We start from the raw sequence: 72,089 nt of genomic DNA, 5'->3' as shown, positions 1-72,089 counted from the left end.
ACAAGTTGCAAGCCTCATGCATAGTATACTAATAGTGCCCGCACCTTGTCCTAATTAGCTTGGATTACCGGGATTATCATCGCAATACACATGTTTTAACCAAGTGTCACAAAGGGGTACCTCTATGCCGCTCGTACAAAGGTCTAAGGAGAAAGCTCGCATTGGATTTCTCGCTTTTGATTATTCTCAACTTAGACATCCATACCGGGACAACATAGACAACAGATAATGGACTCCTCTTTAATGCATAAGCATGTAGCAACAATTAATGTTCTCAAATGAGATTGAGGATATATGTCCAAAACTCGAAACTTCCACCATGGATCATGGCTTTAGTTAGCGGCCCAATGTTCTTCTCTAACATTATGCATGCTCTAACCATTAAATGAGTGGTAAATCTCCCTTACTTCAGACAAGACGGACATGCATAGCAACTCACATGATATTCAACAAAGAGTAGTTGACGGCGTCCCCAGGAACATTATTATCGCACAACAAGAAACTTAATAAGAGATAAAGTGCATAAGTACATATTCAATACCACAATAGTTTTTAGGCTATTTGTCCCATGAGCTATATATTGCAAAGGTAAAGAATGGAAATTTTAAAGGTAGCACTCAAGCAATTTACTTTGGAATGGCGGAGAAATACCATGTAGTAGGTAGGTATGGTGGACACGGATGGCATAGTGGTTGGCTCAAGGATTTTGGATGCATGAGAAGTATTCCCTCTCGATACAAGGTTTAGGCTAGCAAGGTTATTTGAAACAAACACAAGGATGAACCGGTGCAGCAAAACTCACATAAAAGACACATTGTAAACATTATAAGACTCTACACCGTCTTCCTTGTTGTTCAAACCAATACTAGAAATTATCTAGACTTTAGAGAGACCAATTATGCAAACCAAATTTTAGCAAGCTCTATGTATTTCTTCATTAATGGGTGCAAAGTATATGATGCAAGAGCTTAAACATGAGCACAACAATTGCCAAGTATCAAATTATTCAAGACATTTTAGAATTACTACATGTAGCATTTCTCGATTCCAACCATATAACAATTTAACGAAGAAGATTCAACCTTCGCCATGAATACTATGAGTAAAGCCTAAGGACATATTTGTCCATATGCAACAGCGGAGCGTGTCTCTCTCCCACACAATGAATGCTAGGATCCATTTTATTCAAACAAAACAAAAAAAAAAACCGACGCTCCAAGCAAAGCACATAAGATGTGATGGAATAAAAATATAGTTTCACTAGAGGAACCTGATAATGTTGTCGATGAAGAAGGGGATGCCTTGGGCATCCCCAAGCTTAGACGCTTGAGTCTTCTTAAAATATGCAGGGGTGAACCACCGGGGCATCCCCAAGCTTAGAGCTTTCACTCTCCTTGATCATATTGTATCATCCTCCTCTCTTGATCCTTGAAAACTTCCTCCACACCAAACTCAAAACAACTCATTAGAGGGTTAGTGCACAATCAAAATTTACATGTTCAGAGGTGACATAATCATTCTTAACACTTCTGGACATTGCACAAAGCTACTGAAAGTCAATGAAATCGAAAAATCCATCAAGCATATCAAAACAGGCAATGCGAAATAAAAGGCAGAATCTGTCAAAACAGAACAGTTCGTAAAGACGAATTTTATTGAGGCACCAGACTTGCTCAGATGAAAATGCTCAAATTGAATGAAAGTTGCGTACATATCTGAGGATCACTCACGTAAATTGGCATAATTTTCTGAGTTACCTACAGAGAATTAGGCCCAGATTCGTGACAGCAAAGAGATCTGTTTCTGCGCAGTAATCCAAATCTAGTATGAACCTTACTATCAAAGACTTTACTTGGCACAATGATGACCCACAAGTATAGGGGGTGTATCGTAGTATCTTCGATAAGTAAGAATGTCGATCCCAACGAGGAGCAGAAGGTGTTGACAGGCAGTTTTGATGAAGGATTCACTGTAAATGCTCACAGACAAGTATTCGGGGGTTTTGATGTAACAGATGAATAAAGTACAAGTAAGTAAAATGCGAGAGAAATAATTGCAGCGAGTGGCCCAATCCTTTTTAGCACAAAGGACAAGCCGGTTTGTTTACTTATAATGACCAAACGTTCTCGAGGACACACGGGATTTTAGTCTAGTGCTTTCGCTACATACGGTTGATTAATCTTCATTGTTTTGATAAGTGTTGTGTGGGTGAACCTGTGCTAATGTACCGCCCTTCCTAGGACTAATACATACTTGTGATTATACCCCTTGCAAGCATCCGCAACTACAAGAAAGTAATTAAGATAAATCTAACCACAGCCTTAAACTGCGAGATCCTGCGATCCCTCCCGCATCGATATACCAACGGGGTTTAGGTTTCGTCACTCCGGCAACCCCGCAATTGGCAAACGAGTACAAGATGCATTCCCCTAGGCCCATAAATGGTGAAGTGTCGTGTAGTCGACGTTCACACGACACCACTAGAAGAATAACACCACAACTTAAATATCATAACATTGAATATTACTCAACCATAGTTCACTACTAACATTTAGACTTCACCCATGTCCTCAAGAACTAAACGAACTACTCACGAGACATCATATGGAACATGATCAGAGGTGATATGATGATGAATAACAATCTGAACATAGACCTTGGTTCAATGGTTTCACTCAATAGCATCAACAACAAGTAGAAATCAGTATCGGGAGAGTTTCCCCTATCAAACAATCAAGATCAAACCCAAATTGCTACAGCGGTGACGATGTCCAGCGGTGGAGATGGCGGTGATGATGGTGGAGATGATGATGATGGTGATGGAGATGATGTCCAGCTCGATGGCGGTGACGGTGGCGTCGATTTCCCCCTCCGGGAGGGAATTTCCCCGGCGGATTCCTGCCCGCCGGAGAGCTCTTTTCTCTCTCGGTGTTCTCCGCCCCGCGAGGCGGCCGTAACCCTTCGTGAGGATTCCTCCGTGGCTTAGGTCTTCGGGACGAAGGGTTTCACGAAGAAAAGGAGGCGAAAGAGGCCGAGGGGGCTCCACACCACATGGTGGCGCGGCCAGGCCATGGGCCACGCCACCCTATGGTGTGGGCCCACCCTAGGTCCAGCTGGCTCCCCCTTCTGGCTTCCTCCGTCATCTGGAAAAATAGGATTTTTGGTAAAACTTCCTTCCACAGTTGATCTTCCGAAATATCGCATCCTGACGGTGCTTTTTCCAGCGGAATCCCGGCTCCGGTGCTCGATCCCCAAATAATCATGAAACATGCAAAATAGATGAAATAACATAAGTATTGTGTCCCAATATGAAATATATCAATGAATAACAGCAAATTATGATATAAAATAGTGATGCAAATTGGACGTATCACACAACAATGCACAAAACTAAGATAAGGAGAGGTTGCTACAGTAGTAACAACTTCCAAGACTCAAATATAAAATAAAAGTACTGTAGTAAAAACATGGGTTGTCTCCCATAAGCGCTTTTCTTTAACACCTTTCAGCTAGGCGCAGAAAGTGTATATCAAGTAACATCAAGAGACGAAGCATCAACATTATTTTCACAATTTATCCCATTGGGTATCTTAGATGCTCCCTTATCTATAGTGGTTTTAAGAGCTTTATCAATTTTAGGCCTATAATAGCTTTTTGGTTTAGGCCCCTTAGAGATATACATGAACCTTTGCTCCTTTCCCACATAAGCTTTCTCTCTAAACTTTATAGATGAAAAGGTTGAACCCATTGTTCCCATAGCCTCTTCAAGTTCGCTAATCCTTTGGGTTTGATTATCATGAATAGCACAAGATTCTAAGATGGCGATTCTCTCATTAATTCCACCTAGAGATTTATCAAGTTTATCAGTGCTATCAAGTAATTCTCCCAAAGTAGTATCAATACTTGGAAGGTTTTGTTCTATGGTTTCCAACTTTTTCATGACATCTTCAAGAGAGGTTTCAATTTTAACTTCATTAACAGGTGGTATTTCAAATAAACTCTCAATAATGCAACTAGCTTCTAAAGCAGGAGCGCCTAGGAAGTTACCTCCCGCGAGACAATCAAGAACATACATATTCCAGTTAGAGATACCAACATAAAAATTCCTGAGTAGGATAGTGGTGGAGTGTTTCTTAGTGCACCTATTATGGGCATCACTAATTCTATACCAAGCATCTTTTAAACATTCTCCCCCTTGTTGCTTAAACGAACGAACTTCAACTTCAGGATTACTCATTTTAGCAGTAGTAAATAAAGCAAACTAGATAAAATAAATGCAAGTAACTAATTTTTTTTGTGTTTTTGATATAGAGTGCAAGACAGTAAATAAAGTAAAGCTAGCAACTAATTTTTTTTGTGTTTTGATATAATGCAGCAAATAAGAAAGTAAATAAAATAAAGCAAGACAAAAACAAAGTAAAGAGATTGGAAGTGGAGACTCCCCTTGCAGCGTGTCTTGATCTCCCCGGCAACGGCGCCAGAAAAAGAGCTTGATGCGTGCAGTCGACACGTCCGTTGGGAACCCCAAGAGGAAGGTGTGATGCGTACGGTAGCAAGTTTTCCCTCGGAAAGAAACCAAGGTTTATCGAACCAGGAGGAGCCAAGAAGCACGTTGAAGGTTGATGGCGGCGGGATGTAGTGCGGCGCAACACCGGGGATTCCGGCGCCAACGTGGAACCCGCACAACACAACCAAATTACTTTGCCCCAACGAAACAGGTGAGGTTGTCAATCTCACCGGCTTGCTGTAACAAAGGATTAGATGTATAGTGTGGATGATGATTGTTTGCAGAAAACAGTAGAACAAGTATTGCAGTAGATTGTATTCGATGTAAATGAATAGGACCGGGGTCCACAATTCACTAGAGGTGTCTCTCCCATAAGATAAATAGCATGTTGGGTGAACAAATTACAGTTGGGCAATTGACAAATAGAGAGGGCATGACCATGCACATACATGGTATGATGAGTATAGTGAGATTTAATTGGGCATTACGACAAAGTACATAGACCGCTATCCAGCATGCATCTATGCCTAAAAAGTCCACCTTCAGGTTATCATCCGAACCCCTTCCAGTATTAAGTTGCAAACAACAGACAATTGCATTAAGTATGGTGCGTAATGTAATCAATAACTACATCCTCGGACATAGCATCAATGTTTTATCCCTAGTGGCAACAAGCACATCCACAACCTTAGAACTTTCTCGTCACTCGTCCCGGATTTAATGGAGGCATGAACCCACTATCGAGCATAAATACTCCCTCTTGGAGTTAAGAGTAAAAACTTGGCCGAGCCTCTACTAATAACGGAGAGCATGCAAGATCATAAACAACACATAGATAATAGATTGATAATCAACATAACATAGTATTCTCTATCCATCGGATCCCAACAAACACAACATATAGCATTACAGATAGATGATCTTGATCATGTTAGGCAGCTCACAAGATCTGACAATGAAGCACATAAGGAGAAGACGGCCATCTAGCTACTGCTATGGACCCATAGTCCAGGGGTGAACTACTCACTCATCGATCCGGAAGGCGATCATGGCGATGAAGAGACCTCCGGGAGATGATTCCCCTCTCCGGCAGGGTGCCGTAGGCGATCTCCTGAATCCCCCGAGATGGGATTGGCGGCGGCGGCGTCTCTGGAAGGTTTTCCGTATCGTGTCTCTCGGTACTGGGGGTTTCGTGACGAAGACTATATGTAGGCGGAAGGGCAAGTCAGGGGGCCACACGAGGGCTCCACACACTAGGTCGGCGTGGCCAAGGGCTGGGCCGCGCCGCCCTATTGTGTCGCCAGCTCGTGGCCCCACTACGTCTCCTCTTCGGTCTTCTGGAAGCTTCGTGGCAAAATAGGCCCCTGGGCGTTGATTTCGTCCAATTCCGAGAATATTTCCCTACTAGGATTTCTGAAACCAAAAACAGCAGAAAACAAGAATCGGCTCTTCGGCATCTCGTTAATAGGTTAGTGCCGGAAAATGCATAAATATGACATAAAGTATGCATAAAACATGTAGATATCATCAATAATGTGGCATGGAACATAAGAAATTATCGATACGTCGGAGACGTATCACTACCCGCATAGCATTATCACTAACAATGGAACAAACTTTGCTCAAGGTGAGTTCAAAAGATTTTGTGAGGATAACAATATCCGGTTGGACTTGTGCTCAGTGGCAAACCCACAAGGCAATGGCCAAGTTGAAAGAACAAATGCCTTGGTACTTTCCGGTATCAAACCAAGACTCATCGAGGCGGTGGAAAAGTCACCAGGGTGTTGGCTCGATGAGCTACCATCAGTGTTGTGGAGCATAAGAACGACTCCAAACCGGTCTACCGGATACACTCCATTCTTTATGGTTTACGGAGCAGAAGCGGTCATACCAACCGACATTCTCCATGACTCACCAAGGGTGCAGCTCTATACCAAAGAAGAGGTAAAGGAGGCCCGAGAAAATGATGTGGACTTGCTAGAAGAAGCAAGAGAACTGGCGTTGGCAAGAACAGCCATTTACCAGCAAAACCTCAGACGCTATCACAGCCGGAAGGTTAACCCGAGGGTATTCCGGGAAGGAGATCTGGTGTTGCGCCTAGTGCAGCGCACTGAAGGCCGGCATAAGCTTTCACCCCCATGGGAGGGACCTTTCATTGTGAGCAAAGCTCTCCACAATGATGCCTACTACCTAATCGATGCACAGGAGTGGAAGAAAGGAAAGGCGGACAGATCCGTTGAGGAGACCAAGCGTCCGTGGAACATAGCTCTGTTGCGTCCTTTCTACTCATGAAGTTGTGGTGTAAGAAGTTCCTTTTTGTACCTTATTTGCTATGAATAAAAGATGTCGGAACCTCGAATGAATCTCGGGGACTACCCCTATTGCATGCAATGTGTTTATTTTTTCAGTTCACCGGTTGCTTGTTGAACATTTTTTCTTTCCGGTTTAGTAACGTGCTAAACCTACCGGAGTCTTCGACTCTGCTGCTGTCCGCAACCCGGCTTCATGGCAAGCAAGATAAACCGGTAGGAATTAAGCACGTGAACCACGAAAAGAGAGAGTGGGAACGAACAATCCGGAAAAATTTAACTAACCCTGGCTATGCCAGTTTTTTGTGAAAATTTCGAATTATTTCTAAGTTCAAGAAAGTGCTTGCTTGGCGAAAGAACTTTGTGACTCGTACGCCAAAAAACCCAGAGAGGTAGGCAGAGGCAAAGCAAAAGAACCAAGTATGCATCGGATTGGATGCGGAAACAATTCCGGAATCTTTTGCAGTGCAAGATAAAAGCAAAACAATGAGCAAAATGCTGAGTCAACAGACAAACATAACTTAATAAGCTACCGGTAAAGTATACCGGCAGATAATATTGTAGCACAGCCAAGGGAGAAGCTAAGTCTTATATTACATCATGAACCCCGGTATACCGGGGTAGAATTTAATGAACATTTTTTTGTCAAGCATCAGATACAGTAAAGATAAGATAACAGCATTCAAGCAGCAGGAGCTTCAGGAGGAGCAGCACCGGTCTCTGGGGCTTCCGGAACAGCATCGCCCGCTCCGGCATCCTCATCTTCCTCATCCTCTCCTTCTTCTTCGTCGCTGAGGTCGTCCTTGATGTCGGGAGGAGGGGGGATGAAGGTGCGGACCGGGGCGTACTCAGCGATCCGGTAGGCTCAATCCTGCCGCTTTGCGGTGAGGACCGGGTCCTTGTCGGTGGGAGCATCCTCGCGCACGTCGTGAAGGGCGTCCAAGTCCAGATCTTCGTACCAGGAGCAGGCGACGCGTAGCGCCGCATCCGCTCCGGCACGAGCCGCTGAGCACTGCCACTCGCGGATCCTCCGGCCGGCACCTTTCAGGCGTTCGGAGGTGAGCGTTAGGCTGGCCGGCACCTCCTCCTCAGGCCATAGGACCTTGAAGAGATGGATCTCCACGTCGGGCAGATCGGCGAGGTTCCGGTCCACCGCGCGCATGTGGGCGACCCGGGCAGAAAGTGCGACCAGATGGTCATAAGGATCCCACGGCGCGTCCGGGTTCTTGAACTCTTGCTGAACCCGGCGCTCGGTCACCTTCTTCTGCGCATGCAGCTGAGAATCCGGAAAGAGCCCTGAGAGAAAAAGAAAAAAGATAAGGACATGCTACCAGAAAATATAAGCTTATAAGCAAAAACCGGAAAAGAAAGAAGAAAAACTTACTGAGGGCAAGCGCGTCGGTTTGCATGACCAGTTGGTCATACTCCTTCTGCTCTGCCTCTAGGAGGGCGGCCCGATCCTCGGCTGCTTTCCGTGCCTTGCCTCCCTCCTCCAGCTCTGCCTGCAACACCACGGTGGAGTTGTTGGCGTCCTCCAGGGCCTCGTTCAGCTTAGCCTCAGCGGCAGCTCTGGCAGCCTTCATCTCGTCGTTGTGCTTGAGCCCGAGTTGGATGAGCTGGTCCTTCAGCCCCCTGGAAAGGGCGTCCAGAGCCTCGCGATGCTCCCGGATAAGCTGCTCTTTCTAACCTAGAGTCCGGAAAAGAAATGTTAACAAAACTACAAATGGTAAAATGAAGAGAGACAAGTTAACCGGAAAAGAAAGAGTACCTTGGAGTGCAGCGAGCTGAGTCTTGAGGGCTTCGAGGGAAGCTTCCGGGATAGCTGTTATGCAAAAATTATAAGTACTAGAAGAAAAAGCTTCCGGTAAGAAGATGCCGGAGGCACGAAAGCTCACCTTGGCACTATCTGTGCGCTTCAGAAAGTTCCCAGTGCTCCCACAGAAGCTCCTCAAAGAGCTGCTTCCGGGCGTCCGCGGTGCTCTGTTCAAGTAAAAATGGCTGTAAGAAGAAGCCGGTTTCTCTATGTTCTTAACTAAGTTTTGCGCTCAGAGCCAAGCTCTCAACCCGAAACTCGGGGACTGGCTATGCCGGTTTTTTGAGTTTCTATCTAAGTTTCGCGCTCAGAGCCAAGCTCTCAACCCGAAACTCGGGGACTGGCTATGCCGGTTTTTTGAGTTTCTATCTAAGTTTCGCACTCAGAGCCAAGCTCTCAACCCGAAACTCGGGGACTGGCTATGCCGGTTTTTTGAGTTTCTATCTAAGTTTCGCGCTCAGAGCCAGGCTCTCAACCCGAAACTCGGGGACTGGCTATGCCGGTTTTTTGAGTTTCTATCTAAGTTTCGCGCTCAGAGCCAGGCTCTCAACCCGAAACTCGGGGACTGGCTATGCCGGTTTTTTGAGTTTCTACCTAAGTTTCGCGCTAAGAGCTATGCTCTCAACACGAAACTCGGGGACTGGGAAGATATACATAATCCGGAAAGAAAGGAACGGGCTTGGATTGGAAAGTTGCAAAGGATTTGGTGAAACTTACCACCACGTTGTTGGTGGCGTCGTGCCACGCATTGTCGAGCTCCTTCAGCGCGCGCCGCAGCCGCATGAAGTGCTCCTCCGTGCACCGAGGGCCAGCAGGGTCTAGCGCCGGAAGCCGGTCCTTCCCCAGGCCGCGCGTGGCTGCGGACACATCCGCTCGATTCCACTTCTCAGCGTACTCGAGCAAGTGCCCCAGCTCGTGGCCTCCGCGCTTCAACTCTGTGATCCGGCCCAGGATGCCGGAAGGCTTTTCTCCAGCCGCGGCGGCGGCGGGGCCAACGTGCAGCACCAAGGATTGCTGGCCGGGGGATGAAGTACTGGAAGCCGTGGCCTTCCCCTTGAAAGGTTCCGGCTTGAGGAAATTGAGGATTTTTGGCGGCGGCGTTGGCGTGGCCCCGCTTTGCTCGACGTTAGGGGCTTCCGACGGAGGCACGGGCGAAGTCTTGGGCGGCGAAGGTGCGTCTTGACCCGGGGTAGAACTTGCCGGCGTGGAAGTATCCGGCACGGACTTGGCGGGGGAAGAATTCGAGTTCTTCTTCTTCTTTCTTTTCAGGACGAGAGGAACCTGAGGTTCCGCCCGCCCGGCAGCTTCAGAATCGGCGCCGATGTTGCTGGCGCCGGTGTCTTGTGTCTCGGGAGGGGAGACGAGGTCCTCCTCCGCGCGGTGATCCGGAGGTGTAGGGGCCGCACGCCCCGCACTTGAAGTGCCTCCCAGAGGGGAGGCAGAAGGGTTGCCGGTACCAGATGGTACTGGGCTTGAATGAGGAGGAGGTGAGGTCCTTGCGGTTCCCTCAGAGCTCTCTGGCTTCATGCCGCTGGTGCTCTTGGAGAGCTTGAGTGCAGGGCTGAACAAGAAAAAGAGAAAAGATCGGAAAAAGCAACCAAAAGGAAGGAAAGTTTGTGAAACCAAGCAAACAGAAGAACAGAAGCTTACCCGGAAGAGACCGGCATCTGCTTCCCTTTCTAGCGCCTCTTGCCCACTTCTTTCCCCCCAACGAATTCCGTCCGGGAGCGTTTGGCGGGAGGGGCCTGGCTTGAACCGGCATCTGGTGCCGGGGCCTTGTTCTTCTTGCCCTGGGAGGTGAGCTTCTCCAGGAACTCGCGGCCAACCTCGGCCTGCAGAGGAGCCGCGTGCTCATGGACCTGCGGTTGGGTGCTAGCTGAGGGAGCGTCTACAGAAGGGAGATAACGATAAAACATGAGAGACCGGAAGAGAAAGCTACCTCGAGCATAGTGAGATCATCACTGGAACCGGGAGCTTCAGACGAAAAGTTACCAGGGCGCGGAGTGGGAATGCGGCCCATCTTGAGATCGGACCAATGAACGTAAGGATCCGGGTCCACCTTGTCCAGAGGCCGCTTCCGGCAAGGGCCTCGCTGCTCCGCTGCGATGCGAGAGAAGCACTGCTTAGCCTGGAGAGGAATAAAAAGATAGTTAGTCATACAACGAAAAGTTACCGGTACAACAACCCGGGTTGCACAATCTCTTACTTCATCAGTTGGAGGGTTGGTGGAGCTGAGAGGCAGGAAGCCCCACTCCCAGTCAATCGGCATGGCAGTTTGGCAGATCTGCCTAGCCTTGAGGACTACATCCTCCTTGCTTAGAGGAAGGCCGGTGATCTTGGTGGGATCGCCAGGGCCATACATTTCGCTTATTTTATGAGCCCGGCGCTTAAGGGGAAGCACCCGGCGTGAGATGAAGGTGCGGATGATGTCGTCAGAGCAGATGTTCGTCTCTTTCATCAGCTTCTCCACGAAGCGTACAACCCGGTTCGTCTCAATATGATTCGTCCCAGGATTGTAGCCCCAGTTGACCTTCGTGGGCGGCGCCGGATTGAAAGCCGGCAGGTTGATAAGATCCACGGCGCCGGTGTTCTTCACGTAGAAGAAGGTCCCTTGCCATAACCGGCATGACTCGAGACCGGAGAATTTAAAAAAGGGGCTCCCTTGGCGGGAGCCGATGATGCAAGACCCGCATTGAACGGGGGGTTTGGGCTTAGGAATTTCCTTGCGCTGGACGGAATTGATCCGAAGAGAAAAGAAGCGAGCAAAAGTCTCGCGAGTGGGACGGATGCCGATGTAGCCTTCCATGAAGGTAGCATAGCAAGAAAGGTAAAAAACGGCATTGCCGGGAAGGTGGTGAGGCTGGAGTTGGTAAAAATCCAGAACTTGGCGTAAGAAATCAGAGGCAGGAAGGCCGAAGCCACACTCGAAGTGAGCAAGGAAGACAACGAACTCACCGGGTTCAAGTACCGGTTCGATCCTGTCGCCCGGAAGCCGGCAGGATACCCCTTCCGGTATCCTTCTTGACCGGTACAACCAGTCAATCTCGTGCTGTGTCACGTCAGAGCCCTTCCAGGCCCCGCGGGTGACACCGGATAAATCTACTCCGGAAGCTTGGCTAGAGCTGCCGGCATCTTGGCCTTTACCGGTATCGGATTCCATCCGGGCAAGCTCGGCTGAAAGTCCGTCGGAGGATTCGCTCTGGTGGCTACTGGAGGATGACTCGGAAAGAAGCTCTTCACTAGACATACGAGTCTGAAAGACGCCGGATTCTACCCGAAAAACTGATTTCCCAAGATCTACCCTTGCGCGAAGATCTACGAATAAGAGAAAAAAGCAAAAGAAAAGAGAAAGTAAATACCCTACCGGCCCAAGATCTGGATAGCAAAGAAGAAGAGGGCAAAGAAGCATTGAGGCTAACCTGGGGCGGCGTAAAGCACTGAAGATGGTCGCCGGAGAAGCGGTGAACTTGCAGTCGACGACGAGGTCTGGCGAAGTAGAAGAGTTCGCCGGAGAACCTACGGTGCGGCGGCGGCGGACGTGCTGCGGTGAACCACTGCGCAGCGAGGCTTGGCGAGGCTCGGCGGAGTAGCGGCGGAAGTTCACCGGGCGGCGAAGCTCTGGCGGCGAACGGAAGCAGCGAGGGCGCAAGAGGGCTAGGAGCTCTGAGTGCGCGAGGAACTCGAGAATGCGAAGAAAGGAGGAAGAAGGAACCGCTTCCCCTTATAAAGGAAGAAGAGATAGTGGGCTGGCAACTGCTGGGCCGCGGCGGTTCAGTCCATGGGCCGCCACGTGGCGCGAGGATACACGCGCGGAAAATAACATGCCACAGGGAGGCCACACGGATCCGGAACGGCAGGCTGGATCCGGTGTGGCGCCATAAGTGCTGGCGCAGAAGCCGAAGGGAAGTGACCCCTTACACTGGCGCGACAGGTACAGTGCGCATGTCACTGACAGACACTGTACCTGAGAAATTCTCAACTTCGCCGAGGAGGGATTTAATGTCAATGATACCGGAAGAGAAGACACCGGAGACACTTTGTAAAGAAAGAAAGATGTGAGTCCGGCAAAGAAGCCGGGAGATCTAAACTTACCACCGGAAAGGTTAAACCGGTACCTTAAGATGTGGGAACCTGGCATGGTCCGTTGGATAAAATCCACCGGACTATACCAGCTTCGGGGACTAATGTCGGGGGGATGACCCCCGGTATGCCAAAGGCATGCCAAACCGGATGGTTTGAGCCATCAAGATACCGGTTTAATGTTTGTACCGGAGCACGAAGTTAAGTGTTTGGCTAAGTAAAGCTAAGCCGGTATCCCCAAGAGGGGTATACCGGAACCAGATAAAGAAGACACCTGGCTACCGGTAAGAAGTGCACTGTAGCACGTCGGCAAGGCTGGTCAAAGATTCTCTCCAGAGCTAGAGGACAAGGATGAGCTAAGCAAAGTAGCTTTAAACGAAGCCGTGCCGATAAAGAAGAGGATGACGCTGAAAGCATCCGGAGGACGTCAGCATCCCTGATTAAAGAAGACCCCGGCGTCATTTATGATTAAAAAGTAACTTTGTAAAGTAGTTTGCTAGTCAAAGATGCCGTTAGGGTTTCTTCCCCTGTAAGCCACCCTCTCCCCTATATAAGGAGAGGGGGCACACCCGTACGCGGGGAGGCGATCGAGAGAAAACCTTGTAAGCACAAACCTGTAATCTGTTGAGATCAATGAAGAGAAAGATCTAGAGCAGAGTTCTTCCTTGTGTGTTTCTTCGTCTACCTCTGGCCTTGGCTAAGTTCTTGAGGAAAGCATCCGGAAGTTCATCCTATCTAATCAAAAACCCTCCCCCGAATCCTCTAGCGCCCATTCGGCCCCAACTTAAGCCATCCTATGACATCTGTCTGTTCACCACGACGACAGCGCTGGAGCTTTGGAAGAATAAGGATAGAATAAGAAGAAAGCAATGAAGAGGAGAATGAAAGAAAGAAATCAGTGTTTTCCTTTATATACAAAGGGAAATTACCAGGGGCTTGGACCGAGAATCTGCGGTTAGGTCACGAAGCTAGGGGATAGTTATCCCATTACATGCGAAAATCGAGGAGGCGCCTCGGTCAACGCACAAAGACTAGTCATTTCTTAACTGACCGTGCAGAAGTAGGGTGGGCCCATCAGGTCACGTCATGTCAATCGAATCACTGCAGAGGCCGCGTTACTGATGGCGTTAGCAAAAGTATCGACTCTGTGCTTTTGGAGCATCCGAAGGAATTCACGGGGTTGGGTTGCTTGACTTGAGTCTACGCACGGTTGCAAGCATCCATCCCTAGACTCGGGGGCTACTCCCATCGGGAGCGCTGGACGCGCACCCGATTAAAGTTATGAAGACAGAGAAGAGCAAACCCGAAGATCAGACAAAATCCAGGATCGAGCCCAGGGACTCAATCTTGAGTATGGCAACGTTGTTTTGTCATCGGTAGTTAACCAGCATCGATCTATCGAGTGAAGATGGGCACGTTGCTCCTATCCCTTACGTACTGTCGAAATTGCATTCGAAGACTTAGAAGACCCGATATAAAAAAGATATCGGATAGTGAAAACGCTATGGAAAACATTGGCATCTTAATCCTCGAGTGGTACAACTTGAGTCTACGCACGGTTGCGAGAATCCGTCCCTAGACTTGGGGGCTACTCCCATCGGGAGCTCTGAACGCGCACCCGATATCAAGATTTTTTGGCAAAGAAAAAACTTCGACATCAAAAATCTGCGAGCGGTACAACTAGAGTGTACGCACGGTTGCGAGCATCCGTCCCTAGACTCGGGGGGGCTACTACCATCGGGTGCGCGCCCAACGCACCCGATAAAAATGACTTGGAAACGGAAAAAGGACATGAAGATTCACATTCTTTCGACATATGAAGATATTCGGATGAAGGCAATTAAAGTCCCTGCCCGAAGCTTCACTTCGGCCAGTCACTCGGGGGCTACTGATGTGGGCATTACCCTTCGGGTAACCTATATTAGGCTACCTCCACCGGCTCAACCAGGGGCCCATGAAGATTTCCGAATATCAGAAGAAGGCCTACGCGTCGACGTCGAAGGAAAGGACTCGCACGAAGGAAAATACTTGAAGAACAAGGAAACCTTAGACTATGACTCTATGTATCCTAGTCGAATCCGGAGTCCGGACAGATCTCCCGGGACCTGGCCTAGTATATAAAGGCCAGGAAAGGATCCGTCGAAATACAATCTACACGCATAGAACCATCGCATCTCTTAGAGCATACGACCCTAGCCTCTCGGCGAATCCATCGTAGTCCTTCGGCTACCCCATTGTAACTCGATATACTTTTCGAAAATCAAGATCAGACAAGCACGAAGTAAAGGTTTTACCTCACCGAGGGCGAACCTGGGTAAATCTCTCTCCCCGTTTGTTCGATCACCGATGTCTCGTGCTAGCCTGTAGGATTCCGTCAACCCTAAGCCCCTCATGGTGGGCATTGCCGGCGAGCACCCCCGATACCCCCTTATTTTGGTTATACCTCTGCAGAACGGGAAGTTCCTGTTTTGTGTAATTTTACTTTCAGGGACCTATACAGAGTCAAATGGACCTAAGATTTTTTGAGGATTAATATTTCGCGAAGACGAACATTATGGAGTGGAACTTTGCAAACGGAGGCCGGAAGCCCGAAAGAGGCCAGGTGGCGCGGGCCCACCCCTGACCGCGCCACCACCCCTCTTTCTCTCCTCGAGCGTCTGCAACCGTCCATCCAAAGCCCTACTCGATGGTCTTGACCTAAAAATGCCTATATAAAGGTCCCCCGATGCATCTCGGAAAGGAGGTGGAGCGTAACACAGAAACACCGCAAATAGAGTCAGAACCAACAGAGATTGGAGGGGGAACCTTTGCCGGAGCCACCCCGGTGGGAGCTCAATCCTCTCCAAGATCTACATTAACACCACCAAGATGAAGAGGGAGTAGTCAACCTCTCTACTATGGGTTTGTGGAAGTAGCTTGATCTATCTCTCTCTCTTGTTTTATCAATGATTTAGTACCATACGAGCTGCCCAACTTGATTATGGCCGTCTATGTAATTCCCTTGTGGTGGGTCCCTATTCTATGAGTTGATATTTGAGATTGAAATTCTCTTATGTGTTAGATAAATGAGTAGATGAATATTATGTACCCATTTCTCCAGTACTTTTTTTGATCCAACTTGTATGAGAGAATATGTGTGGGGGAACGTGTGTATTAGATGGATTAATATGGTGGTGGTGATTGAATGGTGACAAAAAATTCACGAACTACTATGGTTTTTACCTTTGTTTTGATACTTTACTAGGGATTAAGTGAATGCATGTGCTATAGTTTTATCTAGTGACAATTTGGGTGATCTTGTTTGTTCAAGGTAAGATATTTGATATTCAAACATCATGTCATGGTACTTAATGCTATACTATGTTTATTCTGATTGTATGAAGTTTTCTCTTTTCAGAGTAGTATAAGAGAGATGTGTTGCAACATTTCTATGTTAGAACGTGATGCCCATATGAATGCTTATTACACATATAGAAGTTTCATCAATATTATATCGCTTGTGAATTGTTATGTCCATTGCACCTTTATAGAGAGTAGACAAGTGAAACCACGAATCGCAGTCTACTTTTTATCATAAGAAGCACATTTACATTGCTTTTATCATCCTTTACATTTTGAGTACTTACTAATTTCGAAAATACAAAAATACTTTATTATTAGCAAATCCAACCAAAAATCCAAAAACACATTTACTATACTGTTTTAATTACTTTATTTCCTAGTTATAGATTGTTTTTACTATTGGTTATTTACAAGTTACTTACATGAAACCTTGTGCTTGACAACCACATGGTGGAGTTGGAGATACAAGTCATTATATTTTGTTTTGTAGATTGTTTGAAGAGGAAAAGGAAAGAAGTTATCCGCCAATTCCCTGAGAGTTTGATATAAACCCTCGAGTCACCTTTGTGAGGAAAAGATGGCTGCTACAACACTCTGCACTTGGAGCCCAGCGAGTTGGTACACATGGAGTTGATACCATTATCGAGCCACACCATCGACCGATAGGCCCCAACTTTGAAACCTATCTGAGGCAGCCGAAACCCCTTTTAATCTCCCCCCATCTGCCACCTCTTTCCTGCAAATAGAGTGATTGAATATGACATGTGGGCCAATGTAATCAGTTAGAGTAGCAATTTATTTATAAGTTTTTTAGAAAAGTAGTAATTTATAATTTTATTTTTTGTTGTGAAAAAATGAGTTATAAAAATTAGAGATGCAAGGGGGTCAACATTAGAGTACTCTCAACCCTCTATAGTGCAAAACATTGAACTAGCTTTTGCAAAATAATGCTGTCACACAAAAGTTAGTTCATTTTGTTGAACTAGAGAGGGTAGATGGTACCCTAATGCTGATCCATTTGCATCAACAATAAAATTTACTAGTAGTTAGTTCAGGATATAATTTAGATTTCATGTTTTAAATAGACTTACAGAGATACACTTTTGATCCGAGGTGCATATGCTTCCGCTACTCGAAAAAACATTTTAAAATGTTTTAAAAAATTGAGTAAAAATTTCGCACATACATGTTGACATTTTAGGTGTGCACGCCATTTTTCGTGGAAAACCGATATTTTTTGTGTCATGTGTGAAAAAGATAAACAAATGTCTCAATAAGAGTTGTATTTTAGCACCGAATTTTGTATTATTTACACACAACACAAACAATATCATTTTTTTTTGGTGAAACGACCATATCATTTTTTGTTTTGGGTGAAACGACTTTGCTAGCATATAGAACTTCGAGATGTACATGCAATATTTTTTTACCGATTATTTTGACATATTAGAATGCGTTTAAAACACATTTTAAAAAATAGGAGTCATTGATGCAAAAACAACTCGTCCAGACTCCAGACTTGTGCCTTCTTCACAGCATCTTCAACAGAAAAAGCCCCGCGCGGCAAAAAAACCGCCGGTTTGCCGCGCGCGGGCGCTGCCGCGCTGCTCCAGCGGAGGCAGGAAAATGGCGCGTGCTAAAGTTTTTGCCGCCCGCACGCTTTTGCGCTATCCCGCGCGGGATACTTGCCGCGTGCGCTGCCGCGCGCTATAAACTCGCCACGCGCGAAAGCGGCCAACTGCCATCCCTCCCACGCGTTCGTCTCTCTCCCCGCCTCTCTCCCTCCCGCGCCGCTCCGCCTCCGGCCGTTCCGCCTCCGCGCGACTCCGCCGTCGTCCCCTCCGCCTCCGCGCGAAGATGCCTCCGCGCCGCCGCCCCGCCTCCGGCTACCACAGCGTTCGGGCGTGGCCGAGCGGCCAATTCGACGCGGAAATCCGTTCCGGCGAGGAGCGGATCCGCCTCGGCACATTCGACACGGCACACGAGGCGGCGCGGGCGTACGACGCCGTCGCGTGGCGGCTGGGCCGCTCCCGCCGCGCAATGAACTTCCACGACGTGTTCACGCGGGAGCAGGCGGAGATGCTCGCGCCGCCGCCGCCGGTGATCACGCGGGAGCAGCAGCGCCGACAGCGGGAGCTGGAGCAGCGCCTTCTCATCGCCGAGCGCGACGAGCCGCTGCGCCTTGAATGGGCGCGCCGCTTCCCCGTGGACGTCGCCGCCACGGCGGCCTTCTACGCGCAGAAGGAGCAGAAGGAGGAGGAGAAGGCGGCGGCGAAGGCAAAGAAAAAAGCTAGCCGCGCCGAGTCCGCGGCGAGGAAGGCAGCGAGGGCCGCGAAGGCGGCGAGGAAGGAGGAGCAAAAGAAGAACGGCGCAGGGCCGTCGACCATCGTCCTCTCCTCCTCCTCCTCCTTCGAGTGGACGACGACGCCGGTGTCGGAGACGACTCCGAGCAGCTCCGACTTCGATTGCGAGTCGGACGAGTAGTTAGCAGTTCTATATGTCCCATTGTATCGTTGAACTTTAAAAATATATTCGTATTTTTGATCAAATTTTCATAGTTTGTTTGATTTAAATTTTCAAAAAAACGGTCGGATTAGCAGTTTGTGCCGCGCGCTGCAAAATAGAGCCTCTGCTGAAGGTGCGTTTTTCACACAGCAACGCGTGCTGCAAAATAGAGCCTCTGCCGTGGGCAAATTCGCTAACACGCGCGCTAGCGATATACAGCGCGTCGAATCGCCGGTTTACAGCGCCAGATTTTATAGCGCCCGTTGAAGATGCTCTTACGTATCTGTCGACTGAACAGCTACATCAATGTAGCACACCAGCAGCTAGCACGAGCGGCCACTTCCCCTCCTCTTGTCTCCCTCGTCCGCCCACACACACCATCAAATCGAGCGGGCATCGGCAACCTCCGCCTCCCCGTGCTCCATTTGTTTTCCAGATCGGATACGGCGCAGAGTAGATAGGACCTGGGAGTCTTCCTTCCGGCGACGGCGGCGCATTAGAGGAAGAAGAGGAAATCCCTCGCGACTTCTCCTTCCGAGTGGCGCGGGATAGAACGGCGCAACCAGCTTTGCGATTTCCCTACTCTTTCGCAGGTATGCAAATTTGTGTGACTGTGTCGCACGGGGAGGGATTTGGTGATTCTCTTTTTTTCCCCTTGCACGTTAGTGACTGGGCTAGTCATCAAATGTCTTGGTGAGCCTACTGTGTTGAACTTCCTCTAATACACTACTGGTCCCGGGATTTCTGCATATACGAATTGGATTAAATAGAATGCGGTAGAGAACTCCGTTCAATAAAAGTTAGGAAGGTCTTGTGCACAGCGAGAGTACTACTAGAAGGCCCTGGAGTATAAAGGAGCTGATGAGCGGATCTCACTCCCTACTCCCTCCGTTTGGATATAATCGACGCGGAGTCAAGGCTAGCTAGCGGAGAATGTATGCATGACCGCATGTCAATTAAACAAGAACGGAGGTAGTATCTGCTTAGCACATATGAGCCTTGACATGAAGGTGTTCCAAAGATATCAACAACCACACTTTCTTTTGAGGGGAATCAACAACAAACACACTTGGCCTTGTTAAACTACATATAGAAACTGATTTTTGTGATGTCAAATTACAGTTCTCCTAGAACTAGCTTTGCATTGGTGGGCATGGCATATTGACGAAATGACGAGTTGTATTCATCTTCAAGAACTAGTATTTTTGCACAACATTTATATACGATATACCCAACATTATTTTCTGTAGAAGCTTCTAACATTAGATTTTACAGTTCCCATAATCAACGGCCCTTCTGCTTTCATAGAGTATACAACTCTCATCAGTAGTGTCATTCTAAGACTGAAAAATAGCAGTACAGTGCCCGAAGTGGATTCTAGTGAATAATTCGGTTGATTTGAGGCTGATGTGATTACCTCCTCTCCTTGTTTATTGTTGGTGATAGACATGGCACTGAAACTTTTTATACAGAAACCACTGCCGATCACAGGGCTTTTGCATATATAAAATTCAGTTAAATATAATACAGTGGACAACCTTAAGTTCAACACAACTTATGAAGATCTTTTACAAAACGAGTATAGAACTAGACAGCCCTGGTTGATAATATACAAGAGCAGTGTTTGCTCCTAGCACATATGAGCCTTGACATGAAGATGTCCCGGAGGTATATATAGTCTAATACACTTGCCTGTCAAACTACATATAAAAGCTAATTTAGCCACAAATAGAGCCTATCACAGATTTAATGTCATTAGCTGTATTCTTAGCATCCACAGCAATACCAGCCAATCCTCTCCTCGCCAGCCCCGCACAGTAAAGCCTATTTTCACTTTTCCAGTGATTCAGATATTCTTTGGTCGGTAGTCCATTGTCATTCAAGTCCACCTATGTGCGCTTCATTTTTTCCAGATTGGACATGGCGCAGAGTAGTGGAACAAGGAAGAAAAAGAAGAGGGAAGGCCAGGGAGTTTTCTTTCCGGCGGCGGCGGTGCAGTAGAGAAAGAGGAGGAAGCCCCTCACGACTTCTCGTTCTGAGCGGCGTGGGATGGAACGGCCCGACCAGCTTTGCAATTTTCCTACTCTTTCACAGGTTTGCAAATTTTGTCTCGCACGGGGAGTGATTTGCTGATTCTCTACTTTTTTTTTCCTCATGTGTTGGTGACTAGGTTGGTCATCAAATGTGTATTTGGTGACCCAGATAGCTACTGGGTTGAAATTGCTCTAATACAATACTAGTCACAGGACTTCTGCATATAAAAATTGAATCAAATAGAATATGGTAGAGAACTGTAAGTTCAATAAAAAATAGGAAGCACTTGAACAGAGTGAGAGTACTCCTACAAGGCCCTTGTTGATAGTATATAGGAGCAGATCTTACTCCCTCGCTGCTTAGCACTTATGAGCCTTGACATTAAGGTGTCCCAAAGATATCAACAACCACACTTTGTTTGGGAGGGAATCAACAACAAACACACCTGGCGTTCTTTAACAACATATAGAAACTAATTTCTGTGACGTCAAATTTCAGTTCTCCTAGAACTAGCTTTACATTTGTGGGCATGGCATCTTGACGAGTTGTAGTTATCTTCAAGAACTAGTTTTTATACAACAGTTATTTATTCTAGGATATACGTAATATTTTTTCTGTAGAAGATTCTAACATTGGATTTTACAGTTCCCACAATAAACGACCCTTCTGCTTTCATACAGTATATAACTCTCAGCACATAGTGTCATTCTAGGACTGATGAATGGCAGTATAGTACTCAAAATAGATACTAGCGAATAATCCGGTTGATTTGAGGCTGATGTGATTTCTCCAGGTTCAACGCTTTTGTATATATAAATTCAAGTAATTATTACACAGTTGTCCTCCGTAAGCTCAACAAAAGTTATGAAGCTCTTTTACATAATGAGTATTGAACTAGAATGCCCTTGTTGATAATATTCAAGAGCAGAGCTTACTCCTAGAACATATGAGCCTTGGCATCAAGATGTTTCAGATGTATAACAGTCTAATGCAGTTGCCCGTTAAACTACCTATAAAAGCTAATTTAGCCACACATAGAACCTATCACCGATTTAATGTCATCAGCGATACTCTTAGCATCCGCAGCAATACCAGCCAATCCTCTCCTCGCCAACCCAGCACAGTAGAGCCTATTTTCACCTTTCCAGTGATTCGGATATTCTTTGGTTGGCAGTCCATTGTCATTTAACATGCTCTCACCATTCTGCGCTGGTTAGGAGATTTAACAACTGTTGCACCAAAATGAATATGACTTAGGCAAATTCAAGAATCAGTCTTAGTACCTTGAGCCACATATTTGCTGTGCTTTTGTATCCAGTTGCGAACACAATTGCGTCAAATGGGATTTCATCCCCAGATTGAAATTTTACTATGTTGCCCATGATCTTACTAATGCTTCCTTGAACCTGCAAGAGGTAAAGTAAATATTAATAAAATGGCATAGTAAATCAACATATGGTACATATAAGGTTTATATCATGTCCCAGGATATACTTACTTGGATGATGCCTCTTTTTATTAGCCCAACAGTGCCAACATCAATCACAGCGGATCGGCCGGTTTTTGACTTGAGATTCATTGGACCCAATTTTGGCATTCTGATGCCATGCCTTGTTAGATCTCCAAATATGAATTTTGCCTCCATAACAAGGAGGTTATCCACTAGATTCAGGGGAAGATGTTGGGCTAATGTCATCCCCAACCGGATTAGTTCCTTTGTCATTACATGCATCTGCAGCCACAAAATGCTGTCACACATCTGATACAGTGCTAGAAATAAAAATATCATTCTAGTAGTATAATAATACGATGAAATTGTATCTCTATTACGAAATAAAATTATATACTGCACATACCGGGCTTCGTATAACAATCGAAGTATTGGCACCATGGGTCGCAAGGTCGTAAGCGATTTCCATCCCGGAGTTGCCAGATCCAATGACCAACACGCTCTTACCGGAGAAGCTCTTGCCTGACTTGTATCTTGACGAGTGGATGGCCTCACCCGGAAAACTGTGAAGTCCTGGAATATCAGGAATATTCTCTGCACTATTCTCACCACTTGCCACAACTAGGAACTTTGCAACAAAATTCATTGTTGTGCCCTCCGCCATGTCACGAGCCACGATGGACCAACACTTCTTATCATTCTCATATTTGGATGACTCCACGCTAGTGAGATACTTCGGTTGAATATCAAAGCGCTCCATATAGTCATCCAAGTACTTGACAAACAGAGCTTTTGGAATGTATGTTGGTGCATCTGATGGGTATGACATGTGTGGTAACTCACAGAACTCCTTTGCAAGATGCAGCTTCAAGCGATCATATGCGCGGTTGCGCCAAAGTGACGCGCTGCAGTCCTCACGCTCGACGATGACGTAGGGAATGGAGAACTGGGTAAGGCATGCTGCTGTCGCGAGGCCTGCTGGACCAGCACCAACAATCAGCACGACAACATTCTCCATTGCGAAGGCAAAATTTGACGAAGTTGTGGGATAGGGGTGCTGTGGTAGGCTAAGAAGAGGTACTTGTTTGCTTGTTGGCTGAATGGATATTTGGAAGAGATAGTTGCATATGAGGCATATATATATACTTGTAAAATTCGCCTACCTGATCTATTTTGTGACTGGGTGCAGAAAAAGGTAACTATCTATTGGTGCATATTACCTGGTCTATCAAGTTCCTCTAGATATGTAATGTTATAAATGGCATTGTTGATGTGAAGACAACCTGGTACGGAATAGGTAGGAAAGGCAATCTAGATATATTCTTTTGGAAACTTACACCATATTTGCCTGTAGTTGATTAATGTTTCCTTCCTTTTGTATCGTCATCAATGAAAATATACTCATGGGAAAAAGATTTGTTCTGAGTATCTGTGTATGTTATCCAAATATATCTTCCCTCTACTGTACTTGATAGGATAAAGACGAGTCAATATGACTAAATATTTTTACCCAAAAAAAAAGTTTATCAAATTATTTTATTACCTGCTAGTGCCACTGCCAGGATATAGCATGGAGATTAAAGTGGATGACGAGTGTCTTCTCGCTTGACAGCATACTGCGTCATACCACAACATCTCTACGTCACTATTGTCATGCCCGTGGAACTGAACTATCATACCACGCTACAATCTGCACAATGTGTACGCATGGACTCACTGACCATGAAGTAAAGAAGTGTACTCAAATGACATGCTCGTGCGCTAGTCGTGAATACTAGATGCCGATAGGAGTCGTCATCCAACGGAAAACTTCAGATGATTAAGATCGTTGCCTAGGACAACACACGGTACAGCCAGGCCTGCCAAACATCAATGAACAAATTAGTGCGTCAATGGCGCCGGCCAATCGGACATTCGAAGAGAAGCTTGGCGTGCGGGGTGAGGTCCATGTGCGCCGCCGTGATGGTGCCCTCGGCAATGCCGGTGACGACGGACACAACCTTGACGGACTTGCTGGCGCCTGTGCGCTGCACGACCGTAGCGTCGTCGGTGGCGTTGTCCGGGCAGTACACCGGCCCCGCTCGTCCGACGCGTGAGATCTGGACACACAAACGCGTGGTCGACCCCGTTTCTGCATCCAATCCTCCCCGTTTCTGCTGCAAGTTCGAAGATGCACGGAGCTAGCTTGATCAGAACGTCGCCCCCTCGGTGTAGCGGTGACGGCCGTCAGACGGACGGCAACGTCAACGTTGCTAGGCCGAGGGCCGGTAGGCCGAGGGGAGACCGCCGCCATCGGCCATCTCACGGTATGCCGACGGCCACCGCTACACCGAGGGCCACGTGGGCTCTCCCGAGGTCAATCTTGCCCGAGGGCCAGGCCGTCGGCAGACCGTGAGATTCCTGTAGTGTTTAACAGACGTAGTACAATCCGGTGACGAACGTAGCAATGGGTTGATAACTGCACTGTACCTTATCAATGCCCATATAAATGCTTATTTCACATATAGAAGTTCCATCAATATTTTATCGCTTGTGAATTGTTATGTCCATTGCACCTTTATAGAGAGTAGACAAGTGAAACCACGAACCGCAGTCTAGTTTTTATCATAAGAAACACATTTACATTGCTTTTATCATCTTTTACATTTTGAGTACTTACTAATTTCAAAAATACAAAGATACTTTATTATTAGTAAATCCAACCAAAAATCCAAAAACACATTTACTATACTGTTTTAATTACTTTATTGCTTAGTTATAGATTGTTTTTACTATTGGTTATTTACACGAAACCTTGTGCTTGACAACAACATGGTGGAGTTGGAGATACAAGTCATTATATTTTGTTTTGTAGGTTGTTTGAAGAGGAAAAGGAAAGAAGTTATTCGTCAATTCCCCGAGAGTTTGATATAAACCCTCGAGTCACCTTTGTGGGGAAAAGATAGCTGCTACAACACTCTGCACTTGGAGCCCAGCGAGTTGGTACACACGGAGTTGATGCCATTATCGAGCCACACCATCGACCGATAGGCCCCAACTTTGAAACCTATCCGAGGCAGCCGAAACCCCTTTTAATCTCCCCCATCTGCCACCTCTTTCCTGCAGCCGAAACCCCTTTAATCTCCCCCCATCTGCCACCTCTTTCCTGCAAATAGAGAGATTGAATATGACATGTGGGCCAATGCAATCACTTAGAGTAGCAATTTATTTATAATTTTTTTTTAAAAAAAGTAGAATTTTATAATTTTATTTTTTGTTGTGAAAAAATGAGCTCTAAAAATTAGAGATGCAAGGGGGTCAAATTAGAGTACCCTCAACCCTCTATAGTGCAAAATGATGCTGTCACACAAAAGTTAGTTCATTTTGTTGAACTAGAGAGGGTAGATGGTACCCTAATACTGATCCATTTGCATCAACAATAAAATTTACTAGTAGTTAGTTGAGGATATAATTTATAGTTCACGTTTAAAATTGACTTACGGAGATACACTTTTGATCCTAGGTGCATATGCTCCCGCTACCCGAAAAAACATTTTAAAATGTTTTTAAAAAATTGAGCAAAAAATTCGCACATACATATCAACATTTTAGGTGTGTATGCCGATTTTAGTGGAAAACCGACATTTTTTATGTCCTGTGTAAAAAAAGAAAAAAAAATGTCTCAGTAAGAGTTGTATTTTAGCACCGAATTTTGTCTTATTTATGCACAACACAACATTTTTCTTTTGTGGAACCACCATATCATTTTTTTGGTGAAACGACTTTGCTAGCATGTAGAACTTTCAGATGTACATGCGATATTTTTTTACGGATTTTTTTGACGTATTAGAATGCGTTTAAAACGCATTTGAAAAAAATAGTTCGTCCAGACTTGTGCCTTCTTTACGTATCTGTCGACTGAGCAGCTACATCAAGCTAGCACACCAGCAGCTAGCACGAGCGGCCAATTCCCCTCCTCTTGTCTCCCTCGTCCGTCCACACACACCATCAAATCGAGCGGCCATCGGCAACCTCCGCCTCCCCGTGCTCCATTTGTTTTCCAGATCGGATACGGCGCAGAGTAGATAGAACCTGGGAGTCTTCCGTCCGGCGACGGCGGCGCATTAGAGGAAGAAGAGGAAACCCCTCGCGACTTCTCCTTCCGAGTGGCGCGGGATAGAATGGCGCAACCAGCTTTGCGATTTCCCTACTCTTCCGCAGGTATGCAAATTTGTGTGATTGTGTCGCACGGGGAGGGATTTGGTGATTCTCTTTTTTTCCCCTTGCGCGTTAGTGACTGGGCTAGTCATCAAATGTCTTGGTCAGCCTACTGTGTTGAACTTCCTCTAATACACTACTGGTCCCGGGACTTCTGCATATACAAATTGTATTAAATAGAATGCGGTAGAGAACTCCGTTCAATAAAAGTTAGGAAGGTCTTGTGCACAGCGAGAGTACTACTAGAAGGCCCTGGAGTATAAAGGAGATGATGAGCGGATCTTACTCCCTACTCCCTCCGTTTGGATATAATCGACGCCGAGTCAAGGCTAGCTAGCGGAGAATGTATGCATGACCGCGTGTCGATTAAACAAGAACGGAGGTAGTATCTGCTTAGCACATATGAGCCTTGACATGAAGGTGTTCCAATTATATCAACAACCACACTTTCTTTTGAGGGGAATCAACAACAAACACACTTGGCCTTGTTAAACTACATATAGAAACTGATTTTTGTGATGTCAAATTTCAGTTCTCCTAGAACTAGCTTTGCATTGGTGGGCATGGCATATTGACGAAATGACGAGTTGTATTCATCTTCAAGAACTAGTATTTTTGCACAACATTTATATACGATATACCCAACATTATTTTCTGTAGAAGCTTCTAACATTAGATTTTACAGTTCCCATAATCAACGGCCCTTCTGCTTTCATAGAGTATATAACTCTCATCAGTAGTGTCATTCTAAGACTGATAAATAGCAGTACAGTGCCCGAAGTGGATTCTAGTGAATAATTCGGTTGATTTGAGGCTGATGTGATTACCTCCTCTCCTTGTTTATTGTTGGTGATAAACATGGCACTGAAACTTTTTATACAGAAACCACTGCCGATCACAGGGCTTTTGCATATATAAAATTCAGTTAAATATAATACAGTGGACAACCTTAAGTTCAACACAACTTATGAAGATCTTTTACAAAACGAGTATAGAACTAGAAAGCCATGGTTGATAATATACAAGAGCAGTGTTTACTCCTAGCACATATGAGCCTTGACATGAAGATGTCCCGGAGGTATATATAGTCTAATACACTTGCCTGTCAAACTACATATAAAAGCTAATTTAGCCACAAATAGAGCCTATCACAGATTTAATGTCATTAGCTGTATTCTTAGCATCCACAGCAATACCAGCCAATCCTCTCCTCGCCAGCCCCGCACAGTAAAGCCTATTTTCACTTTTCCAGTGATTCAGATATTCTTTGGTCGGTAGTCCATTGTCATTCAACTCCACCTATGTGCGCTTCATTTTTTCCAGATTGGACATGGCGCAGAGTAGTGGAACAAGGAAGAAAAAGAAGATGGAAGACCAGGGAGTTTTCTTTCCGGCGGCGGCGGTACAGTAGAGAAAGAGGAGGAAGCCCCTCACGACTTCTCGTTCTGAGCAGCGTGGGATGGAACGGCCCGACCAGCTTTGCAATTTTCCTACTCTTCCACAGGTTTGCAAATTTTGTCTCGCACGGGGAGTGATTTGCTGATTCTCTACTTTTTTTTCCTCATGTGTTGGTGACTAGGTTGGTCATCAAATGTGTATTTGGTGACCCAGATAGCTACTGGGTTGAAATTGCTCTAATACAATACTAGTCACAGGACTTCTGCATATAAAAATTGAATCAAATAGAATATGGTAGAGAACTGTAAGTTCAATAAAAAATAGGAAGCACTTGAACAAAGCGAGAGTACTCCTACAAGGCCCTTGTTGATAGTATATAGGAGCAGATCTTACTCCCTCGCTGCTTAGCACTTATGAGCCTTGACATTAAGGTGTCCCAAAGATATCAATAACCACACTTTGTTTGGGGGGGAATCAACAACAAACACACCTGGCCTTCTTTAACAACATATAGAAACTAATTTCTGTGACGTCAAATTTCAGTTCGCCTAGAACTAGCTTTACATTTGTGGGCATGGCATCTTGACGAGTTGTAGTTATCTTCAAGAACTATTTTTTATACAACAGTTATTTATACTAGGATATACGTAATATTTTTTTCTGTAGAAGATTCTAACATTGGATTTTACAGTTCCCACAATAAACGACCCTTCTGCTTTCATACAGTATATAACTCTCAGCACATAGTGTCATTCTAGGACTGATGAATGGCAGTATAGTACTCAAAATAGATACTAGCGAATAATCCGGTTGATTTGAGGCTGATGTGATTTCCTCCAGGTTCAACGCTTTTGTATATATAAATTCAAGTAATTATTACACAGTTGTCCTCCGTAAGCTCAACAAAAGTTATGAAGCTCTTTTACATAATGAGTATTGAACTAGAATGCCCTTGTTGATAATATTCAAGAGCAGAGCTTACTCCTAGAACATATGAGCCTTGGCATCAAGATGTTTCAGATGTATAACAGTCTAATGCAGTTGCCTGTTAAACTACCTATAAAAGATAATTTAGCCACACATAGAACCTATCACCGATTTAATGTCATCAGCGATACTCTTAGCATCTGCAGCAATACCAGCCAATCCTCTCCTCGCCAACCCAGCACAGTAGAGCCTATTTTCACCTTTCCAGTTATTCGGATATCCTTTGGTTGGCAGTCCATTGTCATTTAACATGCTCTCACCATTCTGCGCTCACTACAAGAGATGGGGGATTTGTTGACGAAAACCCTGGTGACAAAAATGCATACCGTCATGGATGTGTCCTTATAGGTGACGAATTCATCTTTCGTCAAGCATTTAAGGTAATGCTTGACGGTATGATTTCTCGTCAAGAAAAAATCGTCACCCATTACCCAAGCGGGAAGGGCTTCCATCGTGTCTGTTAATAGGTGACGAAATCAAAGATCGAGGTGACGAAATATTACTAAGTTACTTTATTAAATGTTATTAGTTTTATATATCATGCGTGACCCACTTGTCAGGAACATATTTAATTAAGTAAAAATTGTGGTTTGGAAGAATCGAACAAGGGCTTCGGCGTGACCGACGCGGAGTCTTACCGCTAAGGTAGATATGGAATTTTGATCTGGATCCGTAAGTAGTCTATTCTACATATTTATTTCAATGGTGTGATCTAGATGTTACGACATAATAATTCCCTTATTAATATTTATGTCGGCCGAGGGTGCCTCGTTTAAGTCGCGCCGCTAGTAGACACGGCCTATATAGGTGCTCTTGCTAACAGTCGAATCGACTAGGGTTCTCGTCGAGGTGAGAAGAATTCCGTGAAGGCTCCATTGTGGTGGCGGCGAGACGCATCATCGGTGAGTTCTCCTGATTGTTCGTTAGGTCTAGATTTTTTAATCAGTTGTCAAGATCTGTTCGGAGAACGTTGGCATGTTCTTAACCGAATTGTAGGCAATGGATCGAAGTTGGATAACCGATGGCACCAAGAAGTTCACAACAAAGTACATGGCAGGTGTTAGGGATTTTCATCAAGTTTGCGCGAGAACACTTGGACAATACAGGATGAACCAATCTTGTGCCCTTGCAAGGACTGCCTAAATCCGATACGTCAGGATATAAAAACAGTCGAGGATCACTGCAATTGTTCAGGTATGTCCATGACGTATACAAGATGGACTAGACATGGGGAAGATTTTAGTGATGACGAAGGGCGGGATAGAAACGATGATGGTGCGTATGATAGTGACAACGATGAAGATGAAGACAATGGTGATTGTTATGTTGATGATTCGTCTAGTATGATCGATGAACTGCAAAAGTCTGGAAATAAAGGTCCTGACCTGCCAAATCTGTATGCTAATCTAATTGAGTCAGCGAAAAAGAACTTTATGAGGGATGCACCTCTTTCACTAGGTTGTCGTTCATCATTAAGCTCCTTCATGTCAAATCATACAGCCGGATAACAAACAGAGGATTTGATCTCTTACTTCAGCTTTTACGTACAGCTTTGCCAGATGTGGACTTTCCCAAATCATATGCCGATGCTAAGAGTGTTCTTTCTGATGTTGGGCTTGGTTATGAGACAATTCATGCATGCAAGTTTGATTGTTCTTTATTTTGGGGAGATCACAAGGACGATACGAACTGCCATGTTTGTGGATTATCAAGATATAGAGACCCTACTGGAAAAAATAAAATCCCTCACAAGGTGTTAAGGTACTTTCCTATAATTAAAAGGTTGCAGAGACTATTTGTTAAAAAGGAAATGTCGACACATACTAGATGGCACAAAGAGAAGAGGGTTGTTGAGCCCAATGTACTGAGGCACCCTGCTGATGGTGAGGCATGGAAGCACTTTGATGGCAAGTTTGATTGGTTTGCTAAAGATCCTCGTAACATAAGACTAGGTTTTGCCACAGACGGCTTCAGTCCTTTTGGAAGTATGAGTAATCCTTACAGTATGTGGCCTGTTTTTGTGATTACTTACAACTTCCCACCATGGATGTGCATGGATCAATCGAATTATATGATGGCATTGCTAATCCCCGGAAAGTATTCCCCAGGGAAAGATTTTCATGTATTTATGCAGCCACTGATAAAAGATATGATGCAGCTATGGAGTGGTGTGGAGACATTTGATGCATGCACAGAGGAATATTTCCCATTGCATGCTGCGTTTCTTTGGTTGATTATCCTGGATATGCCACTATGTCAGGCCGAAGCACAAGAGGATTTCATGCGTGTGTGCATTGCGATGAGAATCCTTGCGCTGAACCTTTGAAAAACAAAATTGGATATATTGGGCATCGGCGATTTCTTGATAAAAATCACCCATACAGGAAAAGCAGACTTTTCAATGGTACAACTGAGACTAGAGATCCACCAAGGAAGTACACACCCAAAGAGGTAGCTGCGAAGGTAGAAATGGTTAAGGATTTTGAACATGGGAAAAATCCAATAAGTAGAAAGCGGAAGCGTGCAACTGTACCCGGTGAACCAACATGGCACCTGAAAGTCAGCTTACATCATCTACCGTACCGGCCGAACTTAAGATAGCTCACAACTTAGATGTGATGCATATTGAGAAGAACATATGTGACAATATTGTTGGTACACTACTTGAACTTGAGGGCAGGAATAAGGACACCGTTAGTGCTAGAATTGATTTGAAGAAATTCAAAATGTGGAAGAAGTATTGGTTGAAGAAAATTGTGAAGGATGATGATGATGCAGCGAGTAACTTATGCGAAGCCCCCGCACCGTGGACGCTTTCGAAGGAACGAAGAGACATTTGTGTAGGTATTTGGCAAACACTAGGTTCCCAGATGGTTATTGCGCAAACTGGGGAAGATGTGTGAATATTGATGGTTGTAAGGTTACCGGTATGAAGACGCATGATTGCCACATACTTCTGCAGCGAGTGTTTCCGGCTGGGCTCAAGGGAATTGCATCTAAGAAAATGTATGTGGCTATTGCAGAGCTAGGAAGATTTTTTAGGGAGCTGTGTGCCAAAACCCTGAAAGTTGATGTGCTGAATCGATTGAAGGTTGAAATTGTTGTGATCCTATGCAAACTTGAGAAGCTCTTCCCCCAGACTTTTTTTGATGTAATGGTGCACTTAGCTATTCATCTTCCTGAGGAGGCTCTTTCGAGGGGTCCTGTTCATTATGGTTGGATGTATCCAGTTGAGAGAAGATTAGGTTATCTAAAGTCTACGGTCCGTAACAAAGCAAGGCCAGAAGGTTCTATCGCAGAGAGCTACATTGTTGATGAGTGTTTGATTTTTTGCTCTAGATTTTTCAAGGATGGCTGATACGTCCAAATTCATCACTATTTTATATCATAATTTGCTGTTATTCATCGATATATTTCATATTGGGACACAATACTTATGTTATTTCATCTATTTTGCATGTTTCATCATTATTGGAGGATCGAACACCGGAGCCAGGATTCTGCTGGAAAAAGCACCGTCAGAACGCAATATTTCGGAAGATCAACTGTGGAAGGAAATTATACCGAAAATCCTATTTTTCAAGATGACGAAGGGAGCCAGAAGGAGGAGCCAGGAGGAGCCAGGGTGGGCCCACACCCTAGGGCGGCGCGGCCCAGGCCCTGGCCGCGCCGCCATGTGGTGTGGAGGGCCCACGACCCCTTTCGCCTCCTTTTCTTCGCCAAACCCTTCGTCCCGAAGACCGAAGCCACAGAGGGTTCCTCACGAAGAGTTACAGCCGCCTCTGCGGGGCGGAGAACACCAGAGAGAAAAGAGCTCTCCGGCGGGCAGGAATCCGCCGGGGAAATTCCCTCCGGGAGGGGGAAATCGACGCCATCGTCACCGTCATCGAGCTGGACATCATCTCCATCACCACCATCATCATCTTCACCATCATCACCGCCATCTCCTCCGCAGCACCTCGTCACCGCCGTAGCAATTTGGGTTTGATCTTGATTGTTTGATAGGGGAAACTCTCCCGGTATCTATTCATACTTGTTGTTGATGCTATTGAGTGAAACCATTGAACCAAGTTTATGTTCAGATTGTTATTCATCATCATATCACCTCTGATCATGTTCCATATGATGTCTTGTGAGTAGTTCGTTTAGTTCTTGAGGACATGGGTGAAGTCTAAATGTTAGTAGTGAACTATGGATGAGTAATATTCAATGGTATGATACTTAAGTTGTGGTGTTATTCTTCTAGTGGTGTCATGTGAACGTCGACTACATGACACTTCACCATTTATGGGCCTAGGGGAATGCATCTTGTATTCGTTTGCTAATTGCGGGGTTGCCGGAGTGACGAAACCTAAACCCCCGTTGGTATATCGATGCGGGAGGGATCGCGAGGATCTCAGAGTTTAAGGCTGTGGTTAGATTTATTCTTAATTACTTTCTTGTAGTTGCGGATGCTTGCAAGGGGTATAATCACAAGTTTGTATTAGTCCTAGGAAGGGCGGTACATTAGCATAGGTTCACCCACACAACACTTATCATAACAATGAAGATTATTTAGCCGTATGTAGCGAAAGCACTAGACTAAAATCCCGTGTGTCCTCGAGAACGTTTGGTCATTATAAGTAAACAAACCGGCTTGTCCTTTGCGCTAAAAAGGATTGGGCCACTTGCTGCAATTATTTCTCTCGCATTTTACTTACTCGTACTTATTTCATCTGTTACATCAAAACCCTCTGAATACTTGTCTGTGAGCATTTACAGTGAAACCTTCATCGAAACTGCTTGTCAACACCTTCTGCTCCTCGTTGGGATCGACATTCTTACTTATCGAAGATACTACGATACACCCCCTATACTTGTGGGTCATCAAGACTATTTTCTGGCGCCGTTGCCGGGGAGTGAAGTGCTATTGGTAAGTGGAATTGGTAAGGAAAACCTTTACTGTTTGTGCTGATTTTATTTCTGCCTGTTGCTATAAGTCATTATGGAGAGATCTTCTCTTCGATTTCTATTTGGGAAATCTACTACTACCGCAACGGTAGTGGATGAGGCGCCAGGTGAGGAAGTAATACCATATAAAATACCTACGAAAATTATTGAACATGTTATGGATAACCGCTATGAAGGGGATGGAACTGTCCATCCTGGTGATCATTTACTGTTTTTGCATGAATTATGCGGGTTATTCAAGTGTGCAGGTATTGCTATGAATGAAGTTAGGAAGAAGCTATTCTCTATATCGCTGTCTGGTAAAGCGGCGCATTGGTATAAATTGCTGAAGAATGGTGATTCTCTTGATCGGGAGGACATTGTGCCTTTATTCTATTCCAAATTTTATCCTCCAAGTGAAATTCACAAAGATCGGAACCGCATATATAATTTCTGGCCTCATGATGGAGAGAGTATTGCCCAAGCTTGGGGGAGATTGAAGTCTTTAATGCTCAAATGCCCCATTCATGAGCTTCCTGGTAATATTATTATTGATAATTTCTATGCAAGACTTTCTTTTCAAGACAAGACCTTGCTGGATACTTCTTGTTCTGGATCATTTACACGCAACAATGAAGAGTTTAAAAGGGACCTTCTTGATCGGATCCAAGAAAATACTGAAGGTTGGGAGAACGAAAAAGATAGAGAATCAGGTATAATTTATGATTATAAATGCATTGAAGCTTTTATGGATACTGATACATTTCGTAATATTAGTGCTACATATGGTCTTGATTCTCAAGTTGCTGCAAACCTTTATAAAGCTTTTGCCTCTCATTATGAATTGCCTAAGAAGAATTTTGATAAGTATCATGAACCGTATAAAGATAAAATTGATTCATCTATTAATAAGTGTGTTGTAATTGAAACTGCTGATCGCGTTATTCCCGAAGCTTATATTGAAAAAACTCCTTTTCCTGCTAAAATGAAAGAGTACTCTGTTATAAATAGTGCGGTTCATAAAAGTGAAAAGAAACCTGGAGAACCCGAAGAACAAATAAAAGTTGAACCTCGCTGTTGCAATAGTTAAAGATCTTGTGACTCGAAAATGTAGAGGATGGTCATATTATTTTCTGTGAAGATGCTTCTAATATTGTTTCACATCCTAGTAAACCCAAACAAGCTAGTGTTCCTATGCTATCTCGTTAAAATTGGTGATCATTGCTATTATGGATTATGTGATATTGGTGCAAGTGTTAGTGCTATTCCGTATGAGCTTTACACGGAGATTATGCACGAAATTGATTCTTGTGAACTTGAAGATATTGATGTGGTTATTCAGCTGGCTAATAGAGAAACTATTTCACCGATTGGTATTGTTCGAGATGTGGAAGTTCTATGTGGTAAGATTAAATATCCTGTCGACTTTTTGGTACTTGGTTCTCGTTGCTAGTGATTATTGTCCTATCATTTTTGGTAGACCTTTTCTAAATACCTGTGGAGCTATTATAGATTGCAAGAAAGAGAAAATTTTGACCAAATTTGTCGGTGAATCTTATGAGTTTAACTTCTCTAAATTTACTAAAACTCCTTATAAAGCTGATTTGCCTAGTAATGATTTTAAAATGGAGCAGTGTGCATCTATTGTTCTTGTTCCTAATAATCCTTTGCAGCAACATTTGGAGGATAGCGAGAGTGAAATTTTTAGGAAAGAAAGAGAGGAGCTTGAGGAGATTTTTCTTCGCCAACCTATTCTTAAACATGACTTACCGGTGGAAGATTTGGGTACAACACCGCCACCAAAGGAAGATCCTGTTTTTGATTTAAAGCCTTTACCTGATAATCTTAAATATGCTCATATTGATGATAAGAAAATATATCCTGTTATTATTAGTTCTAAACTTACAGAGTTTGAAGAAGAAAGGTTATTGCAAGTATTGAAGAAACACCGAGGTGCTATTGGCTATACTCTTGATGACTTGAAGGGGATTTCTCCCTCTATTTGCCAACACGCCATTAATATGGAAGATGATGCGAAGCTCGTTGTTGAACCTCGGCGTCGTCTAATTCCGAAGATGAAGGAAGTGGTAAGGAATGAGGTATTACGACTTCTTGAAGCTGGTATTATATATCCTATTGCTGATAGTAGATGGGTTAGTCCTGTACATTGCGTTCCCAAGAAAGGAGGTATGACTCGTTGTGCCTAATGATAATGATGAGCTTATTCCTCAAAGAGTAGTTGTAGGGTATAGAATGTGCATTGATTTTCGAAAAGTTAATAAAGTTACTAAGAAAGATCATTACCCTTTACCATTTATTGATCAAATGCTAGAAAGATTGTCTAAAAATACTCATTTTTGCTTTCTTGATGGTTATTCCGGATTTTCACAAATTGCTCGTTAAAGCTAAAGATCAAGAGAAAACCACCTTTACTTGTCCCTATGGAACTTATGCTTATAGGCGTATGCCTTTTGGTTTATGTAATGCTCCTGCTACTTTTCAAAGATGCATGTCTGCCATTTTTCATGGTTTTTGTAAAAGTATTGTGGAAGTATTCATGGATGATTTTTCTGTCTATGGGAATTCATTTGATAGTTGCTTGCGAAACCTTGATAAAGTTTTGCAGAGATGTGAAGAAACTAACCTTGTTCTTAATTGGGAGAAATGCCACTTTATGGTTAATGAAGGAATTGTATTGGGACATAAAATTTCTGAGAGAGGTATTGAAGTTGATAGAGCTAAAGTTGAAGCTATTGAGAAGATGCCCTATCCGAGGGATGTTAAAGGTATTCGTAGTGTTCTTGGTCATGTTGGGTTTTATAGGAGATTTATTAAAGATTTCTCCAAGATTTCAAAGCCTCTTACTAATCTTCTTCAAAAAGATGTACCTTTTGTTTTTGATGATGATTGTAAGGAAGCTTTTGAAACTCTAAAGAAAGCCTTAACAACTGCTCCTATAGTTGAACCTCCTGATTGGAATTTACCTTTTGAAATTATGTGTGATGCTAGTGATTTTGCTGTAGGCGCTGTTCTTGGACAGCGAGTAGATAAAAAATTAAATGTTATTCATTATGCTAGCAAGACTCTTGATGCTTGATACGTCTCCAACGTATCGATAATTTCTTGTGTTCCATGCCACATTATTGATGTTATCTACATGTTATATGCACACTTTATGTCATATTCGTGCATTTTCTGGAACTAACCTATTAACAAGATGCCGAAGTGCCGGTTCTCGTTTTCTGCTGTTTTTGGTTTCGAAATCCTAGTAACGAAATATTCTCGGAATCGGACGAAATCAACGCCAAAGATCTTAGAATCCCCGGAAGCATCCAGAACACACGAGAGGGATCAGAGGGGGGCCACAGGGCCACCAAACCCTACCCCGGCGCGGCCAAGGGGGGGGGGCGCGCCCCCCTAGGGTGTGGGCCCCCCTTCGACCTTCCTGCGCCGCCTCTTCGCCTATATAAAGCCCCTGGATCAGAAAACCCGATACCAATTGACGAAACCCACAGAAACCTGCCAGAGCCGCCGCCATCGCGAAGCCAAGATCTGGGGGACAGGAGTCTCTGTTCCGGCACCCTGCCGGAGCGGGGAAGTGCCCCCGGAAGGCTTCTCCATCGACACCGCTGCCATCTCCACCGCCATCTTCATCACCGCTGCTCCTCCCATGAGGAGGGAGTAGTTCTCCATCGAGGCTCGGGGCTGTACCGGTAGCTATGTGGTTCATCTCTCTCCTATGTGCTTCAATACAATAGTCTCATGAGCTGCCTTACATGATTGAGATTCATATGATGATGCTTGTAATCTAGATGTCATTATGCTAGTCAAGTGAGTTTTACTTATGTGATCTCCGGAGACTCCTAGTCCCACGTGTGTAAAGGTGACGAGTGTGTGCACCGTGTGGGTCTCTTAGGCCATATTTCACGGAATACTTACTCATTGAATGGCATAGTGAGGTGCTTATTTATATCTCTTTATGATTGCAGCATGTTGTATCACAATTTATCTATGTGCTACTCTAGTGATTTGTTATTAAAGTAGTTTATTCCTCCCTGCATGTGTGCAAAGGTGACAGTGCGTGCACCGTGTTAGTACTTGGTTTATGCTATGATCATGATCTCTTGTAGATTATGGAGTTAACTATTGCTATGATAATATTGATGTGATCTATTCCTCCTACATATGCATGAAGGTGACGAGTGTGCATGCTATGCTAGTACTTGGTTTAGTAGCGTTGATCTATCTTACACTAAAGGTTACTTAAACATGAGCATTATTGTGGAGCTTGTTAACTCCGGCATTGAGGGTTCGTGTAATCCTACGCAATGTGTTCATCATCCAACAAAAGTGTAGAGTATGCATTTATCTATTCTCGTTATGTGATCAATGTTGAGAGTGTCCACTAGTGAAAGTGTAATCCCTAGGCCTTGTCCCTAAATACCGCTGAGTTACTACCGCTTGTTTACTCGTTTTATCGCGTTACTATCGCTTGTTTACTACTGCTGCGTTACTACTGCTGCGTTACTACTGCTTATTTACTGTTCTGGGCAGAGCACTTTTCTGCCATTGCTACTACTTATTCATACCACCTGTATTTCACTATCTCTTCGCCGTACTAGTGCACCTATTAGGTGTGTTGGGGACACAAGAGACTTCTTGCTTTGTGGTTGCAGGGTTGCATGAGAGGGATATCTTTGACCTCTTCCTCCCTGAGTTCGATAAACCTTGGGTATCCACTTAAGGGAAACTTGCTCGCTGTTCTACAAACCTCTCGCTCTTGGAGGCCCAACACTGTCTACAAGAATAGAAGCTCCCGTAGACATCAAGCACTTTTCCGGCGCCGTTGCCGGGGAGGAAAGGTAAAAGGCACTCATACTACGGTCTCGGGTAAAGTATTTTTCCGGCGCCGTTGTGTGTGTGCTCGAAGCTATTTCCTTTAGATCCTGCAATTGCATCTTGTTGTTTCTTGTTTACACTAGTTTGGCATAATGTACAAGAGTGAGCTTCTTATTCTATTTCCTGATTTAAAACATGGATTGTTTGATGCGAAAATTAAAAAACCTATGAAATCTTCTTTGCATGCTCGGTAGTAATATTAGTATGAACGCTTTGAACACCATTGTTGACAATAATATAGAAAGTTCTAAGCTTGGGGAAGCTGGTTTTCATGATATTTTTAGTCCCCCAAGCATTGAGGAGAAAATTTTCTTTGATGATACTTTGCCTCCTATTTATGATGATTATAATGATAGTGGTCTTTTGGTGCCACCTACTATGGAGAGTAAATTTTATTGTGATTATACTATGCCTCCTACACTTGATGAGAATAATAATGATAGCTACTTTGTTGAATTTGCTCCCACTACAACTAATAAAATTGATTATGCTTATGTTGGGAGTAGTAATAATTTTATGCATGAGACTCATGATAAGAATGTTTCATTTGATAGTTATATTGTTGAGTTTGCTCATGATGCTACTGAAAGTTATTATGAGAGAGGAAAATATGGTTGTAGAAATTTTCATGTTACTAAAACACCTCTCTATGTGCTGAAATTTTTGATGCTACACTTGTTTTATCTTCCTATGCTTGTTACTTTGCTCTTCATGGACTTGTTTATTTACAAGATTCCTATGCATAGGAAGCATGTTAGACTTAAATGTGTTTTGAATTTGCCTCTTGATGCTCTCTTTTGCTTCAAATACTATTTCTTGCGAGTGCATCATTAAAACTGCTGAGCCCATCTTAATGGCTATAAAGAAAAGAACTTCTTGGGAGATAACCCATGTGTTATTTTGCTACAGTACTTTGTTTTATATTTGTGTCTTGGAAGTTGTTTACTACTGTAGCAACCTCTCCTTATCTTGGTTTTGAGTTTTGTTGTGCCAAGTTAAGCCGTTGATAGAAAAGTAAGTACTAGATTTGGATTACTGCGCAGTTCCAGATTTCTTTGCTGTCACGAATCTGAGCCCACTGCCCTGCAGGAAGCTCAGAAAATTATGCCAATTTACGTGCATGATCCTCAGATATGTACGCAACTTTCATTCAATTTGAGCATTTTCATTTGAGCAAGTCTTGTGGCCTAATAAAATCCATCTTTACGGACTGTTCTGTTTTGACAGATTCTGCCTTTTATTTCGCATTGCCTCTTTTGCTATGTTGGATGAATTTCTTTGATCCATTAATGTCCAGTAGCTTTATGCAATGTCCAGAAGTGTTAAGAATGATTGTGTCACCTCTGAACATGTTAATTTTTATTGTCCACTAACCCTCTAATGAGTTGTTTCGAGTTTGGTGTGGAGGAAGTTTTCAAGGGTCAAGAGAGGAGGATGATATACTACGATCAAGAAGAGTGAAAAGTCTAAGCTTGGGGATGCCCCGGTGGTTCATCCCTGCATATATCAAGAAGACTCAAGCGTCTAAGCTTGGGGATGCCCAAGGCATCCCCTTCTTCATCGACAAATTATCAGGTTCCTTCTCTTGAAACTATATTTTTATTCGGCCACATCTTATGTGCTTTACTTGGAGCGTCTGTGTGCCTTTGTTTTTGTTTTTGTTTGAATAAAATGGATTACATCATGCTTGTGTGGGAGAGAGACACGCTCCGCTGGTTCGAATGAACACATGTGTTCTTAGCTCATAATATTCATGGCGAAGTTTCCTCTTCGTTAAATTGTTATATGGTTGGAATTGGAAAATGGTACATGTAGTAATTGCTATAAATGTCTTGGGTAATGTGATACTTGGCAATTGTTGTGCTCATGTTTAAGCTCTTGCATCATATGCTTTGCACCCATTAATGAAGAAATACATAGAGCATGCTAAAATTTGGTTTGCATATTTGGTTTCTCTAAGGTCTAGATAATTTCTAGTATTGAGTTTGAACAACAAGGAAGACGGTGTAGAGTCTTATAATGTTTACAATATGTCTTTTATGTGAGTTTTGCTGTACCGTTCATCCTTGTGTTTGTTTCAAATAACCTTGCTAGCCTAAACCTTGTATCGAGAGGGAATACTTCTCATGCATCCAAATACTTGAGCCAACACTATGCCATTTGTGTCCACCATACCTACCTACTACATGGTATTTCCCGCCATTCCAAAGTAAATTGCTTGAGTGCTACCTTTAAACAATTCAAAATTTATTACCTCTTATTTGTGTCAATGTTTTATAGCTCATGAGGAAGTATGTGGTGTTTATCTTTCAATCTTGTTGGGCAACTTTCACCAATGGACTAGTGGCTTCATCCGCTTATCCAATAATTTTGCAAAAAGAGCTGGCAATGGGATTCCCAGTCCCAAATTAATTAACAAAAATAGACACTCCTTCATGGTATGAGATTGTTGGCAGGCACCCGAGGATTCGGTTAGCCATGGTTTGTGAAAGAAAGGTTGGAAGGAGTGCCATCCAAAAATAAAATAAAATGGGAGCCGCTCTTTGAAGGTTTGTCTGGCAAGGGGGTTAGAGTACCCGCTACCATTCGTTGACAACAACATACACCTCTCAAAACTTTATTTTTATGCTTACTTCATGTTTTCAAAATCAAAGCTCTAGCACAAATATAGCAATCGATGCTTTTCCTCTATGGAGGACCATTCTTTTACTTTCAATGTTGAGTCAGTTCACCTATTTCTCTCCACCTCAAGAAGCAAACACTTGTGTGAACTGTCCATTGATTCCTACATACTTGCTTATTGCACTTATTATATTACTCTATGTTGACAATATCCATGAGATATACATGTTACAAGTTGAAAGCAACCGCTGAAACTTAATCTTCTTTTGTGTTGCTTCAATACCTTTACTTTGAATTATTGCTTTATGAGTTAACTCTTATGCAAGACTTATTGATGCTTGTCTTGAAGTGCTATTCATGAAAAGTTTTTGCTTTATGATTCACTTGTTTACTCATGTCATACACATTGTTTTGATCGCTGCATTCACTACATATGCTTTACAAATAGTATGATCAAGATTATGATGGCATGTCACTCCGAAATTATCTTTGTTATCGTTTTACCTCGCTCGGGACGAGCAGAACTAAGCTTGGGGATGCTGATACGTCTCCAACGTATCGATAATTTCTTGTGTTCCATGCCACATTATTGATGTTATCTACATGTTATATGCACACTTTATGTCATATTCGTGCATTTTCCGGAACTAACCTATTAACAAGATGCCGAAGTGCCAGTTCTCGTTTTCTGCTGTTTTTGGTTTCAGAAATCCTAGTAACGAAATATTCTCGGAATCGGACGAAATCAACGCCAAAGATCTTAGAATCCCCGGAAGCATCCAGAACACACGAGAGGGATCAGAGGGGGGCCACAGGGCCACCAAACCCTACCCCGGCGCGGCCAAGGGGGGGGGCGCGCCCCCCTAGGGTGTGGACCCCCCTTCGACCTTCCTGCGCCGCCTCTTCGCCTATATAAAGCCCCTGGATCAGAAAACCCGATACCAATTGACGAAACCCACAGAAACCCGCCGAGCCGCCGCCATCGCGAAGCCAAGATCCGGGGGACAGGAGTCTCTCGTTCCGGCACCCCGCCGGAGCGGGGAAGTGCCCCGGAAGGCTTCTCCATCGACACCGCTGCCATCTCCACCGCCATCTTCATCACCGCCGCTGCTCCCATGAGGAGGGAGTAGTTCTCCATCGAGGCTCGGGGCCGTACCGGTAGCTATGTGGTTCATCTCTCTCCTATGTGCTTCAATACAATAGTCTCATGAGCTGCCTTACATGATTGAGATTCATATGATGATGCTTGTAATCTAGATGTCATTATGCTAGTCAAGTGAGTTTTACTTATGTGATCTCCGGAGACTCCTAGTCCCACGTGTGTAAAGGTGACAGTGTGTGCACCGTGTGGGTCTCTTAGGCCATATTTCACAGAATACTTACTCATTGAATGGCATAGTGAGGTGCTTATTTATATCTCTTTATGATTGCAGCATGTTGTATCACAATTTATCTATGTGCTACTCTAGTGATTTGTTATTAAAGTAGTTTATTCCTCCCGCATGTGTGCAAAGGTGACGAGTGCGTGCACCGTGTTAGTACTTGGTTTATGCTATGATCATGATCTCTTGTAGATTATGGAGTTAACTATTGCTATGATAATATTGATGTGATCTATTCCTCCTACATATGCATGAAGGTGACGAGTGTGCATGCTATGCTAGTACTTGGTTTAGTAGCGTTGATCTATCTTACACTAAAGGTTACTTAAACATGAGCATTATTGTGGAGCTTGTTAACTCCGGCATTGAGGGTTCGTGTAATCCTACGCAATGTGTTCATCATCCAACAAAAGTGTAGAGTATGCATTTATCTATTCTGTTATGTGATCAATGTTGAGAGTGTCCACTAGTGAAAGTGTAATCCCTAGGCCTTGTCCCTAAATACTGCTGAGTTACTACTGCTTGTTTCATCGTTTTACTCGCGTTACTACTCGCTTGTTTACTACTCGCTGCGTTACTACCGCTGCGTTACTACTGCTTGTTTACTGTTCCGGCGAGCACTTTTCCGCCATTGCTACTACTTATTCATACCACCTGTATTTCACTATCTCTTCGCCGAACTAGTGCACCTATTAGGTGTGTTGGGGACACAAGAGACTTCTTGCTTTGTGGTTGCAGGGTTGCATGAGAGGGATATCTTTGACCTCTTCCTCCCTGAGTTCGATAAACCTTGGGTATCCACTTAAGGGAAACTTGCTGCTGTTCTACAAACCTCTGCTCTTGGAGGCCCAACACTGTCTACAAGAATAGAAGCTCCCGTAGACATCAATGCTGCTCAAAGAAATTATGCTACTACTGAAAAAGAATTATTAGCTGTAGTCTTTGCTTGTGATAAATTTAGATCTTATATTGTTGATTCAAAAGTTACAATTCATACTGATCATGCTGCAATTAGATACCTTATGACAAAGAAGGATGCTAAGCCGAGGCTTATTAGATGGGTACTTCTTTTGCAAGAATTTGATTTACATATTGTGGATAGGAAAGGTGCTGATAATCCTGTTGCTGATAATCTGTCTAGATTGGAAAATATTGCTTATGACCCTGTTCCTGTTAATGATAGTTTTCCAAATGAACAATTGGCTGTAATAAAGGTGAGCTCGCGAGACAGTCCTTGGTATGCTGATTATGCTAACTTTATTGTTTCCAAGTACTTGCCTCCAACCTTTTCAGCTCAGCAGAGGAGGAAATTCTTTTATGACTTGAGGCATTATTTCGGGATGACCCACACTTATATAAAGAAGGAGTGGATGGTATTATGCGAAGGTGTGTTCCCGAATACGAACAACAAGAGATATTGAGTAAATGTCATGGCAGGTGCTTATGGAGGACATCACGCCGGAGATAGAACCGCGCAAAAGGTTCTACAATCAGGTTTTTATTGGCCAACTCTCTTCAAAGATGCAAGGAAGTTTATTTTATCTTGTGATGAATGTCAAAGGGTTGGTAATATCTCCGGACGCAATGAAATGCCTATGAATTATACTCTTGTTATTGAACCGTTTGATTGTTGGGGATTTGACTTCATGGGACCTTTTCCCTCTTCAAAAGGTAACACTCATATACTTGTTGCTGTTGATTATGTTACTAAATGGGTGGAAGCCATACCTACAAAAAGTGCTGATGGTGAGACCTCTTTAAAAATGCTTTTAGATATTATTTTTTCTAGATTTGGAGTACCTAGATATATTATGACTGATGGAGGTTCTCATTTTATTCATGGAGGTTTTAGAAAAACTCTTGCTAAGTATGGTATTAATCATAGAATTGCTTCCGCTTATCACCCTCAAAGTAGTGGCCAAGTAGAACTATCAAATAGGGAAATTAAATCTATTTTGGGAAAGACTGTTAATAAATCTAGAAAGAATTGGGCTAGTAAATTGAAAGACGCACTGTGGGCTTATAGAACTGCTTATAAAAACCCCATGGGAATGTCACCTTATAAAATGGTTTATGGAAAAGCTTGTCATTTACCTTTAGAACTAGAACACAAAGCTTATCGGGCTGTTAGAGAATTAAATAAAGATCCCAAACTTGCCGGTGATAAGAGGTTGTTACAATTAAGTTCTCTAGATGAATGGAGAAGTGAAGCTTATGAAAATGCTAAACTCTTTAAAGAAAAAGTTAAAAAATGGCATGATAGGAGGATCATCAAAAGAGAGTTTAATATTGGGGATAAAGTCCTATTGTATCGGTCTCGTCTCGGATTCTTTGCGGGGAAATTACTCTCGAAATGGGAAGGACCATATGTTGTTGAGGAGGTGTATCGTTCGGGAGCAATTAAAATTAGCTCTCTCCAAGGCAATGCTTCGCAAGTGGTGAATGGACAAAGACTCAAGCATTATATCTCGGGTGATTCTTATAATGTTGATGTTGATATTATTCGAGTGGAAACACCGGAAGCTTTCATCAAGGGACAAATTGACGATCCGCCGAACTCGACTTTGAATAGGTAACAGTGCTGGTAACGAAAAGTTCGCGATTTACTTTCCGAACAATATTTTCGCTGTTTTTGGAAAATATGAGAAATTACGAGTTCGAAACGGAGTGGAAAGGACGCACGAGGGCGTGGCACCATAGGCCGGCGCGGCCTAGCCAGGGCCCGCGCCGACCTAGGGTTTGGCCGCCTCGTCGCCCCTTTCCGACTCTAGTTCGATCTGGTACTTTCCGTTTGTTCCGAAAATTTTTACTATAAAATCCCCGGACCCCCGGAGGTCCGTATATCGTTTTCTCGACGTGTTTTGTTTCGAGCTGTTTCGCCAGGATCTGTTTTCAGTTTAGAGGCACCATGGTCTCCAAGAACAAGAGCAAGGAGCTTCCGGATAAAGATAATCGGGATCGTGAGTGGAAAGAAGAGGACAAGAGCGTCAAGGAAGAAGCAAAGGAGGATGAAGAGGAAGTCGAAGAAGTTCCGCAAGAGCACCCACGCACCACCATTGCAAGCGTCGAAGTGGTGACAAACTCGCTCAACGCCAAGAAGAGCGCACGGATTAGGACCGGAGGAGGACTTCCCCGCCATTACCTAGCTCCAATGACATCTTCTTCAGGCATTCACCATCCTTTCCACAATCTAATCTACAATAATCAAATTGAAAGGACTCCCAAAGCAGCACTGCCTAGCAATTGGGATATAGATCGTTCTAACAATGCAGGAAAGACGGAGCCCGAAGCTGAAGGTTGGGGAAATAACTCCAAGAGTTGGGACTCGTCGTCGGACAGACTTCTTAACCGCGTCGAGCACAATTCGGAGATGATTCGCAACCTCATATACAGGATTGATGAGCTTCGGGAGCTTATTGAGAAGCTTGTCGGGAATTCATCACCACCATCGCCAAAGGAGTAATCCATCATCGGTATTGGCATCCCCTTGGTTTGTTCCAAGCTTGGGGAGTGCCGCGGTATCACATTATCACTACCTTTTACTTTTTACTATCAAGTAGTGTCATATTATGAGTAGGGAAGTTATCGTATGAGATGGGTTGCAGTGTGGAGTATCTCTCCTTTAGTTTGTCTATGTATCCCTTGGTGTGAGTTATCGTTATGGAATATTAATGAGAAGTCTTATCATTTACATATTGCACACCTTATTTTAGTTTGCAATTTCTATTATATGATTGATCTTGATTTTAGTATTGGTACCACTTTGGGAGCATTGAGTTAATCTATTTGGTTTTGGCAAACTTAGCAATGGTCAATAGTAACAACACTTTGAGTTCTAGAAGAATAGAGGAAGTACATGTAGAAGATATTATTATCTTTCTTATCAGTTCTTAGCTTAGTATTCTAAAAGTTAAAACTGTTTGTGCTTACAAGTAAGATGCATGATTGTTTCTATCACATGTATATTTGTTTGTTTCACCTCAACTCTTATGCTTGCTAATTAACCTTGCTAGCCAAAAACCTGTACTGAGAGGGAATACTTCTCGTGCATCCAAACCCGAACCCAAACCTATGCCATTTGTGTCCACCATACCTACCTACTACATGGTATTGTCTCGCCATTCCAAGTAAATACTTCATGTGCTACCTTTAAACAATTCAAAACTTATTACTTCTTATTTGTGTCAATGTTTTATAGCTCATGAGGAAGTATGTGGTGTTTTATCTTTCGAGTCTTGTTAGGCAGCCTCCACTAAAGGACTAGTGGCTTCATCCACTTATCCTATAATTTTGCAATAAGAGCCGGCAACGGGGTTCCCAGCCCCAATTAATCAACTTTCATTAATAATTCTCTTCACATGTTTTGCCCCGATTCATCGGTAAGCAACTTAATTTTGCAATAGACACTCCTCCATGGTATGAGATTGTTGGAAGGCACCCGAGGATTCGGTTAGCCATGGCTTGTGTAAGCAAAGGTTGGGGGAGTGTCACCCTTAAATAAACTAAAATACATGTGTAAACAAAAGAGAAGAGGGATGATCTACCTTGCTGGTAGAGATAACGTCCTTCATGGGAGCCGCTCTTGGAGGTTTGTTTGGCAAGGGGGTTAGAGTACCCGCTACCAGTCGTTGACAACAACAAACACCTCTCAAAACTTTACTTTTATTCTCTTTATATGATTTCAAAACTGAAAAAGCTCTAGCACATGATTTAATCTCTCGCTTCCTCTCGCGAAGGGCCTGTCTTTTACTTTATGTTGAGTCAGTAAACCTATTTCCCTCCATCTCAAGCAAGCATTTGAGTTGTTGTGATTAAACCATTATATTGTGATTTGCTTCATCATGTCTTTACTCTTTCTTGTTTAGTACAAGTTTTACCTTGAATGAATATAGCTTTGAAGTCATCAATGATTAATATGAATGAGTATGCAAGTTTACCATCAGCTGTTAATATGAGAGCACTGCTCAATAGATGAATATAATTTGTTAAATGTTCTCTGACCAAGAACAAAGTTTGCCATCACCAACTATGATTCCTTATGCACCTTTATTTGTGATTACCTTATACTTGTTTCAAGTTGAGTTATATGAGGAAGTTGTTTACTATAATGTCTTGTGTGAATGAATATGATGCTTCTTGTCCGTATTTTATTTATCGACTCTTCACTCCATAAACATGTGGACCTGTTTACGAGTTCGGTTTCGCTTGGGGACAAGCGAAGTCTAAGCTGGGGGGAGTTGATACGTCCAAATTGCATCACTATTTTATATCATAATTTGCTGTTATTCATCGATATATTTCATATTGGGACACAATACTTATGTTATTTCATCTATTTTGCATGTTTCATCATTATTGGAGGATCGAACACCGGAGCCGGGATTCTCGCTGGAAAAAGCACCGTCGTAACGCAATATTTCGGAAGATCAACTGTGGAAGGAAATTATACCGAAAATCCTATTTTTCAAGATGACGAAGGGAGCCGGAAGGAGGAGCCGGGAGGAGCCGGGGTGGGCCCACACCCTAGGGCGGCGCGGCCCGGGCCCCGGCCGCGCCGCCATGTGGTGTGGAGGGCCCACGACCCCTTTCGCCTCCTTTTCTTCGCCAAACCCTTCGTCCCGAAGACCGAAGCCACAGAGGGTTCCTCACGAAGAGTTACGGCCTGCCTCGCGGGGCGGAGAACACCGGAGAGAAAAGAGCTCTCCGGCGGGCAGGAATCCGCCGGGGAAATTCCCTCCGGGAGGGGGAAATCGACGCCATCGTCACCGTCATCGAGCTGGACATCATCTCCATCACCACCATCATCATCTTCACCATCATCACCGCCATCTCCTCCGCAGCACCTCGTCACCGCCGTAGCAATTTGGGTTTGATCTTGATTGTTTGATAGGGGAAACTCTCCCGGTATCTATTCATACTTGTTGTTGATGCTATTGAGTGAAACCATTGAACCAAGTTTATGTTCAGATTGTTATTCATCATCATATCACCTCTGATCATGTTCCATATGATGTCTTGTGCGTAGTTCGTTTAGTTCTTGAGGACATGGGTGAAGTCTAAATGTTAGTAGTGAACTATGGATGAGTAATATTCAATGGTATGATACTTAAGTTGTGGTGTTATTCTTCTAGTGGTGTCATGTGAACGTCGACTACATGACACTTCACCATTTATGGGCCTAGGGGAATGCATCTTGTATTCGTTTGCTAATTGCGGGGTTGCCGGAGTGACAGAAACCTAAACCCCCGTTGGTATATCGATGCAGGAGGGATCGCAGGATCTCAGAGTTTAAGGCTGTGGTTAGATTTATTCTTAATTACTTTCTTGTAGTTGCGGATGCTTGCAAGGGGTATAATCACAAGTTTGTATTAGTCCTAGGAAGGGCGGTACATTAGCATAGGTTCACCCACACAACACTTATCATAACAATGAAGATTATTTAGCCGTATGTAGCGAAAGCACTAGACTAAAATCCCGTGTGTCCTCGAGAACGTTTGGTCATTATAAGTAAACAAACCGGCTTGTCCTTTGCGCTAAAAAGGATTGGGCCACTTGCTGCAATTATTTCTCTCGCATTTTACTTACTCGTACTTATTTCATCTGTTACATCAAAACCCCCTGAATACTTGTCTGTGAGCATTTACAGTGAAACCTTCATCGAAACTGCTTGTCAACACCTTCTGCTCCTCGTTGGGATCGACATTCTTACTTATCGAAGATACTACGATACACCCCCTATACTTGTGGGTCATCAATGGCACAGAAAGAAGATTTAACAAAGATGATAGGAACCAAGACATTCGGAGAAAACCTGATCCTGACGAGATGGAAGTATTTTCAGTTGGAGCTAAAGGTCTTGGGAAATCCATTTTGAAACATTTTGACAAGGAATTTGACAAAATGGTTTGGTATGTGCTCGAACAACCGTGACGATGTAGAACGTTATATCAAGTAAGTAGTTAGCTTCACTTTAATAACTACTTCTCAATGTTGCGGACATAATTGTCCCGTATTTCATATGTGTTTTTTCTATGTTTCAGTTGAATTCGACAAGAATTGGAAGGTAGGGGTGTGCGTGACATCGAGGAGACGGTTCAGAGAGAGTTTGCAGGTTGGTTTGCAAACCATGTGAGACAGCTTGGACAATGCATCGAAGATTTGAAGTCTCCGGCTGCCGGGCCAGACCGGCGTGTAGTAGTATACGCTGGTTGCAACGTAAAGGGTGCGAGGTTTCGCACGCTTACTCGGGATAAAGACCTGAAGACTCAAAATTCGGGCGTAGCAACTAAGGGATCTTTTGGTGATGCAGATGAGACCGACTACTATGGTGTTCTCGCAAGAAGTTCTTGAACTGCAGTACGGGACTAACAAACACGGTGACAGGTCCGTGTACTTGTTTCGTTGCGACTGGTTCGACCTTGCGAGCAAGGGTTCCAAGATAAAAGATGATGGTTTTTTTAAAAGCGTTAACACTTCTATCCTATGGTTCAAGAATTCACCATTCATATTGGCCAGTCAAGCTGAAACATGCTTCTATTTGGAGGATACAAAGTTTGGTGATCCGTGGAAAGTGGTGCGAAGTTCAGCCATAGACATGTGTACGACGTTCCGGAATTAGAAGATGGTAACGATGATGCATTTGTACGGAATGAAGACGCATACCAGGAGGATGAAGGTTCAGTCGACCATACATTTCATGATGTTGTCGACCTAGACGAGGAAGCAGATGTGGAAGCAGAGGAGGATGATCATCGTGCTGCTGAAGTTGTACGTATTCATGATGCTCGTACAATCCGTGAACTAGAGAATGGGGAAGATAGTCCCAATGTTGACATGGATATGAGCGAAGATGAACTAGAGAATCAGGAAGATAGTCTCATTTTGGAAGAGAACATACATGATGACGAGGGTAAAAATTCAGAAGAAGATAGTGATTTAGATTGATAGAAACATGTAATGCATACAACTATATGTTTTGTTCCAAACATTTGAAATGTTCTTATTTAGATGTTTACGATCTCGAACTTGTCATTGAATTATCCAGAAGGGTTTAAGAGCAAATTAATATAAGCAAAAATATGGACAAATATAAGAAAGCCAACATGTCGGTAACATAACTTTGACAATGGTTTTAATTAATCGACACTTGACACGATTACAACCAGCAGCACGATATGACTAACTATTGTTTTAACACAAGCAAAATCGACAATCGCATAAAGAGTCTTACAACTTAATTTAAACCTAAAGGGGCTGCATAGTTGGACACACGGGCACCATGAATCACGGACTAGCTACTCCAGATCGATTTCAGGCACATGGGTAGCAAACAAGTAAACCCCTGCATTTCCCAGGTAAAGCAAGAACAGCATCTTGTCACCCATCTGAAGGTGCTTTTCCTTGTCCATGAACTCCTTCCACCCACTGACGCACAGACGACCATCGTCTGAAGAAATTGCGTAGGACGCATGCACCAAAGTACTGGGATGGCACACAATACTGATTGCACCATATTGTTCCATATCTTTAGGAACCAAACGGCTAGGGATTTTCTGTTCCAACAGTAGGGACATAGTTTAGTTAACACTTGTACGTAATGTAGGTCGCAAACTTAATGAAATGATATGATCTACTGCTTACCACGTGTTTGTTGTAATTTTCGCTGTTTGTCCAATTCAGAGTATGCAGCATTGGGACAACTAGTGCTCCTTGATCATAATCTCCAGCATTGTGGTACTCAACAAGGTAGTCCAAGTTGTCCACCTGAAGAATGACGGTATGCATCATCCTCCAATTTATCATTGTTCCATCAGTACTACTGAGCGAGTCAACAATGTCACGCTTCGTACGGGACAACTGGTAGTAAGCTGCATAATTAAAATAACTGACATAAGATGGAATAATTAATATGATCAATCATTGTGTCCAAAGGTGGAAAATTACCTGGATGGATTAGTGGTTCAGTTCCAGTTATTACAAGAGTATCCTGACCAGATGAGTTAACTCTGAAAATTAACTCCATGCCAACCTTAAAATTGTACACTCTAGCAAATTCGTTCCAAAATCTTCCGTTGATATAGGTTCTGCCAGCTCTGTTGGTAACATTAACAACAAATGCATGGCCATCTTTGGTTTTGAGTGCAGCTTCAAAAGTTGTCCTGTGGGAGGTCTGGACACCATACTTCTTAAGGAAATACGGTCTATAGTAGCAAGGGATGACCTAAATTCAGTAGAGTTAATACAAAAGTAAGTTAAATATGCGTCTACTCGGATAATCACCGAGTCTCAGATCTTGGACTTCTATCAAGCACATATCTGAACTTCTATCAGCACATATCTGAACTTCTATCAGCACATATCTGAACTTCTATCGGTATAGGACTGAACTACCGATACCTCTATCTCTAACAGCTACAACTATCGTAAAACTGGTATGAACGTAAAAGTTATCACAACTATCGTAAAACTCAACCATAAATAAGCGGTTAATACATATGGTGACCAACAATTATTACACACATCTGAATAATAGTACTAAACTAGCAATAACTACTAGGATCACGTGTTAAACTTTGATGTGGCGGCGAATTAATAAAACATCTGAATGAATTTTAAACTTATAAGTGCATGTACCGTCTTCTCCTCAAAACCCTCTTGTAGTGTTTGCACGAAAAACCTAACGCGACTCCCCTCCGCCGCACATCCCCTTCTTGTCAAAGCAAACCGGACACTGCAAAAAATATGAAGAAAGATTACAAATCGGAAACAACGATCGATCGCGAGACGTACATGTTATTTACGTACTCCACTAGTAGGCGCCATCCTTGGTCTCGACGCGGAGCGAGAGTCTTACAAGTCTCGCCGGCGAGAGACGTGGCGAGCTGTGGCGGCGAGAGACGTGGCGAGATCTGGCGGCGAGAGACGTGGCGAGATCTGGCGGCGGCTGAAGGAGGTCGTGATATGATGGCAAGTTATATCGTGGAGTAAATTTCGGTAGGTCAATAGGAGTGCAAATGGGCGGTGCTGGGTTTAGACGTGACAACACGGTCGAATGCGCGTCAGTTGGACTAGACCCGCGTCAGTTTTCTCTTCGTCTGCCGTGTCAATATTCGCACGGAGTAATTAATGGGGATGACATTTATCCCCTTCCCCTCCCCTACCGTCTCAATATTCGCACCGCATCCTGGTTTCCACTTTCCACACTTCTCGTCGTCTCCTCTCCCTCATTATCTTCGTCTCCCGCCGCTGCGTCGCCATGGACATGGATGAGCAGCAAATGTACAACTGGACTAGCAAGCGCGCAGTCCACATCCACGACGAGGAGGACCTGGAGGTGGTCTACACCAACGACCCCTGGGAAGTGCGCCGCGTCCTCGACATGTACACGGAGTGGCTCATGGAGGACGAGCACAAGTTCGTCGGCCTCGACTTCGAGTACACCAACCATCGAGCCGAGGACGAGAAGAAGATCGCCGTGGTTCAACTCTGCATGCGTCGACATGTGCTGGTGTTCCACTACGCAGCGTAAGAACTAATCCCCTTTTTTAATCTTTCGATTGGGGTTTTTTACTTGCCGCCGTTCTGTCTCTCTTTGATTTTCGTTAGACATTGTTCCCGAAAATCAGTACATTCCCGATCTAAATCTGCTACACATTGTTCCATAAAAGCAGTACATTCCCGATCTAAATCTGCTACACATTGTTCCCGATTTATTAATTTGTTTCATCTTCGTCTCCTCCGTAGGTTCTTGCATATTTGTAACTGATCTCGTGACTAGTACATTACTTTGTTTACTCGCAGTGCTAACTGGTGGGAGTCTCCGGCAATCTGCGATTTCTTTCGAGAAGGCGCTACGTTTGCGAGTGTTGACATCCGTGGTGACAAGAGAGTTCTCGTGGAGGACATGGCACATGGAGATTCCTTCCGAGTACTACGTCGATCTCCGGGACGAGTACTTCAAGTACACTCGGTCATGCGAGGGCTGGCATGGCTACCATGGCAGCAAGACTCATTGATTCATGGTTCGGTGATATGAAGAAGAAGTTCCACCACCATCGGCACGGACCGTGGGGGACTTCCCACTTCCAAATATGAACATCGAGTATGCAGCCATTGATGCTTGGGTCTCGTACGAGCTCTACCGCAAGATCGTGGTCGACAGAGTCCTGCTGATGGTGGATTGATCATCTCTTCTGCTGCATGACCCCCTAATCTTTTGGTTTGGTCTCCCTCCTGCGTGAGGTTCTTTTGGCTAGTAGTCCGTTCTTTTGAAACTGTAAATATTTTGCCATGATATGTTAACAATTGTCTTGGGAGGTTTCAATTTTATGTTGTGTACATCCTAGTACTTCAAAGTGCTAGTAAACTAAATGTTCAGAGCAGTATAGTTCAAAAGTCAAACACAAAGTATCTCATGCAAAAATGGAGCCCACTGCTATTATGTAAACTCTGTCAATAAGTTCACAATGGCAAAACATCAGCACACTGAAAAATACATTGAATCATAAAGTTGCACTTCAAAATTATTTAAAACCATATGATTTACAACTTCAAATGTACAACAAAATGTTGACTACATGCCTTTGTTCGGACTATAGGTTAGGTCAGAACAATTATGGCATGTTAGTCATTTTTTCAACATACATAAAAAACAAATGCTCATTTGTGGACGAAGTGCACAATTATACCAAAGTAGGCATCACTTCAACACATCAAACTACACCAAACCTCATGAAAAATTTAAATTTGAATTTTCCACATGAATGTCACAACATTTACTCAGTCCCACTAGTTACTGATGATTTTACATTGAATTTAGCATTTATTATGAGTTTTACTCGTTTTCTGTCATTTTTTAATAAAAAAATCAACAAACACCTAAAATTGTCGGAAAAATCTGAAACTCCTTAGGCACACATACCTACCCTTCATGACCACTCACAAAAATTTGCAGCTCAATCTGAGTATTTGAAGTGCAGCTTGCTTGAAAAAGAGCCCTTCACCGACATGATCGATGTGGGTCCACACATGGATCGACCCAACCAACATGAGGTTCCACAAGTGTTTTCAGACAAAATCTCACATGTGTGAACAATAACATGTATATGTGGGATGTGTTCTCACATATACCTCACATGCAAAAGGTTTTACCACTTCCGGGTCGACGATTCGACCGTTATGCCGAAAATGCCCTCACTTGTGTAAATTCACATCAAACTACACCAAACCTCATGAAAAATTTAAATTTGAATTTTGCACATGAATGTCACAACATTTACTCAGTCCCACTAGTTACTGATGATTTTACATTGAATTTAGCATTTATTATGAGTTTTACTCGTTTTCTGTCATTTTTAAATTAAAATATACATGTACAGTTCCATTTTCAGAGTAATATTTTTTCTTTCACGGCAAAAACTTGTTCCCTCCAAATTGTAGTACGCCGGCTGCCAAAACGCCCAAATTTTTTGTTCCCTCCACTCCTCCCGCGCACCCCACCTATCAAATATTTGGCCCTCCCTTATATACGTCGTGCCTCTACCCCATGATTTACGAGCATCTTAACTACCCACCCCCCCGACCTCATCCTCTCGTGCTCACCCCGATCCGGTGTCTTCACCGGACGTTCATCCATCTCGCATCTATCTCCCCGGCCGGTGGTCGCCATGGCCGGCGATCGTCGAAACGTCGGGGGAAGGAAAATCGCACACACACGCCGAAGAAGGCGCCCGGCTCGAAGAAACGCCAAGGTAAATCTGTCGGTGATCGGCTTGTTGTTGTGTTTTTCGGATGGTTAGATCGAGAGATCGGTTTTACATGTCTACCACGCCCGTTTGACCTATATCTAGATCTTGCATATTTGATAGATCCAATCCCGACATCATACGTATAGGGTTTATCATTTTTATTGCAGAGACAATCATGCCGTGCTATACAATCTTTGCCATCCCGCTGCTGTACAATCTTTTGCATAGACAATTGTTTGCCGAAACACTTAACTGAACTAATTCCAGCCGTTGCCGAAAACAGCCTGACGAGCTACGGTGAACAACGACATTGCTTCAGTACTTTTATTCCTCGGTCTCGGAGGAAGCAGAGTTTGATCTAGAACAATTGTTTGCTCGTTTTCTATGGAACTAGTTAGTTTGCACGTGCAATGCACGTCTTAACAATGTAATGAAGTTTTTTTAATCATGTACTTTGTTTCATCAGCCTATTTATTTCCACAATTTTTGTTTATCTATGTCTTTCAAAAGTCAAAAATCAAATTTCAGCACATATCCGAACTTCTATCAAGCACAAATCTGAACTTCTATCAAGACATATCCGAACTTCTATCAGCACATATCCGAACTTCTACCGGTATAGGACTGAACCACAGATACCTCATCATGTGTCAATTATTTTTTACGAGTAGATATCTAAAAGCACATGATGTCCCTTAGCCCGGCATATGCCCCCTCTTATGTTTTGTTCGCCGACATCATACGTAGACTCTTATGTTTTCAATCATTTGCTGCTTGTACAATATTTTGCAAAGACAATTATTTGCTGTTTTCTATGGAATTGGCCCCTCTTATGTTTTGTTCACGCTCCGCTCTTCCGATTATTTCAGCGGAGACACAAAACCCCGTCAAGCCGGCATATGAGCTTGCCAAGGAGAAACAAATGCAAGAAAATGTAGTACGCATGGAAAAAAATTCGCTGAAAGATATGGACCTGCCCACAAATTTCGAAAGATTTCTCTCGGTTTTGCACGTACATTAGTGTATGGTGGGGTACAAATAGGAACTAGTAACAATCTAAAGGACACAGATCGCGAAGAGATGGAGGTCGAAGAGGACCCTTCGTATGAACCGAATCCGAAGAGATAGCTACCGCCGATGATGATCTTCATTCAGATGAGGATCGGCGCACCGTTGGCAAAACTTCGACTCGAGTCCGTGGAACTATGTCCGAACTATGATAGGAAATACGTACATGCTAAATGTTTCCTACTAATGTAGCCTCTACTTTGCTTGTAGATAGTTGCTTCTTCCGCAATAGTTGCACGAAGAAGCGATCCATACCCGAAGTTGCACCATCCAACATTGCAACAAGATCAATGGCAACAACCGAACCTCGAAGCCGGGTCATCCGATGAGCCGACGGCCACCGCCGGTCCGAACACCGAAGGAGCACCCTCACCTAACCAGATCATGACATCCGGAGGCAGCACCTCATCTCCCGAGGACAATCAAATTGTAAACTTTGAGCGGCAAGGTATGAAAATTTGTAAAAACTAAACACCGTACCGCATATTTTCATATAAAAGAGAATCATTTCATATATCTTCTTTCGGAGACATTGACAACATCTCGGCGGTAGTAAGAGAAAGAGAGGTGGACGCAGTACGTACCATGGGCCATGGACTACATGAGTACACAAGAAGACATGGTGGCAATAAGATGCCAATTGAATTCACCGCTGGTGTCGGGAGACCCAAGGATTATGTCCAGTCAAGCAAAGCCGAGCAATGAGGTTGGTATTCACATCCGTGAAAAAATGCCGCTTGCAACACACTCGGACACAAGTACAAGAAAGATGAAACTCTCAAACATGTCATTCCTCATGCTATAAGTACGAGTAGCGGTGAGTCCTGTACAATCTTGGTTTAACCTAATTAGTATGCTACATGATCAACTATCTAAGAATCTACTGATTAATGCATCACTATTTTGAAGGGAAAGTTTAATATGGACAAAAATGATGAGGTGGCTCAAGATGTGTGCACTGATATGCTGCAAGTTAGTATTCGGCAGTTCCGATATAGGCTTAAAAAGAAGTATTGGCCGAAAATTAAAAATCTCACACTGGAGCAAGCATATCTCAAGAAGCCAGATCATGTAGAAGAGAAAAGCTGGAAAGAACTGGTGAAAAGATGGTTTGATGAGAAGTACCAGGTACATAAACGTAATTTCTTTCAATAACAGCTACTGAATTCTTACATTTCTCTGATCTGGATAAATAAAATGCATGTACTGAACGTAGGGACTATGTGTAATAAATGGAAAGAACAGAGAAGCTGTGAAACAGTTCCATACCACTGGATCTCGAAGCTATGTTGCTCACTGGGAACATCTAGTAAGTGTTCTGAATTTCCCAATACAGTTCATACTTCGTCATACACAGGTGTACAATGGTAATGTGCATTCTACATTTTTTCAAGCGTAAGGCTAAGCAGACAGGAAGAAGAAACCTCTCCAATTGAATTTTTTAGAATCACACACACTAACAAGGATAACATTATGAGTGTCGAAGCAAAAAGTGCATATGTAAGAAATATTTCTTATTAGCACAATATAATATAATCCAGCTTTTGTATGTTGTCCATGCAATGATTGTAATCTTTATGCAGGATCAAATGGTGGCAAAAAAGCGGCGCCACGCAATGAAGATGAACCTGATTTGACCGATTTGCAAATTGTTCAGCTAGTTCCGAGCGAGAAAAGCCCATCCACCACCCGCAACAACACATTCCTACCAAGATTGGGCGTCGCAACAAGTTCCAGGAAGTCTTCCGTCTCGGCTACACGCATCCGAGAGCTACAACAAAGACCGCGGATCAAGAGCAGAACTCCATACGAGCAGCTAAAACGTACCACGTTGAGATGCGAGCAAGACCGCAAGAACAAGATGAAACATTTGAAGAGATCGAGAAGAAGCAGGAGGAAGAACTTGAAGCCGTGAAGAAAGCCCAAGAAGAAAAGACTCGGCTTATGAAAAGAGGCTGACAGAAATGGATGCCGTGCTTAATTTGCTCTTGAGGACATCCCAGCCACCATCCATGTCTCAATCCCGGGGCAACTAATCTATTGCACCACCGTCCTACAACATTATTAATCATAGGTCTTTTAATTTCTTTGTGTTCCAATTGTAATTTTCTTATGAATCTTTCGGTCTGTGAGAGACATATATACTTCTTGTGCCACCATTTAAGTATGATATTTATTGTCTACTTTTTGATATTTCGTCAGTTTTTTGTGTCCCAAATTTCGCAAATAATTCAAATGCTCTCAAATTTTGTCAAATTCAAAAGGTGACGGAAAATGTCACAACGTCACTATTAAATGAAACCACGTGGCACAAATTTCTGGTCCCACTTGTCAGAATTTGTGGGTCCCACCAGTCAGCATTATTGGGACCCATATGTCGGCAACAACCTGGTCCCACTTGTCTGAATTTTGTGGATCCCACCGGTCGAATATTGTGGGTCCAGCTTGTCATAATATTTTGTGGGTCCCACCGGATATCCATGTCAGCGCCGTCGGACCCATGTTGTCGAAGCCAAATGGACCCACATGTAAGGCCACGTATGCTTTTTTTGGACCAATCGAAGCTTCCCAAGATTTAGATATTGACGAAAGTTGCAATTTTTCGTGACAAACCCGTCTCGTCAACAATGAACCTTTGATGTTGACGAATTTGCAGGTCGTCACCATCAAACATTTGACGTTGACGAAAAATGCATACCGTCACCCCCGATATTTTATGACGGAGCTTCCTTGACGAACCCCATGACGATCAAATTTTGTCACCGCGAAGTAATCCTTGACGAAAATTGGCCTTAACATGACGAAAGTGATTTGTCAAAAAAAATGTTTTCCTTTGTAGTGGCTCAAAAATAACGTATTGCCCGGTTAGGAGATTTAACAATTGTTGCACCAAAATGAATATGACTTAGGCAAATTCAAGAATCAGTCTTAGTACCTTGAGCCACATATTTGCTGTGCTTTTGTATCCAGTTGCGAACACAATTGCGTCAAATGGGATTTCATCCCAGATTGAAATTTTACTATGTTGCCCATGATCTTACTAATGCTTCCTTGAACCTGCAAGAGGTCAAGTAAATATTAATAAAATGGCATAGTAAATCAACATATGGTACATATAAGGTTTATATCATGTCCCATGATATACTTACTTGGATGATGCCTCTTTTTATTAGCCCAACAGTGCCGACATCAATCACAGCGGATCGGCCGGTTTTTGACTTGAGATTCATTGGACCCAATTTTGGCATTCTGATGCCATGCCTTGTTAGATCTCCAAATATGAATTTTGTCGCCATAACAAGGAGGTTATCCACTAGATTCAGGGGAAGATGTTGGGCTAATGTCATCCCCAACCGGATTAGTTCCTTTGTCATTACATGCATCTGCAGCCACAAAATGCTGTCACACATCTGATACAGTGCTAGAAATAAAAATATCATTCTAGTAGTATAATAATACGATGAAATTGTATCTCTATTACGAAATAAAATTATATACTGCAAATACCGGGCTTCGTATAATAATCGAAGTATTGGCACCATGGGTCGCAAGGTCGTAAGCGATTTCCATCCCGGAGTTGCCAGATCCAATGACCAACACGCTCTTACCGGAGAAGCTCTTGCCTGACTTGTATCTTGACGAGTGGATGGCCTCACCCGGAAAACTGTGAAGTCCTGGAATATCAGGAATATTCTCTGCACTATTCTCACCACTTGCCACAACAAGGAACTCTGCCTTAAAATTCATTGTTGTGCCCTCCGGCATGTCATGAGCCACGATGGACCAACACTTCTTATCATTCTCATATTTGGATGACTCCACGCTAGTGAGATACTTTGGTTGAATATCAAAGCGCTCCATATAGTCATCCAAGTACTTGACAAACAGGGCTTTTGGAATGTATGTTGGTGCATCTGATGGGTATGACATGTGTGGTAACTCACAGAACTCCTTTGCAAGATGCAGCTTCAAGCGGTCATATGCGCGGTTGCGCCAAAGTGACGCGCTGCAGTCCTCACGCTCGACGATGACGTAGGGAATGGAGAACCTGGGTAAGGCATGCTGCTGTCGCGAGGCTCTGCTGGACCAGCACCAACAATCAGCACGACAACATTCTCCATTGCGAAGGCAAAATTTGACGAAGTTGTGGGATAGGGGTGCGGTGGTAGGCTAAGAAGAGGTACTTGTTTGCTTGTTGGCTGAATGGATATTTGGAAGAGATAGTTGCATATGTGGCATATATATATATACTTGTAAAATTCGCCTACCTGATCTATTTTGTGACTGGGTGCAGAAAAAGGTAACTATCTATTGGTGCATATTACCTGGTCTATCTAGTTCCTCTAGATATGTAATGTTATAAATGGCATTGTTGATGCGAAGACAACCTGGTACGGAATAGGTAGGAAAGGCAATCTAGATATATTCTTTTGGAAACTTACACCATATTTGCTCGTAGTTGATTAATGTTTCCTTCCTTTTGTATCGTCATCAATGAAAATATACTCATGGGAAAAAGATTTGTTCGAGTATCTGTGTATGTTATCCAAATATATCTTCCCTCTACTGTACTTGATAGGATAAAGACGAGTCAATATGACTAAATATTTTTACCCAAAAAAAAGTTTATCAAATTATTTTATTACCTGCTAGTGCCACTGCCAGGATATAACACGGAGATTAAAGTGGATGACGAGTGTCTTCTCGCTTGACAGCATACTGCGTCATACCACAACATCTCTACGGCACTATTGTCATGCCCGTGGAACTTTTTTTTTTTTAGGAAGCAAGGAGGGCTGCGATTCATTGATAGAGGAAAGAGTTACAAGGAACTCAAAAACCAGAAAAGCAAGAGAACAAAGAAAAGCCGCCGAGGCAGCAAGGAGAAACGCGACTACTCTCGCGCTCTATGGTGCCGGCAGCCGGCCATCGCCCAACACGAGCTCTCGTCTATAATGTCGCGAAGAACTACTACCGGTGTACGCTCGCGAGCACGGAAGATACGGTCGTTACGTTCCCGCCAAATAGCCCAAATGACCATGAGCGCGATGGACTTGCATGTCTTCACGTCCGCTGGCACGGCAGCCGCGAGGGAGGCGAGCCACGCCGGCAGGGGCCCCAGCGATTGCCAGCTGTCAGGCCGGAGGGAGGAAAGGCCGAAACGTGAAGCCACTTCGCTCCAGAGGCTGCGTGACCACGGGCACTCAATGAGGAGGTGCTCGGCCGTCTCCAGGTTCCGCCGGCACAAGGGGCAGAAGTAGGAGTTGGGTCATTGCCTGGCCATGAGCCGATCCGCCGTAAGGACGCGGTTTTGCACGATCAGCCAAGCTAGCAGCCTGTGCTTGGCCGACGCCCAGGCCTCCCAGATGGAGGTGACAAGGGGGGAGTCCGTGGAGCCTAGGAACTGAAGCCTGTAAGCCGAGGCCGCCAAGTAGGAGCCGGACTCCATCAGCAGCCAAGTGAAGGCGTCAGGTACACCAGGGGTGAGGTGGACACGCTCGGCCGCCAGCCACAGACGGACGAACCGACAGCAGTTCCGAGGAGACCCTGCCACGAAGATCCTGCACCCATCTGCGGTCCATGAGAGCCTCTTGCACGGCGCGTTGCTTGCGGCGCGAAACAGCGAACAGCTGGGGCATGAGGGCGAAGGGGGCCTGACCATCCATCCAGCTGTCAAACCAGAAACGAGCCGCTAAGCCATCACCGAGAGTGACAGTCGTGGCCGCGGCGAAGAGCTCTCTCTCTGTCGATGAGCACGGCACAGGTAAGCCAACCCAAGGTGTGCCCGGAGCCACCCGCTCGCGCCAAAGCCACTTCAGACGAAGGGCGGACCCAAAGCGGTCGAGGTCAAGAACTCCGAGGCCGCCAAGATCGCGAGGCCGACAGATACGACTCCAAGCCACCTTGCAGTGACCACCGTGGCAAGTGTCGTCACCCCGCCACAGCCAAGCCCGGTGAAGGCGGTCGATCTCCTTGCGCACCCAAGCCGGAAGCGAGTGGATAGAGATCCAGTAGATGGAGAGCGCGGAGAGGACGGCGTTGAGGAGCACAAGTCGTCCAGCAGCCGAGAGCAACTTGGCTTTCCAACAGGCTAGGCGGCTAGCAATGCGGTCAAGCAGCGGCTGGAAGTCAACCTTGCGGAGCTTGCGGAGGCTAAGGGGCAGCCCCAGAAACTTGCAGGGGAGGGCAGCAATCCTCGCCCCAAGCGGCGCGACGATGTCGGCAACGTCGAGGCCCTCACAGCGAAGGGGAATCACTGCAGTCTTGGCGAAGTTGACATGCAAGCCGGTGACCGCGCCAAATCGCGTAAGGATGTCACGGACCGCCTGGAGCTCCACCTTAACCGATGCCCGTGGAACTGAACTATCGTACCACGCTACAATCTACACAATGCGTGCCCATGGACTCACTGACCATGAAGTAAAGAAGTGTACTCAAATGACATGCTCATGCGCTAGTCGTGAATACTAGATGCCGATAGGAGTCGTCATCCAACGGAAAACTTCAGATGATTAAGATCGTTGCCTAGGACAACACACGTACAGCCAGGCCTGCCAAGTCAACAAATTAGTGCGTCAATGGCGCCGGCCAATCGGACATTCGAAGAGAAGCTTGGCGTGCGGGGTGAGGTCCATGTGCGCCGCCGTGATGGTGCCCTCGGCAATGCCGGTGACGACGGACACAACCTTGACGGACTTGCTGGCGCCTGTGCGCTGCACGACCGTAGTGTCGTCGGTGGCGTTGTCCGGGCAGTACACCGGCCCGCTCGTCCGACGCGTGAGGTCTGGACACACAAACGCGTGCTCGACCCCGTTTCTGCATCCAATCCTCCCCGTTTCTGCTGCAAGTTCGAAGATGCACGGAGCTAGCTTGATCAGAACGTCGCCCCCTCGGCCTAGCGGTGACGGCCGTCAGACGGACGGCAACGTCAACATTGCTAGGCCGAGGGCCGGTAGGCCGAGGGGAGACCGCCGCCATCGGCCATCTCACGGTTTGCCGACGGCCACCGCTACACCGAGGGCCACGTGGGCTCTCCCGAGGTCAATCTTGCCCGAGGGCCAGGCTGTCGGCAGACCGTGAGATTCCTGTAGTGTCTGACGTAGTACAACCCGGTGACGAACCTAGCAATGGGTGGATAACTGCACTGTACCTTATGAATGCTCATATGAATGCTTATTACACATATAGAAGTTTCCTCAATATTATATCGCTTGTGAATTGTTATGTCTATTGCACCTCTATAGAGAGTAGACAAGTGAAACCACGAACCGCAGTCTAGTTTTTATCATAAGAAACACATTTACATTGCTTTTATCATCTTTTACATTTTGAGTACTTACTAATTTCAAAAATACAAAGATCTTTATTATTAGTAAATCCAACCAAAAATCCAAAAACACATTTACTATACTGTTTTAATTACTTTATTGCTTAGTTATAGATTGTTTTTACTATTGGTTATTTACAAGTTACTTACACGAAACCTTGTGCTTGACAACCACATGGTGGAGTTGGAGACACAAGTCATTATATTTTGTTTTGTAGGTTGTTTGAAGAGGAAAAGGAAAGAAGTTATTCGCCAATTCCTCGATAGTTCGATATAAACCCTCGAGCCACCTTTGTGAAGAAAAGACGGTTGCTACAACACTCTGCACTTGGAGCCCCAACGAGTTGGTACACACGGAGTTGATGCCATTATCGAGCCACACCATCGACCGATAGGCCCCATCTTTGAAACCTATCCGAGGCAGCCGAAACCCCTTTTAATCTTCCCCCCATCTGCCACCTCTTTCCTGCAAATAGAGAGATTGAATATGACATGTGGGCCAATGTAATCAGTTAGAGTAGCAATTTATTTATAAGTTTTTTTAAAAAAGTAGCAATTTATAATTTTATTTTTGTTGTGAAAAAATGAGTTATAAAAATTAGAGATGCAAGGGGGTCAACATTAGAGTACCCTCAACCCTCTATAGTGCAAAACATTGAACTAGCTTTTGCAAAATGATGCTGTCACACAAAAGTTAGTTCATTTTGTTGAACTAGAGAGGGTAGATGGTACCCTAATACCGATCCATTTGCATCAACAATAAAATTTACTAGTAGTTAGTTCAGGATATAATTTAGAGTTCACGTTTAATTTGATCCGAGGTGCATATGCTTCCGCTACTCGAAAAAACGTTTTAAAATGTTTTAAAAAATTGAGTAAAAATTTCGCACATACATAGATGTGCACACCATTTTTCGTGGAAAACCGATATTTTTTGTGTCATGTGTGAAAAAGATAAACAAATGTCTCAATAAGAGTTGTATTTTAGCACCGACTTTTATATTATTTACACACAACACAAACAATATCATTTTTTTGGTGAAACGACCATATCATTTTTTTTTTGGTGAAACGACTTTGCTAGCATATAGAACTTTGAGATGTAAATGCAATATCTTTTTACCGATTATTTTGACATATTAGAATGCGTTTAAAACACATTTTAAAAAATAGGAGCATCTACTCCTAGATGCAAAAACGACTCGTCCAGACTCCAGACTTGTGATCTGTCGACTGAACACTGAACAGCTACATCAAGCTAGCACACCAGCAGCTAGCACGAGCGGCCACTTCCCCTCCTCTTGTCTCCCTCGTCCGCCCACACACACACCACCAAATCGAGCGGCCATCGGCAACCTCCGCCTCCCCGTGCTCCATTTGTTTTCCGGATCGGATACGGCGCAGAGTAGATAGGACCTGGGAGTCTTCCTTCCGGCGACGGCAGCCCATTAGAGGAAGAAGAGGAAACCCCTCGCGACTTCTCCTTCCGAGTGGCGCGGGATAGAACGGCGCAACCAGCTTTAAGATTTCCCTACTCTTTCGCAAGTATGCAAATTTGTGTGATTGTGTCGCACGGGAAGGGATTGGGTGATTCTCTTTTTTTCCCCTTGCGCGTTAGTGACTGGGCTAGTCATCAAATGTCTTGGTGAGCCTACTGTGTTGAACTTCTGCATATACAAATTGGATTAAATAGAATGCGGTAGAGAACTCCGTTCAATAAAAGTTAGGAAGGTCTTGTGCACAGCGAGAGTACTACTAGAAGGCCTGGAGTATAAAGGAGCTGATGAGCGGATCTCACTCCCTACTCCCTCCGTTTGGATATAATCGACGCGGAGTCAAGGCTAGCTAGCGGAGAATGTATGCATGACCGCGTGTCGATTAAACAAGAACGGAGGAAGTATCTGCTTAGCACATATGAGCCTTGACATGAAGGTGTTCCAAAGATATCAACAACCACACTTTCTTTTGAGGGGAATAAACAACAAACACACTTGGCCTTGTTAAACTAAATATAGAAACTGATTTTTGTGATGTCAAATTTCAGTTCTCCTAGAACTAGCTTTGCATTGGTGGGCATGGCATATTGATGAAATGACGAGTTGTATTCATCTTCAAGACTAGTATTTTTGCACAACATTTATTTATTCTACGATATACCCAACATTATTTTCTGTAGAAGCTTCTAACATTGGATTTTACAGTTCCCACAATGAATGGCCCTTCTGCTTTCATAGAGTATATAAATCTCACCACCAGTGTCATTCTAAGACTGATAAATAGCATTACAGTGCCCGAAGTGGATTCTAGTGAATAATTCGGTTGATTTGAGGCTGATGTGATTACCTCCTTGTTTATTGTTGGCGATAAACATGGTACTGAAATTTTTTATACAGAAACCATCTGCCGATCACAGGGATTTTGCATATATAAAATTCAGATATACAGTTGACAACCGTAAGTTCAACACAACTTAAGATCTTTTACAAAACGAGTATAGAACTAGAAAGCCCTTGTTGATAATATACAAGGGCAGTGTTTACTCCTAGCACATATGAGCCTTGACATGAAGATGTCCCGGAGGTATATATAGTCTAATACACTTGCCTGTCAAACTACATATAAAAGCTAATTTAGCCACACATAGAGCCTATCACAGATTTAATGTTATCAGCGATATTCTTAGAATCCACAGCAATACCAGCCAATCCTCTCCTCGTCAACCCAGCACAGTAACGCCTATTTTCACTTTTCAAGTTATTCGGATATTCTTTGGTTGGCAGTCCATTGTTATTCAAACTCCACCTCTGTGTGCGCTTCAGTTTTTCCAGATTGGACATGGCACAGAGTAGTGGCACAAGGAAGAAAAAGAAGAGGGAAGACCTGTGAGTTTTCTTTCCGGCGGCGGCAGTGCAGTAGAGAAAGAGGAGGAAACCCTTCACGACTTTTCCTTCTGAGCGGCATGGGATGGAACGGCCCGACCAGCTTTGCGATTTTCCTACTCTTCCACAGGTTTGCAAAATTGGTCTCACACCGGTCACCGGGAGTGATTTGCTGATTCTCTACTTTTTTCTTTCCTCCTATGTTGGTGACTGGGTTGGTCATCAAATGTGTATATGGTGACCCAGGTAGCTACTGGGTTGAAATTGCTCTAATACAATACCTCTCAGGACTTCTGCATATAAAAATTGAATTAAATAGAATATGGTAGAGAACCGTAAGTTCAACAAAAAAATAGGAAGCACTTTAACGGAGCGAGAGTACCCCTACAAGGCCCTTGTCGATAGTTTATAGGACCAGATCTTACTCCCTCGCTGCTTAGCACTTATGAGCCTTGACATGAAGGTGTCCCAAAGATATCAACAACCAGACTTTCTTTTGGGGGAATCAACAACAAACACACCTGGCCTTCTTTAACAACATATAGAAACTCATTTTTGTGACCCCAAATTTCAGTTCCCCTAGAACTAGCTTTGCATTGGTGGACATGACATATTGACGTGTTGCATCTTCAAGAACTGGTTATTTTATACAACGGTTATTTATTCTAGGATATACATGATACTTTTTTTTCTGTAGAAGATTCTAGCATTAGATTTTACAGTTCCCACATTAAACGACCCTTCTGCTTCCATACAGTATATAACTCTCATCACATAGTGTCATTCTAAGGCTGATGAATAGCAGTATATTACCTGAAATAGATACTAGCGAATATACCTCCAGGTTCACTGTTAGGGATAAACGTGGTAATGAAACTTTCTATGCAGAAACAACACTACTGATCACCGGACTTTTGCATATATAAATATAAGTAATTAGTACACAGTTGACAACCATAAGCTCAACAAAAGTTATGAAGCTCTTTTACACAACGAGTATTGAACTAGAATGCCCTTGTTGATAATATTCAAGAGTAGAGCTTACTCCTAGAACATATGAGCCTTGGCATGAAGATGTTTCAGAGGTATAATAGTCTAATGCAGTTGCATGTTAAACTACCTATAAAAGCTAATTTATCCGCACATAGAACCTATCACAGATTTAATGTCATCAGCGATATTCTTAGCATCCGCAGCAATACCAGCCAATCCTCTCCTCGCCAACCCAGACACAAGTAGAGCCTATTTTCACCTTTCCAGTGATTCGGATATTCTTTGGTTGGCAGTCCATTGTCATTTAACATGCTCTCACCATTCTGCACTCAAAAGTAACGCATTGCCGAGTTAGGAGATTTAACAATTGTTGCACCAAAATGAAAATGACTTAGGCAAAGTCAAAAATTAGTCTTAGTACCTTGAGCCACATATTTGCTGTGCTTTTGTATCCAGTTGCTAACACAATTGCGTCAAATGGGATTTCATCCCCAGATTGAAATTTTACTATGTTGCCCATGATCTTACTAATGCTTCCTTGAACCTGCAAGAGGTAAAGTAAATATTAATAAACTGTCATAGTAAATCAACATATGGTACATATAAGGTTTATATCATGTCCCAGGATATACTTACTTGGATGATGCCTCTTTTTATTAACCCAACAGTGCCAACATCAATCACAGCGGATCGGCCGGTTTTTGACTTGAGGTTCATTGGACCCATTTTTGGCATTCTGATGCCATGCCTTGTTAGGTCTCCAAATATGAATTTTGTCGCCATAACAAGGAGGTTATCCACTAGATTCAGGGGAAGATGCTGGGGCTAATGTCATCCCCAACCGGATTAGTTCCTTTGTCATTACATGAATCTGCAGCCACAAAATCTTGTCACACATCTGATACAATGATAGAAATAAAATATCATTCTAGTAGTATAATAATACGAAGAAATTGTATCTCTATTACAAAATAAAATTATATACTGCACATACCGGGCTTCGTATAACAATCGAAGTATTAGCACCATGGGTCGCAAGGTCGTAAGCGATTTCCATCCCAGAGTTGCCAGATCCAATGACCAACACGCTTTTACCCGAGAAGCTCTTGCCTGACTTGTATCTTGACGAGTGGATGGCCTCACCCGGAAAACTGTGAAGTCCTGGGATATCAGGAATATTCTCTGTACTATTCTCACCACTTGCCACAACAAGGAACTTTGCAACAAACTTCATTGTTGTGCCCTCCGCCATGTCACGAGCCACGATGGACCAACACTTCTTATCATTCTCATATTTGGATGACTCCACGCTAGTGAGATACTTCGGTTGAATATCAAAGAGCTCCATATAGTCATCCAAGTACTTGACAAACAGGGCTTTTGGAATGTATGTTGGTGCATCTGCTGGGTATGACATGTGCGGTAACTCACAGAACTCCTTTGCAAGATGCAGCTTCAAGCGGTCATATGCGCGGTTGCGCCAAAGTGACGCGCTGCAGTCCTCACGCTCGACGATGACGTAGGGAATGGAGAACTGGGTAAGGCATGCTGCTGTCGCGAGGCCTGCTGGACCAGCACCAACAATCAGCACGACAATGTTCTCCATTGAGGGGTGCGGTGGTAGGCTAAGAAGAGGTACTTGTTTGCTTGTTGGCTGAATGGATATTTGGAAGAGAGAGAGTTGTATATGAGGCATATATATATACTTGTAAAATTCGCCTACCTGCTCTATTTTGTGACTGGGTGCAGAAAAAGGTAACTATTTATTGGTGCATATTACCTGGTCTATCTAGTTCCTCTAGATATGTAATGTTATAAATGACATTGGTGATGTGAAGACAACCTGGTACGGAATAGGTAGGAAAGGCAATCTAGATATATTCTTTCGGAAACTTACACCATATTTGCCTATAGTTGATTAATGTTTCCTTCCCTTTGTATCGTCATCAATGAAAATATACTCATGGGAAAAAGATTTGTTCTGAGTATCTGTGTATATTATCCAAATATATCTTCCCTCTTCTGTACTTGATAGGATAAGAACGAGTTAATGTGACTAAACATTTTTACCCAAAAAAAAGTTTATCAAATTATTTTATTACCTGCTAGTGCCACTGCCAGGATATAGCATGGAGACTAAAGTGGATGATGAGTGTCTTCTCGCTTGACAGTATACTGCATCATACCACAATATCTCTACGTCACTATTGTTATGCCCGTGGAACTGAACTATCGTACCACGCTACAATCTGCACAATGCGTGCGCATGGACTCAGGGCATCTCCAACCGGGCGACCCAAACGGACGCGCTGGGCCGTCCGTTTTGGGCCGTTTGCGTGGCCGCCCGGACCCGTTTGGGTCGCACGCGGCGCCCAACGCGGCGACCCAAAGAGACGCCACGTGGTTCGTCTTCGTTGCGCGGCGCTGCGCCATGGCAGGCCTCGACGGGACAGCCATGGTGGGCGGTGGAACGCGCGGGAAAGATCCCGCGCGCACCAAGGTTCCCGCGCGCGAAAACTCCATTGGCGCGCGCTCGCGCCCAAGTTTCCCGCCAGACCGCCGGCTATAAAAGACGGCAGCGGTCTCACACAGACCGCATCACTGTTCTCTCCCCCTCCACCTTCTCCGGCGCCATGCCGCGCACCCTGCAGGCCACATGGGCCAAGCTCTCCCTCGCCGCCCGGGCCAGGTTCCCGCGGACGGAGGAGGAGGAGCGCGCGGACTCGCGGTGGGTCGCCGACGACGAGGCGCTCCGTGTCGCTACCGAGGCGGCGGCAAAGAAGGCCGGTGACGCGGAGATGGGGGAGGCGGCCGCGGAGGGCTGGCACGAGACCGCGGACGGCTGGTACGAGGCCGCGGAGGAGGGGGCGGCCGCCGCGGAGGAGCCCGTCGCCGAGGAGGACCTCGCGCTGGCGAACATCAACGCCGCCATCGAGGAGCGTCTCGCCGACCTCACGCGCGTGACGAAGGAGCACGAGGGCATCTGGCGGGCCGGCTGATACGTCCAATTTGCATCACTATTTTATATCATAATTTGCTGTTATTCATTGATATATTTCATATTTGGATATAATACTTATCTTATTTTATCTATTTTGCATGTTTCATGATTATTGGAGGATCGCGCACCGGAGCCAGGATTCTGCTGGAAAAAGCACCGTCAGAATGCAATATTTCGGAAGATCAACAATTGACGGGAATTTCACGAAAACTCCTATTTTTCCAGATGACGAAGGGAGCCAGAAGGGGGAGAAGAGGGGACCCGAGGTGGGCCCACCCCAAAGGCCGGCGCGGCCCAAGGCCTGGTCGCGCCGCCCTATGAGGAAGGGGCCCACAGCCCCTCTCGCCTCTTTTTCTTCGCGTACTCCTTCGTCCCGAAAACCTAAGCCAGAGGGGGTACGTCGCGAAGAGTCACAGCCGCCTCTGCGGGGCGGAGAACACCAGAGAGAAAAGAGCTCTCCGGCGGGCAGGAATCCGCCGGGGAAATTCCCTCCCGGAGGGGGAAATCGACGCCATCGTCACCGTCATCGAGCTGGACATCATCTCCATCACCATCACCATCATCTTCATCATCCTCACCGCCGTCTCCACCGCTGCACCTCGTCACCGCTGTAGCAATTTGGGTTTGATCTTGATTGTTTTATAGGGGAAACTCTCCCGGTGTTGATTTCTACTTGTTATTGATGCTATTGAGTGAAACCGTTGAACCAAGGTTTATGTTCAGATTGTTATTCATTATCATATCACCTCTGATCATGTTCCATATGATGTCTCGTGAGTAGTTCGTTTAGTTCTTGAGGACATGGGTGAAGTCTAAATGTTAGTACTCGAAGTATGGTTGAGTAGTATTCAATGTTATGATATTTAAGTTGTGGTGTTATTCTTCTAGTGGTGTCGTGTGAACGTCGACTACACGACACTTCACCTTTATGGGCCTAGGGGAATGCATCTTGTACTCGTTTGTCAATTGCGGGGTTGCCGGAGTGACGAAACCCGAGCCCCCGTTGGTATATCGATGCGGGAGGGATCGCAGGATCTCGCAGTTTAAGGTTGTGGTTAGATTTATCTTAATTACTTTCTTGTAGTTGCGGATGCTTGCAAGGGGTATAATCACAAGTATGTATTAGTCCTAGGAAGGGCGGTACATTAGCATAGGTTCACCCACACAACACTTATCAAAACAATGAAGATTAATTAGCCGTATGTAGCGAAAGCACTAGACTAAAATCCCGTGTGTCCTCGAGAACGTTTGGTCATTATAAGTAAACAAACCGGCTTGTCCTTTGAGCTAAAAAGGATTGGGCCACTCGCTGCAATTGTCACTCTTGCACTTTATTTACTCGTACTTTATTCATCTGTTACATCAAAATCCCCTGAATACTTGTCTGTGAGCATTTACAGTGAATCCTTCATCGAAACTGCTTGTCAACACCTTCTGCTCCTCGTTGGGATCGACATTCTTACTTATCGAAGATACTCGCGATACACCCCCTATACTTGTGGGTCATCAAGACTATTTTCCGGCGCCGTTGCCGGGGAGTGAAGCGCTATTGGTAAGTGGAATTGGTAAGGGAAATTTCTACTGTTTGTGCTGATTTTATTTCGCTCTCGTCGCTATAACT

At 44.2% G+C, this 72,089-nt stretch overlaps 1 protein-coding gene and 2 pseudogenes across 1 annotated transcript; all 3 read right to left on the bottom strand.

Moving 5' to 3' along the window:
• Positions 1–21,614: 21,614 nt before the first annotated feature.
• On the bottom strand, positions 21,615–23,058 carry LOC124700635 (probable indole-3-pyruvate monooxygenase YUCCA10). Its single transcript, XM_047232729.1, has 4 exons — positions 22,447–23,058; positions 22,089–22,322; positions 21,874–21,996; positions 21,615–21,794 (listed from the first exon to the last, which is right to left on the bottom strand). Exons 1-4 carry the CDS (start codon positions 23,056–23,058, stop codon positions 21,615–21,617), a joined length of 1,149 nt encoding a protein of 382 aa, XP_047088685.1.
• Positions 23,059–28,706: 5,648 nt separating this feature from the next.
• Positions 28,707–60,416, bottom strand: LOC124700636 (annotated as a pseudogene).
• A 7,192-nt stretch (positions 60,417–67,608) lies between these two features.
• LOC124700634 lies at positions 67,609–69,073 on the bottom strand (annotated as a pseudogene).
• Between the last annotated feature and the right edge of the window lie 3,016 nt (positions 69,074–72,089).

This window comes from Lolium rigidum, chromosome 3 (genome assembly GCF_022539505.1).
Source record: "Lolium rigidum isolate FL_2022 chromosome 3, APGP_CSIRO_Lrig_0.1, whole genome shotgun sequence".
In the NCBI taxonomy this organism is placed as follows: domain Eukaryota; kingdom Viridiplantae; phylum Streptophyta; class Magnoliopsida; order Poales; family Poaceae; genus Lolium; species Lolium rigidum.
This window is presented reverse-complemented; position numbering and strand designations above follow the sequence as displayed.

What these genes read in the sequence shown, in the direction of transcription:
- LOC124700635 (XM_047232729.1), bottom strand. Translation starts at nt 23,058, where the DNA reads ATGGAGAATGTTGTCGTGCTGATTGTTGGTGCTGGTCCAGCAGGCCTC. An exon ending in CGATTGTTATACGAAGCCCG is followed by an intron (nt 22,323 to 22,446) that starts GTATGTGCAGTA and finishes TTGTGGCTGCAG; the next exon opens with ATGCATGTAATGACAAAGGA. An exon ending in TAAAAAGAGGCATCATCCAA is followed by an intron (nt 21,997 to 22,088) that starts GTAAGTATATCC and finishes TACCTCTTGCAG; the next exon opens with GTTCAAGGAAGCATTAGTAA.